This window comes from Dipodomys merriami, unplaced genomic scaffold (genome assembly GCF_024711535.1).
Source record: "Dipodomys merriami isolate MVZ:Mamm:240054 unplaced genomic scaffold, mDipMer1.0.p SCAF_6, whole genome shotgun sequence".
NCBI classification, from domain to species: domain Eukaryota; kingdom Metazoa; phylum Chordata; class Mammalia; order Rodentia; family Heteromyidae; genus Dipodomys; species Dipodomys merriami.
Window position 1 is genome coordinate 4,862,712 of NW_027206179.1, and position 72,089 is coordinate 4,934,800.

General features: G+C 37.2%; 1 protein-coding gene and 1 pseudogene across 1 annotated transcript; both read left to right on the top strand.

Moving 5' to 3' along the window:
- The first annotated feature begins 13,275 nt into the window (after positions 1 to 13,275).
- LOC138813690 (EEF1A lysine methyltransferase 2-like) lies at positions 13,276 to 14,965 on the top strand (annotated as a pseudogene).
- Positions 14,966 to 27,210: 12,245 nt separating this feature from the next.
- On the top strand, positions 27,211 to 52,676 carry LOC138813691 (vomeronasal type-2 receptor 116-like). Its single transcript, XM_070002077.1, is given in 8 exon segments — positions 27,211 to 27,326; positions 38,457 to 38,745; positions 46,261 to 46,336; positions 48,005 to 48,282; positions 48,357 to 48,386; positions 49,500 to 49,721; positions 50,672 to 50,795; positions 51,754 to 52,676. Coding segments are annotated over 8 exon segments (2,058 nt in total).
- Positions 52,677 to 72,089: the final 19,413 nt, after the last annotated feature.

Genomic DNA, 72,089 nt, shown 5'->3' on the forward strand with positions numbered 1-72,089 from the left:
TATAAATGAGAAGAGTTGATGGAAATAATAACAAATATTAAAAGACAATTTGCAAGTCTATTGATATGTTGTACAACTATACAAAAGCAATTAAAATAACTTTTTTCAAAAACTCAAAACCTACCTTCCACCTACTTCAACTGGTTCTTAACAGACATCAAGACTGAGATTGTGATGGATGGCATCTTCTCATTCATGGAGTGTCCAATTTTGCTTGCCTTTACCTTTGTGCCTTTTGATCATGCTTTGAGTGACCATAACATGTTTCCTCCTCTCTATCAGATGGCACCAAAGGACACATCAATAATCACTGCCATGGTTTTCTTACCGCTTCACTTCAGCTGGAGCTGGGTGGGACTGTTGTCTACACAAGATGGGAATGGTGCATGGGCTCTTGCTGAATTGAAAGAAGTGATGGCCAAGAACAGAGTTTGTGTAGATGAGATAAACCTAGCTTCAGCAAGTGTCCTCATCATAATAATTCACTGCTAGGTTTAATGATATTGATGGAGCAAATTGTTATACATAGGAAAGTTTGAATCATGAACTCACAATGGGATTTCACCCTGAAAATGGGATATTTCATGTTAGGATCATTGCATGTACGTCTCTTTTTTACACATCATCATGTAGATCTTTCTGGATTCACAGATTTTGTCAAGACAGGTAAGCCTTCTACATATCCAGAAGACATTTTACTTGGGAGGCTGTGGTTTCTCTCTTTTAATTGCTCTGATTCTGAGTTTAACTGTGTAACATGGGACAATTGTCCTCTTGATTCCTCTTTGGATTGGCTACCTGGACACATATTTGAAATGACTATGTCTGTAGACAGTTACAATATATACAACACTATCTATGCTATGGCCCAGGCTCTCCATGAGATGCTTCTTCATCAAACAGAAGTTCAAACAATGAGAAATAGAAAAGGAGTACTACATTTCTCTGCTTAGGTAAGTTTTCTGTGTTGGAGGACACACACCATGAGATGAGCCCTTGCTATAGTAGTTCCTTACTGTATATAATTAAATGTTTCTCTATGTATTCATGTATTTCTGTATATATACACATATATATATATTATGTGTTTACATAGACACATCTATATATATGTTTGTATACCTATGTCATAAATATTATAGTTGCTGATATTAATATTCAGTATGTGAAGTAATTGTCTCAAATGTTAACCTTTTTCTTTTCTAATATCAGAAACTACTGGAAGTACAAAATTAAATGTAAATTTACATTTAAAACATTAAATATTTCATGTGCTTTTCAAAACCCTATGCAATTCTTTATGTCTCAATGTTTTTAATGTATTGTAGACATGTGTGGATATGCTCTTAAGAAAAAAAACAGGCCAGTAACAAGGATACTATAAGTTGATTTTGGCTGGTGCAGGGACTTAAACACACTGCCTGAGCTTATGTTCCTATGTCTGTTTCTTTTTATTTTCTTCAAATTTTTTTTGTGATTAAGTGGTTACATAATTTCCCAAATTTCACATTATTGTGTGATAGTGAAGCTTAGTTAATGTCACAAACACATTCTAATTTTCATGGAGCAAATTGTCAATCATGGTCTATAAAATGTATGAAGTCTATGAGCTGTGTGATACAGATATTTCTTCCACATTGGGTGATATGTACATTTCTCTTGTTTTGCATAGTATCAGCTCTTCCCGCTTTCCCACTTGTTCCCTCCCTCCCATCGCTGCCATTGAGTTGCTTAGTTCATTTTGGTCAATATCCAGTGCAGCTAATGGTTCCATCTGTTTATGTTTTTCCCTGATTCCCTCTAGTTCCGTGTCATCCTCCTCCTAGTTTCACTCTGGTGTGCACATACATACCATGCATGTGATGAGCAGCATGGGGTTATTTAGAAGTGATTCAACCAAATGTGTGGAAGTCCTTTGTTTCTTAATTCCTGTTAATTTTGTCATATCACCTAACATTTTGGATTTAACACCCACTTATCAGGGATACCACGAGCTGCTTGTCTCTTTGCACTTGGCTTACCTTGCTCAACATGTGTTTTTCTAGCTCCATCCATTTCCCTGCAAATGCCATTATTTTGTCCTTTCTAAGGGCTGCATAATATTCCATTGTTTAGGGCTGGGAAGGTGGCTCAGTGGTAGAGCGTTTGCCTTTCATGCATGAGGCCCTGGGCTCGATTCCTCAGCACCACATGAGCAAAAAAGAAAAAAAGCCAGAAGTGGCGCTGTGGTGCGCTAGCCTTGAGCTGAAGAGTTGAGGGACAGCACCCAGGCCCAGATTTCAGCCCCCCCCCAAAAAAAACATATTCCATTGTACATAGATACCACACTTTTTGTATCCATTCGTCTGTGGTGGAACATCTGGTTGTTTCCATATCCTGGCTATTGTGTAAAGTGCTGCAATAAACATGGAGGTGCATGTGTCCTTGTATACTGGTTCCTTATGTTCAGGATAGACGCCTAGAAGTGGTATGACAGGGTCATAAGGGAGGTGAATATTTCGCTTTCTGAGCACCCTTCAGACTGCTTTGCTATGTGGTTGTATAAGATTCAGGTTTAATGTTAAAGTCTTTAATTCATTTAGAGTTGATGTTGCCTCATGGTGATAGGCTGGGGTCCACTTTAATTTTCTGCATGTGGAAGCCCAGTATTCCCAGCACCAGTGGTTGAAGAGGCTGTGTTTCTTCCACTGTATGTCTTTGGCACCTTTGTCAAATATCAGCTGACTGTAGGTATGTGGTTTTATTTCTGGATCTTCTATTCTATTCCATTAGTCTTCGGGCCTGTTTTTGTGCCAGGGCCATGCTGTCTTTGTTATAATGGCTCTTAGTAGTGATTGAAGTTAGGCATTGAGATCCCTCCCATGTTGTCTTTTTTTCCCTAGAATTATTTTGCCTATTCTAGGTCTTTTGTTGTTCCATATGAATTTTTGGACTGTTTTCTGTATTTCAGAAATGTGCGTCATTGGGATTTTGATAGGAATTGCATTGAATTTGTATATTAATTTTGGCATTATACCATTTTCACTATATTGTCTGCCTATCCAAGAGCATGGAAGGTCTTTCCATTTCCAAGTGTCTTCTGCAATTTCTTTCTTTAACTTTTATAATTTTCCTTAAATCGTTCTTTTACATCTTTGTTAATGTTAATTCCTATATATTTTATACTTTGGGAGGTTATTGTGAATGAGGTTGCTTCTTTATTTACGTCTCTGCTTGTAGATTGTCAGTGTACAGAAAGGCGACTGATTTTTTCTGGGTTGATTTTGTATCCTGCTACTTTGCCGAAGTGATTTATGATTTCTAAGAGTTTGGGGATGGAGATTTTGGGATAGTGAAGGTATAGTATCATGTCATCTGCAAAAAGGGATAGTTTAACTTCTTCTTTTTCTGTGCAGATCCCTTTATGTATTTTTCTTGCCTTATTGCCCTGGCTAAGGGTTCCAGTACTATATTGAAGAGGAGTGGAGACAGTAGGCATCCTTGCCTTGTTCCTGATTTTAGGAGAATTGATTGTAGCTTTTCCCCATTAAGTATAATATTGGCTATTGGTCTGTGGATTGGACTTTTATTGTTCTAAGGAATGTTCTTTCTATTCCTATTTTCTCCAGAGCTTTTAACAAGATTGAATGTTGTGTTTAATCAAAAGCCTTTTCTTCATCTGTGGACATAATCATGTGATTCTTGACCTTGGTTCTGTTGATGTGTTGGATTACATTTATTGACTTACGTATGTTAAACCATCCCTGCATCTCTTGGATGAAGCCTATCTGGTCATAGTGTATGATTTTTTAAAACGTGTTTCTGGATTCTATTAGCTAGAATTTTGTTAAGGATCTTTGCATCGTGTTCATCAAGGAAATTGGTCTGCAATACTCTATTGGTTGGGTCTTTGCCTGGTTTTGGGATGAGTGTGATATTGGAATAGTAGAATGAATTTGGGATAGTACCTTATTTCTCTTTCTCTAAAGAACTTGAGGAGTATGGATATTAATTCTTCTTTAAAGGTCTTATAGAATTCTGTTGTGAATCCACCTGATCCTGGGTTTTTCCTTCTGGGAAGATTTCTGATTGCTTCCTGTATCTCCTTGTAAGATATTGGCTTATTTAATTGATTTACTTCTTTGCTCAGTTTAGACAACTTGTATTTCTCTAAAAATGCATCAAGTTCTGCCAGGTTTTCTTTCTTTTTGGGGGGGGGTCATGGGGCCTGAACTCTGGGCCTGGGTGCTGTCCCTCAGCTCTTCAGCTCAAGGCTAGCACTCTACCTCTTGAGCCATAGCGCCACTTCTGGCTTTTTTCTTTTTGCTTATGTGGGGCTGAGGAATCAAACCCAGGGCCTGGAGCATGCAAGGCAAGCGCTCTACCACTGAGCCACCTTCCCAGTCACCAGGTTTTCTTTCTTTAGAGAGTATAACTTTTGAAAATAGTATTTTAAAATTGTTTGGATATACTGGATATTTTTGATTTTTCCAGTGGCACCCCTGTTCTTGTTAATGTGGGTTTCCTCTCTTCTTTTCTTAATCTTGCCAATGATCTATCAATTTTATTGATTCTTTCAAAGAACCAACTTTTTGTTTTATTAATTTTGTCTATGATTTTGCTATTCTCTATTTCACTAATTTCCTCTGTTAGTTTGATTGTGTGCCTCCATCTAGTTACTTTAGGTTGCATTGTTTCATGTTTTTCTAGGCATTTTAATTGCAACATGAGATTATTTACTTGGTCTGTCTCTATTTTCTTGATGTGGGAACTGAGGGCTATAAATTTGCCCCTCAAGACTGCTTTTGCTGTGTCCCACAAGTTTCTTTGTGATGTGTCTTCATTTTCACTGAAAATAAAGTTTTAGGAAGTTTCTAATTTCTTCTGTTACCCAGGTATTCCTTAGAACTGTGTTGTTCAAATTCCATGTATTTGAGTAATTTCTGCAGTATGCTTTGTTATTGAGAACTAGCTTGATTCCACTACGGTCAGATAGGATACAGGGGATTATGTCAATCCCCTTGTATTTGTTTAAGTTCCTTGCATGAACTACGATATGGTCTATTTTGGAGAAAGTTCCATGAGGTGCTGAGAAGAATGTGCACTGTGTTGTTTTAGGGTGAAATACTCGGTAGATGTCAGTTAGTTCCACTTGAAGTATGGCCTCATTAGTTCAGTAGCTTCTTTGCCAAACTTCTGGTTGGTAGATCTGTCTTTGGGGAGAGTGGGGTGCTAAAGTCTCCTAATATTATCGTATTGGGACTTATTTTATTCTGTAAGTTTGAGAGTATTTGCTTAACATATTTTCATGCTACAATGTTTGGGGAATATCAGTTGATGATGGTAATATTCTCTTCTTGGATTGTTCCCTATATTAATATGTAGTGTCCTTCCTTGTCTTTTTGTATTGATTTTAATGAAAAGTTTAGTTTGGCAGATATCAGGATTGCTACACTTGCTTTCTTCCTGGGGGCATTTGATTGGTAGATCCTTTTCCAACCCTTCACTCTGAGTTTGTTTGTATGTTTGGCTGGGAGGTGGGTCTCCTGAAGGCAACAGATGGATGGTCATGTTTTCTGATCCAATCTGCAGTTCTTTTTCTTTTGATTGGTGAATTAAGACCGTTAATATTAAGAGATACTATAGGGAGATGCCTTGTAGTCCCTGTCATTCCCTATTTTCCTAAATTTTTCTTCTTTCCTTTCCTCTTGTGCTTGCTCAGTTAGACTTCTATTAATGGCTGTCTGGTGCGGGTCCCCGTTCCTGGTTGTTTTCTTCAGATTGTGTTCCTCCTCTTAGTATTCTTTATAATACTGGCTTACTGTTTATGCATTCATTTAGTTTTTCTTTACTATTAATTTTTTTTCTTTTATGCATTTGTTTCTAACGCATTTATAAGATTATTTCTTTGTTGCTTTTTATGTCCCTCCCCCACAGTATAACCCCTGTTTTCACTATATTTGATGTCGGTATAATTGTGGAGGGGAAGAGGAAAAACAAGTCGTTTAAATAAGGATACAGGTGGACCCGTTGCAACAATGAGAAGTACAAGTTGTCATGTCGAAAACAAACTTTACAACTTTGGTGGGGGGGGAGGATTGGGTATGGGGGCGGGAGGAGGCAGGGAAGGGATGTGACAAAGGAGGAGGCTGCAATGCTTGATAAGAAATGTTCTCATTATCCTGCCCTTGTAATTGTAACCCCTCTGTACAGTATGTTCATAATAAAAAATAAAATAAAAATTTTCAATTATCCATCAAATGTGAATTCTAGGTTTGCAGATATATCAGTCTGGGTTGGCAGTTATTGGCTCTCAGGGCTCATATGGAACTTTCCCAGGCCTTTCTTGCACTCAGTGTCTGTGTGGAGAGATCTGCAGTGATTCTTTTTTTCCCCATTGTTAATATAGCTCCTCCTTCATTTTTGCTGCAGGAGGATTGTTTCCTTATTATTCAGATCTATCATTTTTACTATAATGTGTCTAGAAGTGTTTCTCCTGGGATCTTGCTTGTTAGGTGTTCTATACGCTTCTATTATGAAGGTAAGATATTCTTTTTTGAGATGGAGGAAATTTTCACAGAGTATCTTGTTGAGTAGGTGTTGCATTCTCTTTCTTTGATATTCCTCATCTTCATCCACTCCAATTATATGAAGGTTAAATTTCTTGGCATTATCTGCTTGTTCTTGGATTTCCTTTTGACAAAATTTCAGTGATTTTTTCATATGTGTGATTTTTTGGTACAGTTGATATATTCTGTCTTCTGTATCTGACACTCTACATTCCGTTCACTCTGTTAACTATGGCTTCCATTATGGTTTGCATGGAAAAAATGGACTCATTTATGGATTCAATATTGGTTCTCAAAGTAGTAATCTTAGCTCTTAATGAGGTGTGTACTGTGTCTATTTTTGTACTAATCTCACCTCTTAGTGAGGTCTGTACTGCCTCTATTTTTGCATGCACCTCCTGTTTGATACCCTGTGTTCTTTAAATTTCTGGTCTATTCCTCACTTTGATTCTTGAGTCATTGCCTCCAGCATCTCCTGGATGTAGCTTTTGTCTTCCATTCCTGCTTTGCTCCCACTGGGGCTCTCTCCTGGATGGCTGCTGGTTTTTGTGGGTAGCTTGCTATCCTGGGTATTGATAAACCTTGTAATTTTTCTCTGTGATTTTCACAAGGGGATTCAGGGATTATTGGAGACAAATCTGATATTTTGTTTTGGTCAATAGGTGTCTGTCTTTTCTTGATTGCTGTTTCTGTGCTGGTAGAGAGAGTCTGTATCTGGTCTCAGTTCTGTTGGGGCCTGACCCCTAGCTGCTGGTCTGACCCACATAGTGTTCTCAGCTCTCTGCTGTAGATCGCTGGCAGTTCCCACCTTTAGAATAGTTGAGCAGCTTAGAGTGCTCCTGTTTACTCCTCCAGGTGCTCTTGGCAAGATAGGATGTGCTGCATGTACTTTCCAAGTTGCTAGAGTTTCTCTGAACTCCTGATGATTTTGGGGGGGGGGGGTTGGCCAGTTTTGGGCTTCAATTCTGGGCCTGGGCACTGTCCCTCAGCTCTTCAGGTCAAGGCTGGCACCTTACCATTTAAGCCACAGCACCACTTCTGGCCCTTTCTGCTTATGTGGTGCTGAGGAAATAGATCCAGGGCCTCATGCACACAAGACAACCACTCTTTTGATGAAGCTGATCTCCAGACTATTATCAGGTGCTGGCAACCTATTCCTATTCCCAGCCTAGGATATATGGATCAGTTCTGGTGGGGTTTGGGCTTCTGGTTCTCTTGTCCTGGACCCCCAAGTGTTTGGCTGTCACAGGCATGAATCCCAGCAGTTGCAGTTCCCTGTTTTCCCCTTCTGCTTAGGCATATGTTCAGCTTCTGACTCCAGTTGGAAGGAGTTGGTTGTGTTGCTCAGGCACCAGAACCCTAGGCCTGTTCCTGGCCCCCTGCCTGGGCTCACCAGTTGGAACAATGCTGCTGTGTATCCCACCTAGGTTATGCAGCCTGGAGTACAGAGTTCAAGTTTCTTCCACGGTTGGCTGTTTTGACCCATGAGTATTGTTCCTGGCTTGGCCATTTAAACTCCCTTCCAGGGGTGCTCTTGCTCTATCCTGGCCAGCTGGGTGTGCTCCATGGGCTGGTGGAGCTCTTGAATAGTTCCCAGTTTTAGTGGGTCCTGTGGTCCAGGTGTTGTAGTAGGGGTCTGGGGGTTCTGGCCAGCTCTGGTCTCCTTTGAGGGATACACTGTCCCCTGCAGGGTACTCACCCTGGAGCTAGTTGATGTTTCTGTTTGATGTAGGTTGTTGGTTGCCATTGCAATCAAAGTTCAGTTGAGATGATTTGGGGCTGGGCAGGGCAGTGGTGGCTTGGTATGTTTCTCCTCTGTCTCCGCCTCAGTTGATGCTGTTCTGTGCACCTCAGGATGAGCCTCCAGCCTCTGGCTGAGGGGTGGGGGAGAGGACTCCGTGCAGGTTCTGAGCACTTGTGTTTCTCTTCTGTCTCTGCTTCCATTGATGCTGTTTGAGACCTTGCCGTGAGATGGGCCTCCAGCCTCTGGCCTAGAGGTGGGGGAGGTGTCTCCATGACGGTTCCATGTGTTGGAGTTTGTCTGTTTGCGCTCTCCAAATCAGCACCAATAGCTTGCAGGTCTTCTGCTCTGGTATTCTGTGGGTGTTCCATTCAGTTCTGGGGTTCCTGCCATGGGGTCGAGTGGCTTTGGTGGGATTGAGCCTTTCTGCTAGGAGAGTGAGGGGTTGGAAGTGGGATCTTTGTGCAGGCTCCCAGCTTTGAGGTTTCTCTGTTCATCGCTATCAGATCAGAGGGTCTTAAACTGGTACCTCAGGCGTCTTATGTGTGGGTGATCTGCAGACGACCCCCTGTGTCTCTGGGACTCTGTTAGTCCCCACTGAGACAGTCTAACAGGGCTTGGGACACTGCTGTGCAGCCAGTAAAAGTTGGGGAAGGGGTCTTCTTGCTACCCTGTTCTGACATACTTTCACTTCTTTCTTTCTTTATTGTTTTTCTCCCACCTCCTTTTCTTCTCTGGGTGTTTGTTTTTTGCTCTTGTGGGTCTCTTGGGGAGATGAAGCATTGAAACTCAAACTCTCTTTTTGGTTGAAGAGAGCTGTGGCATTTCCCTACTGCTCCATCACCATCTTGGTGCCCCAACAGCATTGGAATTTTAAAGGGAAATGAGTCTAGGTGTTTCCTTTTAGATTGGGTGTTTCAAAAATATTCCTTCACATGAATCGAAATTGGAGAAGCTTCCTGTTCCATCCCTTCTCTGATTATATCTACATCTATCTATCTATCTATCTATCTATCTATCTATCTATCTATCTATCTATCTATCTATCTATTTATCTATCTAGTAAAGATACTGTACAGATGATTACATTTAGATAAGCAAAGTAATGAGTCCATTTCTTATAGAGCATTGTTATCCCTTCCTTTGTTTTTCTCCTATCATCCCTTTCCTCCCCACCTCCAGACTCCTCTTTCTCCTCTTACCCCCAATGTTGTAAAGTGTCTTTCTTCTACATGCTCTGGTTTTCAAGATTGATAGTGGACTTTGATACCTTAGGTAGAATTTCCTTTAGACACAATTTGAGGCTGTGGCCTAAATTTTGTTGAGAAATTTTGCATCGATTTCCGTCAAAGAAATAGGTCTATAGTTCTCTTTCTTTGACGAGTTCCTGCCTGGTTTGGGCATGAGGATTATGATGGCTTCATAGAAAGAGTCCGATAATAAACGTTCACTTTCAATTTTATTGAAGATTTGGAGGAGTATTGGTGTGAGTTCTGGTTTGTGGGCCTTGTAGAATTCAGCTGTAAATCCACAGGTTCATGGGTATTTCTTGGGTGGTAGGTCTCCTATTGCTGATTCTTTTTTGATGCTTGATATGGGTCTGTTGAGTTGATTTAAATCATCTTTGTTTAGTTTTGCTATGATGATATTTGTTACAAAATAGTCCATTTCTTGCAAATTATCAAATTTATTAGCATAAATATATGAGGAGTATTACCTTATAATGTTCTAAATCTTGTTTTTTTTTCCTGTGGTAATTTTTCCATTCTCATCTCTGAGTTTGCTTATATGAGTGTGTTCTCTTTTTTCATGGTAAGATTTGCTAAGGGTCTGTCAATCTGGTTAATAGTTTTTTTTAAAAAAACAACTTCTTCTTTTGTTGATACTTTCTATGTTTTTCTGGATTTTAATTAATTTAATTCTGATTTAATTTTAATTATTTGTTTCCATCTACTGGATAGGGATTTAGCTTGTTGCTCTTTTGCAAGGAGCTTCAGGTGAGTCATTAAATTATTTGTTTCAAATGTCTCCAATTTGTTGATATAGGAACTCAGAGCTATAAACTTGCCTGTGAGTATTACCTTTGGTGTGTCTCAGAGGAGCTAGGTAATTTTTATTGAATATCATGAACATTTGAATTTCTTTCCTAATCTCTTCCATTACCCACTGGTGGTTCAAGGGTGTGTTGTTCAGCCTCCATATTTTACAGGAATTTCTTTGGTGGTTTTTTGGTTTTGAGTTTTAATTTAATTACCTGTGGTCGGAGAGAATGCAAGGCATAATTTCATTGTTTCTGAATTTGGACAAATTTGGCTTGTGACTTAGAATGTGGTCTATGCTGGAGAATATTTCATGTGCTGCTGAGAAATATTCTCTGATAATGCTGTGTGAAATATTTTGTATATGTTGGATAAGTCTGGTTGATTTTTGCAATTGTTTAGATCTCAGGTTTCTCTATTGAGTTGTTGCCTGGTTGAACTATCCAGGGAAGTGAGGGGTGTGTTAAAAATCTCCAACAATGAATGTCTTTTGATCTATGTGAGATTTGAAGGAAAGCAGTGTTTCTTGGATAAATTTGAGTACTCCATTTTGGTAACTAGATATTTAGAATTGTAATATCCTACTAAAAAAGAGATCCCTTAATTACTCTGTAATGACTATTTCTCTCTTCTCATTAATTTTAATTTGAAGTCCATTTTATCAGATATTAGGATTTCAACTCCACTCTGTTTATGGGTGCTGTTTGCTTTGTAGATTTTATTCCAGATTTTCAGTTTCAGAATATTTTTGTTTTTTTTTTTGTGGGCTAGGTGTGTCTTGAAGGCAGCAGATACAAGGATCTTGCTTTTTGATCCAACTAGATAGTCCATAACATTTAATTGGGGAGTTAAGTCCATTAATATTTAGAGCTAGGACTGAGAGGTGTTTGATAGTTACTGCCATGTTGTCCACTTTCTTGTGGCTGTGCCAATTGGGTTCTTTCTACGATTCTTGGATTCTCTGTTTGGGGGATAGTTCTTGGCCTTTATTGTGCTTTTGTTGGTTTTCTTTGTGTAGGACATTTTTAAGTATCTTTGGTAGGGCTGGTTTGGTGGATATACATTGTTTTAGATTTTCTTTCCTATGGAAAGTTTTTATTTGACCTTCCATTATGAAGGAGAGTTGAGGTGCATAGAGGAATCTTGGTTGAGAGTTATTTGTCTTTAGGGTATGGCATATATCATTCCAAGCTCTTGCTTTAATTGTCTATGCTGAGAAATCTGAAGTTATTCTGATTGGTTTCTCTTCATAGGTAATTGATCTTTTCTCCTTGATAGCTTTAAGTATCCTTTCCTTGGTCTGAATTGATCCTATGCAAATTATAATGTGACAGTGGGATGTCCTGTTCTGTTCTGGTCTATTTGGGGTTCTAAAGGCTTCTTGTATCTGAATAGGCCTACCTTTTTACATGTTTGGTAAGTTCTCTGCTAGGATCCTGTTAAGTTAATTTCCTAGACCATTAACTTCTGTCTCTAGGAGCTCCTCTACACCTATTATCCTCAGATTAGGCCTTCTGATGTTGTCTTCTAAATGTTGAATTGATCTATTATATTTTTTGGATTTGTCTTGAATAGTTGTCTGTTCTTTCTCTACAAGATATAGGCGATTTTCAATCCCTGAGATTCGATCTTCTGCATGGTCTCTCCTACTGTCAATACTTTCTACTTTCTTTTTTAATCTCTTTTCCTTCTAATTGGTCGGCTTTTATAGCTTCAAATTCTTCATTTGACCCTTCTTTTAGAACTTGTATGGACTTTTTACTTCCTTAATTTATTTTCAGTGTTCGTTCTCAAATCCCTTAGTTGATTGTTTATGTTTTCATTGGAATCCCTTTCCTTCTTTTGTGCTCCATTCAGCATTTCCTTTGCTGCCTCCCTGGGTTCTTTTGTTGTCTGTTTGTGGATTCCATGAATGCTTCCAATAAACTTTGTCTATTCTCATCTGGTCATGCAATTCCTGTATTAATCTTTGATTAGCTTCCTCTTGCTCAAAATATTCCTGTATTAATCTTTGGTTAAACTCATTATGCCCATGGGATTCCTATATTATTCTTTAGCCTCATCACATTCACACAATGTCTGTATTAATCTTTGTTTAGCTTCATCATGCACATGCTTTTCCTTATCCCCCTCACTCATTTCCCTATCATACTCAGAGTCTGTTACAGGCTTTCCAAATTTTCGTTCAGCATGTTTACAAATAGTGTTTATAGAGCATTGTGCAAAATCTTCTCTGGATTATTCACTAACTGACCTTTCACCTGATTATCATGAGCAGGAGTTGAGATACTTGGCATTGCCATTTTTCTTTTGTTTCTCCATATTGTGTTGCCCATTTAGTATGAAAGCAAAACCAATTTTGTGTTAGAACACTATTTTTAAGCAAGCATCAACCAGAACCATGTAGTTGCACAGATTGTTTGACACACTGAAAATGAGTACATATACAATCTATTTTAACAGATACAATCTAGTTCAACATCAAACAACTATGGATCAATGGACTACAAATGTCAAAGAAGGAGTCAGCAGAACAGAAACTAATATGTTTAGGGAGCATTGTGGAGAGAAAATAAGATAAGAGGAATGTGAGGAGGGAAAAATGGAGAAGGAATTTAACCAAGATGTAAATTCAGAGACAAGAAGCAGGTAGAAGGAAAGGAGGAGAGAAATAAAGAAGCAAGAAAAATGGGGAAAAAATTAAAAAATTAAAAATTATATAAGTACAAAGAAGTATTATGGAGAGAGGAAAAGGATGGAACGAAAGGATGAGAGAAAGTAAAAAGGACAAATGAAAAAATTAAAACATAAAACATTTAAAAATTATATAAGTAAAAAGAAAAAATCCTACTATTAAAGGAGTTTAGGCTGAGTGTGAATTGAGTAATCAATTTCTAATTTATGGATACACATGCACATAATGAATGATAAAGTCTAATATTCGAAGATGGGTATATTCATGGGGATGAGCAGCACAGCAATTAAGTCATACAAAACTACCCAAAAAAATAAAAAAGAAAAAGAGTAAAAAGATTATAAAAACACACACAGCTAAAACAAAAACGATGAAAAAATAACTTTTTTAAAATTTTGAAAAATTAGGAAGTAAAAAGAATACTTTGATTTTTTTCTTGTGTCTCCTATGTCCACATCCAGTCTCTTGGTGGAGTTTCTCATTTGCTTCTGGTTTTGTTTTTCCTGTGGCTTGACTGGGTTTTTTGTTTTGGACTTTTTTATTATAATAATACTGTACAGAAAGGTTTAATTACATGAGCAAGGTAATGAGTACAATTACTATGCGGCATTGTTGACTCCTCCTTTATTTTTCCCCTTCCAACAACCCTTCTGTCTCACCTTCACAATTTTTCCCACCCCTCCCTGCCAAAGTTGTAAAGTTCATTTTCAACATTGTGTCTTGTATATCTCCTTGTTACAAAGGGTCAGGCTGTATACTTGTTTAAGCATTTTGTTTTTTCCCTTCCCCTCTCTGAATGAGAGAATTGTATGTACAAGATGCAGTGAAGATCAGAGCACCACGCAAGATGAGTACCGTGGGGACAGTAACAGCATTTTGGCTGCCGTGTGGTCCTGACGAGGCAGTCCCATCGCGGGTGGCTTTGTCTCATTGGCGCTGATGACCCAGGAGCATTGGGACGCTGTCCATGAGAAAGAACTTCAAATGTTCCAAGAATATGGAGATACAGGAGAAATCTGGTTTGGGAAAGAGAGTGTAATCGACTAATAAGGTGGATACGCAAGCACAAGATCCTATCGGATGCTTCAGTACTTGATGTCGGAAATGGAAATGGTGTTTTCCTAGTTAAAATGAATCCTTAGATATGTATTTTAATGGTTTTTTTTCCTTTCATGGATTTGTTTCTTAAGCATTTATAAGATTATCTCTTTGTAGCTTTGTATGTCCCTCCCCCACAGTATAACCCCTGCTTTCACTATATTTGATGTCAGTATAACTTGTAGTGGAGATACAGGTGGACCTGTTGCAACAATGAGAAGTACAAGTAGTCATGTCAAAAACGAGCTTTACAATGTTGGTGTGGGGGGTGGAGAAGCGGGGAGGATTGGGTGGGGGGGTGAGGGGGAGGCTGGGAAGGTATGTGAAGGGTAAACAAAGGAGGAGGCTGCAATGCTTGATAAGAAATGTACGCATTAACCTGCCCATGTAATTGTAACCCTTCTGTACAGTGTGTTCACAAAAAATAAATTAAAAAAAAGAAAAAAAATTGCAAAACTCGGTTTGTGCATATTCCTGGAATTGATTACTCACCTTCAATTCAACTTTCTAGCAGTAAAGAGAAAGAAGGGCTATCTAAAATAAAGTTGAAGGTAGAATAATTTTTGAATCTTTCCACAAGCTTTCTGGATTTCATATTTGTGTTGACAAAGGGACTTTTGATGCCATAAGCGTTAATCCTGACAATGCAGCTGAGAAGAGGAAGCAGTATGTGAAATCTATCTCTGGGGTGTTTAAAGTAAACGGCTTTTTACTGATAACTTCTTGTAATTGGATCAAGAAAGAATTGCTGGATGAATTCTGCAAAGGATTTGAAATTTTTGAAGAGCTGCCAACACCCACTTTCAGCTTTGGAGGTAGACATGGAAACAGTGTACATCATTAGTTTTACAAAAAACTTGAGACTTCCTTGGACAAATTCAGATATCTTTTTAAACAAAGTGACACAGCAAAACATCCTGTCACAGAAATTATAAGTTGAAATAAATGCTTAGTAAGTATGGAGGATACACATGTTGGAATACCTTTAATAGAAAAAGAAATGACCTAAAAAAAATCATGAGCATATGCATGACTGGCATTTACAGATTGACCAAGTTTAATTATGAATATTCTTTTGGATTTGAGATGTTATTTTTTTTTATTTTTAGCTCAGTATAATGTCCTGTAATTTCTGACCAGTTAAAAGCATGAAAGTAGTAAACAAATATTCAAAAAAAAAAAAAGATGCAGTGAAAACCGGAGTTACACCATGGGGGAGAAACACAAAGAAACAAAAAAATCACATGGTAAAACATAAATATGTTAGAAACAATAGCAAGAAAAAAAAATTGTGTTCTTAATTTGGTGTTCATTTACCACAGGTAAGATATGGAACCGTCCCAGATGCCCCTCAGTAGATGAATGGATCTAGAAAATATGCTATACATACACAATGGAATTCTATGCCTCCATCAGAAAGAATGGCATTGCCCCCTTTTGTCAGGAAATGGAAAGACCTGGAAAAAATTATGTTAAGTGAAGTAAGCCAAGCCCAAAGAAACATAAGTCCCATGGTTTCTCTTATTTGCAATAACTAGTATATGTCTGAGAAAAGCAGAAAAGGTCAGATAAGTTTATATTAGGCAAAATGAATCCCAAGATAAGGATTTAAATGTTTTTTTTCCTTGTGATTATTTCTAACATATTTATAAGATGACTTCTTTATTGCTTTGTATGTCCCTCCTCCACGGTGTAACTTCTGCTTTCAATGTATTTCATGTTTTTATAATTTGTGGAGGGGAAGGGAAAGAACAAATTGTTTAAATAGGGATAAAGGTGGACACATGGCAACAATGAGATATACAGGACACTATGTCAAAAAATGAACTTTAAACTTTGGCCAGGAGAGGGGATAGTGTGGAAGGCATGGGGAGGATGGGAATAGATGGGAAGGGGAAACAAAGGAGGAGGCAACAATGCTTGATATGAAATGTACTCATTACCTTGCCCATTTAATTGTAATCCCTCTGTACAATATTTTCACAATAAAAAAACAAAAAAATCATCTTATATGGTCATATGTACATAGCGCTTTAACTTTTGTGCTTTTCCTAGATATATGCTAATTATTGCAAATAAGGGAAAACATGAGACTTATGTCTCTTTGGACCTGGCTTACTTCACAATATAATTTTTTCAAGTCTTTCCACTTCCTAACAAATGGGGTGATGCCATTGTTTCTGATAGAGGCATAGAAATCCATTTCATATCTATATATACATATATAGATAAATACATATATCTATATATCTCTATATATGTATCTATACATATAGATACATAGATATATACATATATATAGATACATATATGTACCTTTATATATAATATATATGTATCTACATCTATATTTATATTGTTTTTGTTTTGGGGGGTCCGGTCATGGGCCTGAACTCTGGACTTGGGCACTGTCCCTCAGCTCTTCAACTCAAGGCTAGTGCTCTACCACTTGAGCCACGGCATCACTTCAGGCTTTTTCTCCTTATGTGGTGCTGTGAAATCGAACCCAGGGCCTCATGCATGAAAGGCAAACGCTCTACCACTGAGCCACCTTCCCAACCCCATGTACATATACATGTATATATATATATATATATATATATATATGTATATACATACATATATATATATGTATATATATATCACATTTCCTTGATCCATTAATCTACTGAGGGGCATTTGCATTGGTTTCATATCTTAGTAAATAATGCTGTGATAAACATAGTTGTGCTGGGAGCCTTGGTATGGCCTTGTTTGTGATCATTTGGGTAAATGCCCAAATGTGGGATTGCAGCATCATAGGGGAGCTTTATGGGAGTCATTTGAGGAACCTCCATATTGCTTTCCAAAGTGTTCGAAAAAGTTTACACTACAACCAACAACTACCACCCAAAGCAGGTTTCCCTTTTGGCCACATCCTATCCAGCATCTGTTTTTATTAGATTGCTTGATTATAGCCATTCTAACTGGGGTGAGGTGGAATCTCAATATTGTTTTGATTAGTATTTCTTTTATGGCTAGAGAAGTTGAACATTTCTTCGTGAATCTATTGGCCATTTTTATTTCCTCTTCAGAGAAGTTTCTCTTTAAGCCTTTATCCCACTTATTTATCGGGCAGTTGTTCCTTTGAGTATTTGTTATTTGGGATTTAATTACTTTAGTTCTAAGTATATTTAATTTTTAATTTTTTATTTATTAAAGAAGTTTTTATTGTGAAAATACTGGATAGAAGGGTTAAGATCACATGAGCAAGGTAATGAGTACATTTCTTATCAAGCATTTTGCCTCTTCGTTAGTTTTCCCCCTACTCTTCCTTTACTCCCATCTCTATGACTACATTCCTTCCCCTCCCCCAGCCTAAACTATAAAGTTTACTTTTCGACACAGCATCTTCTACATCGCATTGGTACAATGGGCCATATTTTAGATATGGGATCCTTGTCCCTTGTTTAGCTAATGAAGATATCCCAATCTGTGGGCTTTCTACTCATCTTTCTAGCTATGTCCTTTGCCCTGCAGATGCTCTGTAGCTTCATTCAATCTCATTTGTCCAAAATTTCTTTGATTTGTTGTGTTTCTGTGCTTCTATTAAGAAAATTTCGGCCTGTGCCAAGGTTTCTCTTATTCCTTCCTGTAATGTTTTCAGTGTCTGATCCATTTGGAGTTGACTCTGGTGTAGGGTGATATTTAAGGATCTAGATTTAGTTTTCTACCCAACTTTGTTAGCACCATTTACTGAAGTGGCTGTCTTCCTTCTATTCTAATTTTTATGGCTACTTTGTTGAATATTAGTTGACTATAGGTCTGTGGGTTCATTTCTGGGTCTTCAGTTCTATTCTATTGGTCCCAAGTTCTGATCTTGTGCCAGTACGAAGAAGTTTTCATTATTATAACTTTGTGGTAGAGTGTCAAATTTGGTATAGATCTTATTCCAGCATTATTCTTTCTGTTAAGGATTGTTTTTGCTATCCGAGGTCTTTTATTTTTTTTTAATTGTATTTTATTTTATTTGAGAACATACTGTACAGAGGGGCTACAATTACATGGGCAGGATAATGCATACATTTCTTACCAAGCATTGCAGCCTCCTCCTTGGTTTACGCTTCACTTCCCTTCCCCCCCTCCCCCCTCCCCCCACCCAATTTTACCCCCCTCCCCCACCCAATTACACCCCCCTTCCCCCCACCACCGACATTGTAAAGCTGGTTTTGACATGACATTTTGTACTTCTCATTGTTGCAACAGGTCCACCTGAATCCGTAAACGACTTGTTTATCCCCATCTCCTCCACATGTTATACTGACATCAAATATAGTGAAAGCGGGGGTTACACTGTGGGGGAGGGACATACAAAGCAACAAAGAAATAATCTTATAAATGCGTTAGAAACACATGCATGAAAGAAACGAAAACATTAAAATACATATTTAAGGGTTCATTTTCCTAACATCACATTATCTGACCTTTTCCGCTTGACTCATACCTATACTAGATATTGCAAATAAGGGAAACCATGGGACCTATGCTTCTTTGGGCCTCGCTTACTTCACTTAATATAATTTTTTCCAAACCTTTCCATTTCCTAACAAATGGGGAAATGTCATTCTTTCTGATGGAGGCATAGAATTCCATTGTGTATATATACCACATTTTCTTGATCCATTCATCTACTGAGGGGCATCTGGGTTGGTTCCATATCTTAGCTATGGTAAATAATGCTGCAATAAACATAGTTGTGCTGGTAGCTTTAGTGTGGTCTTGTTTGTAAACATTTGGGTGAATGTCCAAAAGTGGGATTGCTGGATCATAGGGGAGATCTATGTGAAGTCTTTTGAGGAACCTCCATACTGCTTTCCAAAGTGGTTGAACAAGTTTACATTCCCACCAACAATGAAGTAAGGTTCCTTTCTGTCCACATCCCCTCCAGCATCTGTTGTTGTTAGAGTTCTTGATTTTTGCTGTTCTAACTGGAGTGAGGTGATATCTCAGTGTTGTTTTGATTTGCATTTCTTTTATGGCTAGGGATGTTGAACATTTCTTCATGTGTCTATTGGCAATCCTTCTTTCTTCTTCAGAGAAGCTTCTCTTTAAGTCTTTCGCCCATTTATTTACTGTGCAGTGGTTTCTTTGAGGATTTGTTGTTGGGTGGTTTAATTTTTTGAGTTCCAAGTATATTTTAGATATGAGACCCTTGTCCGTTGTATGGCTAGTAAAGATCTTCTCCCAATCGGTGGGCTTTCTATTGATCTTGCCAGCTATGTCATTTGCCCTGCAGAAGCTCTGCAATCTTATGCAATCCCATTTGTCCAACCTTTCTTTGATTTGTTGTGCTTCCGGGTCTCTATTCAGAAAATTTCGACCTGAGCCAAGGAGACCTAGGGTTTCTCCTATTCCATCCTGTAATGTTTTCAGAGTGTCTGCTTTGAGTTCAAGGTCTTTGATCCATTTGGAGTTGATTCTGGTGCAGGGTGATATATAAGGATCTAGCTTTAGTTTTCTACATGTAGTTAACCAATTTTGCCAGCACCATTTACTGAAGAGGCTGTCTTTCTTCCATTCTATTGTTTTAGCTTCCTTATCGAATATTAGATGGCTATAGGTCTGTAGGTTCATTTCTGGGTTTTCAATTCTATTCCATTGGTCCTGAGGTCTGTTCTTATGCCAATACCAAGCTGTTTTGCTTAGTATGGCTTTATAGTAGAGTTTGAAATTTGGTATTGATATTCCTCCAGCAGTGTTCTTTTCGTTGAGGAGCGTTTTTGCTATTCGGGGTCTTTTATTGTTCCATATGAATTTTTGGATTGCCTCCTCTATTTCCTTGAAGAATGAGGGTGGAATTTTGATAGGTATCGCGTTGAATTTGTAGATAGCCTTGGGAAGTATTGCCATTTTCACGATGTTAATCTTGCCAATCCAGGAGCATGGGAGGTTTTGCCATTTTTTAAGTTCTGTGTTGATTTCCTTTTTCAAGATTTTAAAGTTTTCATCATAGAGGTCCTTCACTTCTTTGGTTAAGTTAATTCCTAGGGATTTTATTTTTTGTGGGGCTATTACAAATGGAGTTGCTTTCCTAATTTCAGCCACACTTTTCTCATTGTTGGCATATAGAAACGCCATTGATTTTGGGGGGTTAATTTTATAACCTGCTACTTTGCCAAAGTTTTGAATCAGCTTGAGTAATTTGGGAGTGGAGTCCATGGGATTCTTTAAATACAAGATCATGTCATCTGCAAAGAGGGAGAGTTTTATTTCTTCTTTCCCTATTTGGATCCCCTTTATGTCTGCATCTTGTCTTATTGCTGTCGCTAGGCATTCTAATACTAGATTGAAGAGAAGTGGAGAGAGTGGGCATCCTTGTCTTGTTCCTGAGTTAAGAGGAAATGGCTTTAGTTTTTCACCATTGAGTATAATGCTGGCTGTAGGTTTGTCATATACAGCCTTTATTGTATTGAGGAATGTTCCATAGATTCCTAATTTTTCCAGAACTTTCATCATAAAGGGGTGTTAGATCTTGTCAAATGCTTTTTCTGCATCTATTGAGATAACCATGTGGTTCTTATTCTTGCTCCTGTTGATGTGATGAATAATATTAATTGATTTGCGTATATTGAACCAGCTTTGCATCCCTGAAATGAATCCTGTTTGATCGTGGTGTATGATTTTTTGGATGAATTGTTGAAGTCGATTGGCCAAAATTTTGTTGAGAAGTTTTGCATCGATGTTCATCAAAGAAATGGGTCTATAGTACTCTTTCTTTGATGAGTCCCTGCCTGGTTTTGGGATGAGGGTTATGATGGCTTCATAGAATGTGTTCGGTAGTGAGCTTTCTCTTTCAATTTCATTGAAGAGTTGGAGGAGTATTGGTGTGAGCTCTGCTTTGAAGGCCTTGTAAAATTCCGCTGTAAAACCATCTGGTCCTGGACTTTTCTTAGCTGGGAGGTCTCTTATTGCTGTTTCTATTTCAATGCTTGATATGGGCCTGTTTAGCTGGTTTAACTCATCTTGGTTTAGTTTTGGCATGTCAATATTTGCTAGGAAAAGGTCCATTTCTGTCAAGTTCTCAAACTTATTAGCATAAAGTTTTGAGAAGTATCCCCTTATAATGTTCTGAATCTTGGTTGTTTCCGTGGTGATGTTTCCATTCTCATCTCTGAGTTTATTAATTTGGGTGTGTTCTCTCCTTTTTCTGATAAGGTTTGCTAAGGGTCTGTCAATTTTGTTAAGTTTTTCGAAGAACCAACTTTTGTTTTGTTGATTCTTTCTATAGTTTTTTTGGATTCTAATTCATTTAATTCTGATTTAATTTTGATTATTTCTTTCCCTCTACTGGATTGGGGTTTATCTTGCTGCTCTTTTTCAAGGAAGTTTAGATGTGTCATTAAATTGTTAGTTTCTGATCTCTCCAATTTGTTGATGTAGGAGCTCAGAGCTATAAACTTGCCTCTGAGTACTGCCTTTGCTGTGTCCCAGAGGAGCTGGTAATTTGTGTGTTCATTTTTGTTGAATAGCATGAACATTTGAATTTCCTTTCTAATCTCTTCTATGACCCACTCATGATTCAGCAGTGTGATGTTCAGCCTCCATGTGATACCGGACTTTCTTTGGTGGCTTTTGGTGTTGAGATCTAATTTTATTCCCTTGTGGTCAGAGAGAATGCAAGGTATAACTTCAATGTTTCTGAATTTAGACAAGTTTGCTTTGTGGCCTAAAATGTGGTCTATTTTAGAAAACGTTCCATGTGCTGCTGAGAAGAACGTGTATTCTGTTGCTGCTGGGTGAAATGTTCGGTAAATGTCTGTTAAGTCTAGTTGATCTATGCAGCTGTTTAGATCTGCGGTTTCTCTGTTGAGTTTTTGCCGAGTTGATCTATCTAGTGGGGAGAGTGGTGTGTTAAAATCCCCAACAATTAATGTCTTTGGATCTATATGGGATTTGAGGGAAAGTAGTGTTTCTTTGATAAATTTGGGTGCTCCATTGTTTGGAGAATAGATATTTAGAATTGTAATATCCTCCTGAAGGAGAGATCCTTTAATTAGTATGTAGCGACCTTCTTTATCTCTTCTCACGAATTTTAGTTTGAAGTCTATTTTATCTGATATTAGGATTGCAACTCCCGCCTGTTTATGAGGGCCGGTTGCTTGGTAGATTTTGTTCCAACCTTTAACCTTGAAAATATGTTTGTTTTTACGGGCAAGATGTGACTCCTGCAGGCAGCAGATAGAAGGGTCTTGTTTTTTAATCCAACTAGACAGTCTATGTCGCTTAATTGGAGAGTTCAGTCCGTTAACGTTAAGAGATAGGACTGAGAGGTATTTGGGAGTTCCTGCCATGTTATCCACCTTCTTGGGGGCTGTGAAATCTGGGTTCTTCCTAAGGTTCTTGGATTCTCAGTTTGGGTGCAGTTTCTTGGCCTTTGTTGCGTTCTTGTTGGTTTTCTATGTGTAGGACATCTTTAAGAATCTTTTGCAGGGCTGGTTTGGTGGAGATGTATTGCTTCAATTTTTCTTTGCTATGGAAGGTTTTTATTTGGCCTTCAGTTATGAAGGAGAATTTAGCTGGGTACAGTATTCTTGGTTGATAGTTGTTTGTTTTTAGGGCATGGCATACATCATTCCAGGCTCTTCTTGCTTTCATTGTCTCTGCTGAGAAATCTGAGGTGATTCTAATTGGTTTCCCTTTATAGGTGATTAACCTTTTCTCCTTGACAGCTTTAAGGATCTTTTCCTTGGTCTGGGTTGTTCCTGTGTGGATTATAATGTGACGGTGGGATGTCCTATTCTGGTCTGGTCTATTTGGGGTTCTAAAAGCTTCTTTTATCTGAATAGGCCTATCTTTTTGTATGTTTGGGAAGTTCTCTGCTAGGATCCTGTTAAACAAATTTCCTAGACCATTAACTTCTGTTTCTAGGTGCTCCTCTACACCCATTATCCTTAGATTGGGCCTTCTGATGGTGTCTTCCAGGTGTTGGATAGACCTATCATATTTCTTGGACTTGTCTTGGATGGTTGTATGTTCTTTCTCTATAATATCTAGGCTGTCTTCAATCCCTGAGATTCGATCTTCTGCATGGTCTAACCTGCTGTCAAGACTCTCTACTTTGTTTTTTATCTCTTTTCCTTCTAATTGGTCAGCTTTGATGGCTTCAAGTTCTTTGTTGAAGCTCTGTTTTAGGTCTTGTATGAATTTCTTTACTTCCTTAGTTTGGTGTTCAGTGTTTGTTCTCAAATCACTTAGTTGATTGGTTATGGTTTCTTTGGACTCCCATTCCTTCTGTTGAGTTCCATTCAACATTCCCTTTGTGGTCTCCCTGACTTCCTTCAGCTCTTTGTTAATGGATTCCATGAATGCCTTTAGTGATCTTTGTGTATTCTCTACCTGGTCTCTTAATTCGTGAATTACTCTTTGATTAGTTTCCTCCCTTCTGTGGGATTCCTGCAGTTCTCTTTGAATATTCTCTGCCTGCTCATGCCATTCCTCCCTTTCTCTTTGAGTATTCTCAAGTTGTTCACGCAAATCCTGTATCAGTTTTTGAGAAGCTTCCTCACGCTTATGATATTCCTGTATAAACTTCTGGGATGCCTCCACTCTCTCCCTATCATGCTCATATAGAGTCCTTTGTACATTGTCAAACTTCTCATTTATCATGTTTGCTATTAGTGTTTGTAGAGCTATTTGGGAACTCTCCTCTGGATTATTCTTTATCTGTTCTAATCCCTGATTATCAAGGTTGGGAATTGAGATACCCGAATTTGCCATTTTTCTTGTGTTTTTCCGGCTTACTCGGCCCATTTGAGATAAAGATTGCACCAGTTTTGTGCTAGAACACTATCTTAAGGCAACCATCAACCAAAGTTTGCATTTGTACAGTCAATAGTCTACAGATACAATCTAGTTCAACAGATACATCTATTCAACATCAAATGACTATATGTTAAAGGACTTAGAACCACAGAAAAGAATTTGGAAAACCAGAAATTATTAGGATTAGGGAGAGATGTGGGTAAAAAATAGGAATAGATTGGTGTGGGGAGGCACAGGGAGAGTTAACTATGTCCTAATCACAATGCAGGAAATGGGTTGGGTAGGATGCAAGTAGAGAGAGAGAGAATAAGAAGAGACGGAAAGGGGAATGAAGAGAGACCAGAAAAAAATGGAAACATAAAAATTAATGTTATTATAGAGGTTAAAAGACCGTCTATTTAGAGAGGAATGTGAATATGTTCAGAGAAGGGGAGGGACATAGAGGAGATGTGAAAAGCTTTAAGGATGGGAACGGGAGAAGAAAAGATCAGAAGTTCAGTAGAGCTAGATAAAAAACAAAAAGATAATTAAGAAAGAAAGAAAAAGAGAAAGAAGACTAGAAAAGAAAGGAAAACTCTCATTCACGTATTCCTAAAATAAAAATTATAAGATGAGAAAAAAAAAAAGTTACTGGAAAACAATTATTTTTTCAGAAGAGGCAAAAATTAAAGATTAATAAAAGTTTTAGAAGGGAAAAAAATATATATATATAAGGTAACAAAAAACAAAAAACAAGCAAAAAAAAAAGAAAAGAAGAAGAAGAAAAAAAGAAAAAAAAAAGAAAAAAGAAAAAAAAGTCTTTTGATTTTTTTTGGGGGGGGGAGGAGTGGGAAGAATCCTGTATCTCCCTTTTGTCTGCAACCAGTCTCTTGTTGGAGTCTCTGGTCAGCTTGAGGTCCTGTGGGTTGATTGGTTTCTTAAGTCGGTTGGTTGGAAGAGGCAGAAAAATTCTCTGCTTTACCCAAGATTTTGAGATCCCCCTCCCAGGTTAGTTTTCTGGGAGGGTGGTCTGCTTTGAGAGTCACAAAAGAGGGAGATGTGGTGATGAGGCTAGGTTCTGGGTAGAGTTGAGGCCTTTCAACAAACAGTAGCTTTTCCCTGGGGCTATTTTGTGATAAAGCTCACAGCGTCCAGCCTGGAGCCATTCTCCGGGTTTCTGTTTTTCAATTGATTGTGGTGGCTGCTAGAGGGAGGGGCAGCCTCTGGCTCTGGTTACTCAGTGAGGCAAGCTGGCGCCTGAGCTGGGTGACTTTTCCCTGGATGGAGCTGAGTCTGGCAGGTCACTTCGCCGTTAAGTTCTTGTGACCTGCTAAATGACTCATTTTATTCCAAGGCCTGAGCTGGAGCTAGCAGCTCCTCCGAGCTTTGTTGGTATCCAAGATGGAGATCACCGGTGCTGGGGGGGGAGGGGTGGCCTTCCCTCCTCTGCTCCCTGAGGAGTGAGGATGTCGGTCTTGTACTCACGCCGAGTCTTGGATCCTGGGTCGTCTCTGGTCTGCAAACAGCAGGATGAAGATGTTCGCTCCTTGTTGGTTCTTGTTGGTGTTGAGTAGAATCCGCTCGTCCGCTGCGTCTGGCTCCTTCCTCCCCGACTCTCTGTGTCTCAGGTATGACTCCGCAGCGGCGCCGCCGCGGCCCCGCCGCCAGAGCGGCAGCTGATGCGTTTCCTTGGCTTCCCCTCTCTTGTCTAACTCTCTGTCCTGTGATGACACACTTGGTGTGATTCTCTGGCTTAGGACTGTTCACTGGAACTCTAAAACTCCTTTCTATGCGAGAGCTTGTTCAGATTCCAGCTTCTCCTCCGCCATCTTCCCGGAACCCCTCCGAGGTCTTTTATTGTTCCATATGAATTTTTGGATTGCTTCTTGCTAGGCCCTTAAAGAATGAGGCTGGGATATTGATAAGTGTCACATGAAGTATTGCCATTTTCATGATATTGGTCTTTCCAATCTAAGAGCATGAGAGGATTTTCCACTTCCTAAGTTCTGCTTTGATTTCTTTTTTCAGGTTTTTAAAGTTATCATCGTAGATGATAATTTCTTTAGTTACAAAAGAAGAATTTCTTTCCTGATTTCAGCTGAGATCTTCTAATTGTTGTCATACAAAAAAGCCATTGATTTTTGAGGGTTAATTTTATACCCTGCTTCTTTGCCAAAGTTTCAAATCAGCTCAAATAATTTGGGACTGCAGTCTGTGGGATTCTTTAAATACAAGATCATGTTGTCTGTGAGGAGGGAGAGTTTTACTTCATCTTTCCCTATTTCAATCATCTTTATTTTTACATCTTGTCTTATTGCTGTAGCTGGGCATTCTAGTACTAAATTGAAGAGAAGTAGAGAGTGTGGACATCATTATCTTGTTCCTGAGTTTAGAGGAAATGACTTATTTTTTCACCATAAAGTATAATGTTGGCTATAGATTTGTAATATACAGCAATTTTATATGGAGGAATGTTCCATGGATTCCTAGTTTTCCCAGAACGTTCATCATAAAAGGGTGTTGGATTTTGTCAGATGCTTTTTCTGCATCTACTGAGATAATCATGTGGTCTAATCCTTGCTCGTGTTGATGTGATGAATTATATTAATTAAAACTGCTTTCTATGCGAGATCTTGATTAGCCCCCAGCTTCTCCTCTGTCATCTTCCTCTGGATACTGCTGGCATCTTTATGGTGTAGAAACTGTGAGATATCAAAAGAGAGGATATTTGCCTGGATATGGTACATGTAAATTGACACTCTAAACTATAATACCCTCACTATTCAGTTGACAACTCAGAGACATACACTTTTCTGGCCATTTCACCATTCACATGATATGGCATCATCTCATACAATCCAGTTGCATCATCCTAAATGACTTTCATGCAAATACTTTCTTGACACAGACTTTAGAGAAATTACAACTAAGATAACTCCATCTCTGGGGTCTCACTATCTGTCTTTGGGTGAATCACAGCACCTGCATGAAAACATGTTTCTAACTTGTGTTTTTCTCCTTGATGCAGGGCTACTAATGCATAGCCCCTGGGAATAGTCTTACACATTACTTCTGAAGACTCAGAGAGACTTTAATTAGAGGTAAGCTATAATGTAGATCTCTGTCAATAAAGACAAATATTCACATATACAAAGATATAAGAATATCTGTGAAATTGTGATCATCACTTCCAGCTAGAATTTCTGCTTGGCAGATGCTTCAGGGATGTATATTTTCACTTTAATAATTCTCTTTCTCCATCTTCCCCTCCCTGTCAGGTCCTTGGCTGACACTACCTGCTTTTCTACAATGAAGCAGCGAGCACACATGGATGGAGATGTGATGATAACTGGGATTTTCCCCATGTACACTTTGGGAATAGATCACAGTAACAGCCATGCTGTCAGGCAAGAAGACAACAAGTTGTAAGTAATTTCAGATTTTATCTCTATTACTATTTTATTCTGAGCACATTCCATGGATGAGCGAACTCCGGGTGTGCACATCAATCATCTCTGCCTCCCCTATACTGCCCTCCATCCTTATTGCTCCAGGTTAGTTTCATTATTTTGCCTTGCATCTCTTATTGACTGATTTTCTGCCTGCTGGCAGGAGAGGGCTCCATTTCCTTCCAAGTAGTTTCTCATTTTCATATCTGTAAGCTCTTTACTTTTCTCCAGCATACCTGTATCTCCTCCATTTCAGCTGTCACTGTGGAAAATGAAGTAATGTTATTATTATCAACCTGAGTCACTGGCATTGTTCTGTATTCAAAGGCTGCCACTCCATTTGCTTACTGCTAGGCCAGTAATACATACATATTTTGAGAATGTTGATAAAATTTCTTATGGCAGTTCATTCCTATAATTCCAAACACTCATAGGGCAGATATCTGAGGATGGAGGTTTGAAGCCAGCTACGCAAGAAAATCTTATGATCTTTATCTCCAATTAACTAGCCAGAAGCTGGAAATTAAGTTGTGGCTCATGTAACAGTGTTCTAGCTGTGCCAAAAGCACAACAGTGGCCAGGCACTGATTTCATGCCCTAGTACAAGCACAAACACACATACTTCTGTACACACACACTTATACAGTCACACATTCTTAATCTATACAAGCAGTTATTGTTCCAAACTATGTTTTTTGGTATTGTTTCATGTCAGTTATGCTCCAAAACCCAGGGTTACCAGACATCTCAGCGTTATGAAAGTTTCTTTGTGGGAGAATTTTATGTTCCCAAGATTGGTTCTTTCCACTTGTGCACATGCATATTCTTAAAGTTTTTGATCTGTAACTCAGAATCTCACTAATAAATGGTATACTAAAAGAAACAGAAAAGAAAAGAAAAATGATTGCACAGAACTTCAAGGAATTCTCTCAAACTATCTGATTTTTATTGCAAAATATATATTATTGTCTTTATCATTGGCATTGGTTTCTAAGTGCTGGTATGAAAACTATATCCAGAGGCAGCTGTCCAAAATTGAGAGCACAGATCTCAGGATAGGAATTACTCTCTTCTGTGCTATAGAAGATACATGGATTCATTTTATATGTCACTGATATGTTTATCTTTCTTACTTTCATGCTGGTACTGGGAACTCAGGGCCTGTGGGCTGTTCCTGAACAATTTTGTTGAAGGCTAGTCCTCTAACGTTTGAGGCACAGCTCCACTTCTGGCATCTTTTCGTAGTTAAATGGAGATAAGAGACTCACAGATATCCATGCCCAGGCTGCCTTGAAAACATGATCCTCAGCCTTATTAGTAGTTGAGAATAAAGGTGTGAAGCACTAGTGTCTGGCTTCCCTTATTCTTTATATTCCACACTATTTAACCATGTTTTGCTGAGTTACATTTTTTTAATTTTCCACAATATATTTAAGCACTTCTGTTAAGGTGCTAATATAGAGAAGTAGAGAAATATGGTTTTAGCCCATGGATGTTTCTCTGCTAAGCCTAGATACAAGGAAAGTCTGGTCTAGCTTAGTAGCATTTTTTGTATGCTATTGACTCCACATAGAATTTATTGACTAAGGTTTTCTTGTAGACAAATAGTGCACTGCAGTTAGACATCAGTAGGTGAGAGATTTGACTCATGTCTATGCCCATTGAGGTTAGCTGATGCTTGCCAATTTTGATAAAAATAGGGTGCTTGTGCCAAGTATTTGGTCCATGTTGTAGTTCCACACTTCATATCACATATTTTGATAATATTCAGTCTCATGTTTATGAACATTTCCGTATATGTCACACATCATTTTTCCTTCCCATATACCTAATTTCTTCTACTCAGTTTCACTTTTCTGAGGTAGCTAGGAATAAGCCACTAGTGATTGACTTATTTTGACTCTTGCATGAATTTTTATCTCAAAACTGACAGTATACCACTTGAGCTACACCTCCACTTGCAGCTTTTTGTTGCTTGACTGGAGCTAAAATATGGCATGGACTTTTCTCTGACAGTTTGCTTTTACTCAGGATCTTTAGCTGTCATCTTCTTCTTCAGTTAAGATTTCAGGTATAAGCCACCAGTAGAAATAGTTTTAATTTCTTAAAGATCTGCAAACTGTAATTTTTATATGCCATTACCAAAAGTGCAAGTTTTCTGTGGTTTAATGAATATTTAATGGGTGTCCTGATTGCCCAATTAATTGAATATGCTATTTCTGTCGTGATTTCTATTTCTAATTTCTTTAGATTTTTAATAGATTTTTTTAAAGATATTGTACAGAGGGGTTACAGTTATTTTAGAAAGGTAATGAGTACATTTCATCACAAGTTTCTGTTCCTTGGTTGGATTTTTTCAGGTTTTTTTTGTATTAAGATAGCACCGGCTAATTGCAGGTTCCTTTTCATAATAGTTTGTTTTGCCCTTTTTATTTCTGTGAAGGAAATAAAGAAATTCTCATTTAATATGACTAGTCTCAGAATATTTTTATTTTTTCATTTATATATTATTCTCAAGGTGATGTACATGGAGGTTTTACTTACATCAGTAATGCAATGAGTACATTTATTGCCATCTTTGTTACCCCTTTCGTCAAATTTTTCCCATTTTCACCTTTCCCGAAACCCCCCACCAAGCTATATAGATCAGTTCCAATATTATCTTGTGTACATCACTATTGCATTTGTTCTTCCTCAGCAATTTTGAATTGAATCTTCCTCAGCAATTTTGAATTGAATCAATTGTATTGAATCTTCTGTACATGGTTTTGCACTAGTATAGGTACTTTCACTATAGTGATTCTGGCATCCAGAACAATTGGAAGTGTATTTCAATATGTGGAATTTTTTGTTGCTTTACTTCAATTTTATCACCCTGTTGTTTTTGTAGTACCTCTTTTTGGCTATATTGATTGTTTCTAGTCTCCTGTATATGGCTTTTAGTCTCTAGTTCTTTTTCATTTTCATTATTTCATTCCTTCTACTAATTTTGGTTTTATTTTTCTAGCTCCTTGAGATGTCACATATGTTCTCTAGGGTAGCATCTCTATTCCTGATTTCAATGAAGGTTTTTACAATTTCATTTCATTGCTCTTTTTATATGTATAGATTCTGATATTCTTTCAAGTTCAGTAAACTTCTTGACAGATGCTTTGAAAAACTCATCATTTAATATGTATTAATCATTTAATTATATTGAATGCTTTTTATTAAATTAAATGCGAGAAACAAGTCATTTCATTTCTATGTTATGGGCATATTTTCTTACTGTGTTTTCCTTGTTAATTTCTAGCCTTACCACAGTGTGGTTTGTAGGTGTGTTCAATTTGCTTTTCATACTTTTAAAATCTGGCTGTTTTGTATTGTATCCCATCTCTCCTGGAGAATGGTCAATATGTTGATGAGAGATGGATTATTCAGACATTGGGTGAAACATTTTGTAGGTGGATATATGGCTCATCTAACCAAGGTTGAAATTTAATTTTGATACCTACCTGTTTACTTGGTCTAAATGTCTCTCTAGGAAATCTTCAGCTATTATTGTATGGAGGATTAGCTCAAAGTCTGCTTATATAGAATTAACTGCTTTGATCATGAGTTAGTATAATTTTACAATTGTTCTGTTATCTGGTAGATCTGATTGTTTCATCATTGCATTACAAACTTTGTACATTTGGTTGTTTTGATTAAAATCTGTTTGATGTGATATGATAAGGATACTTCTGCATTCTTTTCCTTTTCATTTGCATGGACTACCTTCTTCCACTCCTTTTTCTGTTTGATGTATTGTTTATTGTTATTATAAAGATGATGTACAGAGAGGTTACAGTTACATAAGTAAGATGAAGAGAACATTTCTTTTCAAACAGTATCAGCCTCTCTGTCCCTATTTTTCTCTCCCCTCCTCACACTCCAGCTCTATGGCTTATTTTCAACATAGTGTCTAATGAGTACCACTGCTGTATTTGTTCACCATTTGTTCTACCATTTCTGTGACTCCATGCCCACAAAAACCATAATAAAGATCTCTCTTGTTCCCATTTCCTGGAGTTCTTTTTTTGACAAACATTATTTTTTATGATCAGATGCACATAGGTATTACATCTGTGTGTTTCTCTCCAGAGTACATTCCCCTTGTTCTCACTGTGAGGAATGCCAAGCGACCTGTATAATTTATGACGTGAAAGGTTTTTGTTGTTGTTTTCTTTTTCTTTTTTACCCTTTTTCATTTACCTGTAGATTTATAGGACATTCTAGCTATTCGCTCAGAGAAACCATGAAACTTCTGTTTTTCTGGGTCTGGCTTACATTATTTACTTACTCTTACTGAAGGCCATTCATTGAAAGGGAATTGAATTTCTTGGAATCCACATTTCCTTTGGACTGGAGGTTTTATTCATTCAGCCATTCTAACTCTTACTGGTAGAATGTACTGCATTTCCATTCCCAGTCATTGACAGATCATGTCCCACTGTTTCCATTATGTAACTTCTACTCCAGGTTTACTGAATCTTCTTCTATGCTTCCTCGTTTTTAGAGACTTCATTGTTTCTTGAGTTCAATAGCAGTAACTTTTGGACTTTTGGATTATTTGATTTATTTGTCTGCTACAGATTTTGTGGTACTTGTGGAACTTAAAATAGATGAAAACAATCTGTTTTGGAATGATAACTACCTGTAATGATAAGGAGAAAAAAAGAAAACACACACACAAGTAGTAGAGGGCTATGATCAAATTCATAAGTGAATGTAGAGACATGTTGAAATGAAACCTTTTCATTTAAATTTAATGAAACTTTTTCATTTAATATTTTAACATGAGAAGGGGTAACAAATTAGACAACAAATATACTCACTACCTTACTTATGAAACTGTACCTCCTCTGTACATTACCTTGCAATAAAATTAAAATAAAAATTATTTTAATGCTCAGTAGAAAATGTAATCTTTACCTTACTCATGTAACTTTAACACCTCTATCAGTATCTTAACAATAAAAATATAAAACATATTTTAAGATAATATATTAAAGTCAAAGAAATGAAATGGCAACTATATTGAATTCCTCTCATAATTTGTATCTTGAATATTTAAATTTACATTGTTCTATGGAAATTATTGGATATGTTATTAATTTTTTCACTTCCTAAAAATTATGTGTAATATTTGTTTACCACATTTACCTTGTTAGAACCTTCTCCACTCACTTGTATAATCACTCTCAGCAGTAAGTTTTACATATTTCTAAAATTTTATTTTCTTTTGGTAGTAGTACAAAGTGTTGCCATTCAACAAATCAGTTTATGAGTATAGTGTTCCTTGAACCATGTAACCCTCTTTAAAATTTGCACCTTTACCTCCAATCCCACTCCCTCCTTTCCCTTTATTTTTTATTGGTCATGGTGCTTGAATAATTTTGGATTATATATTAACTTTTTGACATTAATAATGAATGTACACTTTATATATACATATACCTTGAACAGTTATTCCAAGTATTCATGTCTTGGACTGTCTCTATCTTTCTAAAAATTTTACTATTTGTGTTTTCTATAGATTCAATTATAGCTCAGTTAATTCAATTATAAATGGTTGGGTGCCACCCAGACATGTTCCAGTTCCTACTAATATATGACATCATACAATTTATGGTTCTCTGTGTCTGCTTTACTTGACTTATTGTAGTCCTCTCTAAGTCTTTCCATTTCTTTCTGAATGCTTTAATGCCATTCGTTATATTGGTTGAGAAGAATTACATTTTATATATAGACTACATTTTCCTGTTCCACTTGTGCATTGAGGGAACATCTGGGCTGCTTCCATATCTTGGCTATAGTAAATAAGGCTGCAATACACGTAATTGTGGTGGTAATATTAGTGTATCTTCATTGTATAATCCCAATGTTAGGACATACTTATCTCACGGGTATAGTCACACTTACCAGAAAACTTAATGCATTTTTAACTATGATTTTCTTCATGTAGTTGTACAACGTTGTTGCAATTCTACAAAACCATTGACCTATATAGTGCTTCTTGATCAATATCCCTCCTTTTAATATTATCACCCAGCACTTCCAACTTAACCTCATCCCACACTTTTAATTGCTTGTGAAGGGCCTGTTTATTTTATTTATTGGTTTCATAATGTATTTGTCATATATTATTTTTATTGTAGAGTTGATATGCAGAGGGGCTACAGGTACATGAGTAATGAGTACAATTCCTTTTGAATCATATCTGTTCTTTCATCAGTTTCTCCCTGTCTTTCCCTACCATTCCCATCCATCACATATCCAGTTCATTTTCTACAGTGTCTAGTGAAAATTACTGTTGTTTTAGTTCATATTTGTGCAATATTTTATGTATTCTCCCTTATTCTCTAAAATACAAACTATCAAACAAAAGGTAAAGAGAACGAAACAGCAACAATTGAAAATAAAAAATAGCTTCTGTTTCCTTTGTTTGGAGTTCATTTCATAGAATATTATTTTATATAGTCATGTTTAAATACCCATTTAGCCTTTTTCCACCACTCTTATGCATAGTCTCCCTTGCCTCCATATATTAATGTCTTGGGCCCTATATAAATTATCATGTCCTGGCATAAATATGTATAATAATGTTTATTGATTTTAGTTTGTTTACTTATAGATTTATAGGGACATTCTAGTTACCATGAATTAGGGAAACAATGCAAGCTATATTTTTTACTTTGCTTAATATAATTTTTCCAATGTTTTCATTTACTTAAGCAAGTTAAGGTATCGTTCTGACAGATAAGCATATTACCATTGTGTATGTGTGTGTGTGTGTACACAAAAATACCATGTTTTCTTGTTTATTCATCCACTGAGAGATATCAGGGATGATTCCATATCATGGCTTTGGTAAACAATGTTGCCTTAACATGTTTCTTTAGGGGAGGGGGCTTTAGAGTGGCCTGGTTTGTGATCCATCAGATAAATGCCAACAAGTGGAAATGGTGGGTAATAGGGAAGTTCTATAGTTAGTCTTTTAAGGAATGTCCATTTTGCTTTCCAGAGTGGTTGAACAAATAACATTCCCACAAAAATTGTAATTGGGTTCCCTTTGGTCCACATCTCAGCCAACTTTTGTTATTGTGTGTTTTCCTGATAATGGCTATTGTAACTAGACTAGGTAGAATCCTAATGTTATTGTGAATTTCATTTCTTCGTTTTAAATTTTATTTTATTGGAAAGATGATGCAAAGATGGGTTATAGGTACATATGTAAAGTAAAGAGTACATTTCTTTTTAAACAGTGATACCCTCTCCCTGGTTTCCACACTTTCCCTCCGTCAACTTCCCTCCTCCCCAAGTTGAAAGTTCTAATTCCAACATAATGTCTAGTGAGTATCACTGTTGCAATGATTCACTCTGTTTCTCTAATTCCCCTTCCCTTCACAAATCAGATAAGCTTATATAGAAGAAAAAGGATATAGAAATAAAAAACTGTGACCATTGGGAATAAACAACAGCAGAAACAAATGAAAGACAAATGTAATGTTTCCTGAGGTGTTGAACACACTGCTTCATGTATCTATTGACCATTATTTTCTTCCTGAAAAGTATTTCTAAGTCCTTTGGTCCTTTTACTGATTGGGTTGTTGAGTTTGGGAGTTTCCTTCTGTCTTGCTAAATTTTACCTCTAGGTATATGCTAGATATGACCTCTTTATCTGTTGCATAGCAGTGGCGCTGAAGCTCAAGTGGTAGAGTGCTCGCCTTGAGCTGAAGAGCGCAGGAACAGCGCCCAAGCCCAGAGTTCAAGCCCCACGACCGACCAAAAAAAAATTTCTGTATATCTGATGTATAGCTAGTCAAGATTTTCTACCATTCTGTGGTCTGTTCATATAACTTCCTAGCGATGTCCCTTGCTACTCAGAATCTATTCAGTTCAATACAGTCCTATTTATCCAGTTTTTCTTTGATTTTTTTTTGTGATTATATATCTTTGTTTAGAATGTTTTACTCTGTAGCTAGAAGGCTTAGGTGTTTCCCTAGCACTTCCAGTAATATTTTCACAGTGTCTGGCCTTACATTAAGCTATGTGATCCATTTAGAGTTGATTCTGGTACAATGTGATATATGTGTATAAAGCCTCTGTTTTCTGCATGTAGATAGCCAATTTTGCCAGCACTGTGTGTGTGTAAAAGGCTATCTTTCTTGAAAGCTGTCTTTTTGGGTCTCTTATCAAATATTAAGTGGCTATATGCTTGTGAGATTGTTTCTGTGTCTTCTGTTGTGTTTGATTGGGTTTCAGGCCTATTGTTTGCCAGTACCAAGATGTTTTTATTACTATGGCTTTGTAATAATGCTTCAACTTTGGTATTGATATTCCTCCAGCTCTGTTCCTCCTGCTAAGGATTTTTTTTTGCTCTTCATGATCTTTATTACTCCATATGAATATATTGATTGATTTCTCTATTTCTTAGAAGAAAGTTACAGATATTTTTATTGGTATTGCAATGAATTTGTATATTGCTCTGGGCAGAATTGCCATTTTTATGATGTTAATTTTTCCAAACCAGGAGCATGGAGTGTTTTTCCATTTCCTTAAGTCAGCATCAATGTCTTTATAAGAATTTAATTTTTTTCACAATATAGATCCTTCCTATCTTTGGTTAATTCCTAAGTATTTTATGAGGCTATTACAAATTGTGTTTCTTTCTTGATTTCAGTATTATTCTTTTCATTTTTGGAACAGATGAATGCTATGGAATTTTGTTGTTATATTTTATAACTTGTTCCTTTGCCACAGTTTGAATCAACTCAAGTAGCTTGGGGTGAGGAATTCTATATCATTCTTTAAGTACAGGATCCTATTGCTCATTAAGAGGGATTCCTTTACTTCGTCTTCCTTATTTGGACCCCATTTATGTGTTTCTTTTGCCTTATTTCTCTTCCCAGATATCTCAGCATTATGTTCAATAGGAATGGAGAGAGAAGGCATCCTTGTGTTCTGAATTTAGAGGGATGGCTTTAAATTTTCCTTTGAAGTATAATGCTGGCTAGTGGTTTGTCCAAGATAGCCTTTATTATGTTGAGGAAATTTCCATGGATTCTTAGCTTCTCTAGACATTTTTTGATGAAGTGGTGTTGAATCTTCTCAAATCATTTTTCTGAATATATTGAAAATATCATGTGCTTCTCATCTTTACTTCTGTTGCTGTGTTGAATTACATTAATTGACTTGTGTATATGAAACCAGGTTAGCAATCCTGGAATGAATCAGTTTGAACATAAGATATGAGATTTTTTTTATTACTTATTGAAATTGGTTGGCCCGAATTTTGTTGAGATGTTTTACATGAACGTCTATCGGAGAAATGGGTCTATAGTTCACTTTTATTGATGGGTTCCTATCTGGTTTGGGAATGAGTGTTATGTTGGTTTCATAGAAAAAAATTGGTAGTGAACTTTCCCTTTCTGTTTCATTGAAGAGTTTGAGAAACAAGGGATTGAGTTCCTATTTGAAAACTTAAAGACTCCTTCTATGAATCCATCTGGTCCTGGGCTTTTCCTGAATTGGAGGCTTTGTTGCCATTTCAATTGCATTCATTTTTATGATTAATTTAGGTGACCACTTAGAACACTTCCTCCAAGGAAGCAGTCCCTGGGGAGACACAAACAGATTCTGGAGCCAGTTTTGAGCTGGGCAGCATGAGTCTTATTGAGGGGCCTCTGTGTCTGGATGTGGCATTATCAGTCTACTCTTTCTGTTTTCCCCTACCCTTGTTCTGTGCTGTCTCTCTCTTCCTTTATGTTGTGTCTCAGTAGCAGCAGCAACTCCATGAGAGTCTGCAAGCTGATTTGTAAGTCTGACCTTCTTTCTATCCTGGTGTTTCTAGGGTTACTGTTTTGCTGTGTGATTTTGTCAGTATTACATGGTTCTCTGTTTAAGTTTGATGGGTGGCACTTCATGTCCTTCTGGGTCTCCCTGGGCTGCCTGAGCAGGCTAGGAGCAATGTTTGCAGCCACTCAGCAGTGGTCTGCATGCTGTCTTTTTGTATTCTGCTCTTGTGTTTCTGTTGTGAGATTTCTTATGTACTTGAATGAGTGCCTACCTCTTTAATGTTTGATCATTTGGGCTCTCATGAGGTAAAGTGGATGAAGGGAATCTAAATAGCTGTTTTGTTAGATACATATAAGGAGTTTACATGTGATTATGCTACCATCTACTTGGAAGTGTCATGTCTGCTTTGAGGTGCATAATTGAGGTATTGCTTTGAGATTTTTCTAATTTGTTGATGAATGTGTTTACAGACATGAACTGTCTTCTGAGATCTTCTTTGGTTGTGTGCCAAAGAAGTTGATATTTTAGGTATTCTTTCACAATGTATCCCAGAAAATATCAAATTTCTTTTCTTATCTCTCTCTTCAAATAACTGCTGAAGTCTCATCAATGAATTGCTTAGCTTCTATAAGTTTATTTTCTGTGACTCATTTTGCTCTACTCAACTTTGTGTTGACAGGAAGGAGTTTATACATTCACGTATATTATTCCTGTTTTTTAATGTTTCTCTTTTGTTGCCCGAAAAACTTACTCTAGTACTTCTTTCCTTTTTTCTTAATTGTGAAAATACCATATAGAGGACTTACAATTACACGGGCAAAATAATGAGTACATTTCTTATCAAGCATTGTTGCCTCCTCTTTGTTTTCCCCTTCACATCCCTTCCCATCTCCACCCCCCCAACTACCAATAACCTCCCCCCCCCCGCCTAAGTTGTAAAGTTCGTTTTTTGACATAACGGCTTGTACATCTCATTGTTGCATTGAGTCCACCTTTATCCCTATTTAAACAATTTGTTTTTTCCTTCCCCTCCACAAATTATGCCAACATCAAATACAGTGAAAGGAGGGCTTATGCCGTGGGGGAGGGACATACAAAGCAACAAAGGACTCATCTTATAAATACATTAGATATAAATTCTATATGTAAGCATAAGAGACTACATTTATGTTTCATTCTATTTTGGGTAATATTTTAACTTATTCCTAGATAAAGAAGCAAGAATTTAATATATTGAAGTGTTAAGAAATGAAATACTGCTTCAAAATTTCTTTGATCACTGTGCAGGTTTATCTTCAAGAACTATCAGTATGTTTTGGCCTTGGCTTTTGCTGTTGAGGAGATCAACAAAAACCCTGATCTTTTACATAACCTGACTCTGGGATTTGATGTCTATGATGTTCACTTCAATGCTTGGACAATGTTTAAGAATCCCTTCATTTGTCTTTTTGGGAAATATAAGATTCCAAACTATTCCTGCATGAGAGGAAGCAGTTCTATAGCAGTACTTACAGGACCCTCAGGAATAACATCTGACCAGATTGGCGCATTGCTGGGACTCTACAGATTTCCACAGGTGAGGGTAGAAGGTGTGCAAGGATATAAAAATGTCTGAATTCATGTCATTTCAGGTGTTAGAAGAGAATGAGAGAAAGAGACTGAATTCACAAATAAATAAAATTTTGTGATATCAAATTGTAATTAATGGTAATTAGAAATATAATTTTTATTGTGAAAATACTGTACAGAAGAGTTACAATTACATGGGCAAGATAACGAGTACATTTCTTATCAAGCATTGTTGCCTCCTCCTTTGTTTCTCCTTTCTATCCATTCTCATACACCCCGTGCCTCCCCTTACCCGTTCCCCCCACCACCAAATTTGTAAAGTTCGTTTTTTGACATAACGACTTGAATATCTCATTGTTGTAATGGGTCCACCTATATCCCTATTTAAACAATTTGTTTTTTCCCTTCCTCTCCACACATTATACCAACATCAAATACAATGAAAGCAGGGGTTATACCGTGGGGGAGGGACATACAAAGCAACAAAGAAATCATGTTATAAATATGTTAGAAACAATATATGAAAGAAAAAAATTTGAATACTTATCTTGGGGTTCATTTCTCTAACATCAACTTATCTGACATTTTCTGCTTGCCTGAGACATACACTGGTTATGGCAAATAAGGCAAACTATTGGACCTATGTTTCTTGGGTCCTGGTTTACTTCACTTAATAAAATTTTTTCCAAGTCTTTCCATTTCCTAACAAATGGGGCAATGTCATTCTTTCTGATGGAGGCAAAGAATTCCATTGTGTATATAAACACATTTTCTTGATCCATTCACCTACTGAGGAGGATCTGGATTGGTTCAATCTTAGCTGTGATAAATAATGCTGCCATAAATATAGTTGTGCTGGTAGTTTTAGTGTGGTCTTGCTTGTGATCATTTGGGTAAATGCCCAAAAGTGGGATTGTTGGATCATAGGGGAGCTCTATGTGGGGTCTTTTGAAGAACCTCCAGATTGCTTTCCAAAGTGGTTGAACAAGTTTATACTCCCACCAACAATGCAGTAAGGTTCCCTTCTGTCCACATCCCCTCCAGCATTTGTTGTTATTAGAGTTCTTTGTTATGGCCATTCTAAATGGGGTGAGGTAGTATCTCAATGTTGTTTTGAATTGCATTTATTTTATGGCTAGAGCGGTTGAGCATTTCTTCATGTGTCTATTGGCCATCCTTCTTTCTTCTTCAGAGCAGCTTCTCTTTAAGTCTTTAGATCACTTATTTATTGGTCAGTTGTTTCTTTGAAGATATGAGTCCCTTGTCCATTGTATGGCTAGTGAAGATCTTCTCCCAATCTGTTTGCTTTCTATTGATCTTGCTAGCTATGTCCTTTGTCATGCAGAAGCTCTGCAATTTCTTGCAATTCAATTTGTCCAACGTTTCGTTGATTTGTTGTGTTTCTGGGTCTCTATTAAGAAAATTCCATATGAATTTTTGGATTGCCTCTTCTATTCCTTGAAGAATGAGGTTGAAATTTTGATAGGTATCGCATTGAATTTGTAGATAGCGTTGGGAAGTATTGCCATTTTCCCGATGTTGATCTTTTCAATCCAATAGTATGGGAGTTTTTGCCACTTTCTAAGTTCTCTTTTTCAAGTTTTTAAAGTTTTTGTCATAGAGGTCCTTCACTTCTTTGGTTAAGTTAATTCCTAGGTATTTTATTTTTTGTGGGGCTATTACTAATGGAGTTGCTTTCCTAATCTCAGCCGCATTTTCTCATTGTTGGCATACAGAAAATCTATTGATTTTTGAGGTTTAATTTTGTACCCTGTACTTTGCCAAAGTTTTGAATCAGCTTGAGTAATTTGGGAGTGGAGTTCATGGGATTCTTTAAATACAAGATCATGTCATCTGCAAAGAGTGAGAGTTTATGTCTTCTTTCCTTATTTGGATCCTCATTATGTTTGCATCTTGTCTTATTGCTGTAGTTAGACATTCTAATACTAGATCAAAAAGCAGTTGAGAGAGTGCACATCCTTGTCTCATTCCTGAGTTTAGTGGAAATGACTTTAGTTTTTCACCACTGAGTATAATGCTGGCTATAGGTTTGTCATATACAGCCTTTATTTTATTTGGGATTGTTCCATGGATTCCTAATTTTTCCAAAGCCTTCATCATAAAGGGGTGTTTGATCTTGTCAAATACTTTTTCTGAATCTATTGAGATAACCATGTTGTTCTTATCTTTGCTCTTCTTGATTGATGAATTATTTTAATTGATTTGCGAATATTGAACCAACTTTACATCCCTGAAATGAATCCTGTTTGATCATGCTGTATGATTTTTTGGATGAATTTTTAAGTCGATTGGCCAAAGTTTTGTTGAGAAATTTTGAATCAGTGTTCATCAAAGAAATGAGTCTATAGTTCTCTTTCTTTAATAAGCCCTGCCTTGTTTTTTGATAAGTGTTATTATGCCTTCATCGAATGAGTTCGGTAGTGAACATTCTTTTTCAACTTCATTGAAGAGTTGAAGTATTGGTCTGAGCTCTGCTTTGAAGCCCTTGTAGAATTCTGCTATAAAACTAGCTGGTCCTGGGTTTTTCTTAGATGGGAGGTCTCTTATTGCTGTTTCTCTTTCAATGCTTGATATGAGCCTGTTAAGATAGTTTAACTCATCTTGGTTTAGTTTCGGCATGTCAATATTTGCTTGGAAAAGGTTCATTCTGCCAAGTTCTCAAACTTATTAGCATAAAGTCCCTTATAATGTTCTGAATCTTCGTTGTTTCTGTGTTGATGTTTCCATTCTCATCTCTGAGTTTATTTATTTGGGTGTGTTCTCTTCATTTTCTGATAAGATTTGTAAGGGTCTGTCAATTTTTTTTAATTGTTTCAATAAATCAACTCTTTGTTTTGTTGATACTTTCTATGTTTTTTTTGATTCTAATTCATTAAATTCTGATTTAATTCTAATTATTTCTTTCCGTCTACTAGATTGGGGTTTATCTTGCTGCTCTTTTATAAGGAGGCTGAGATATCTCATTAAATTGTTGGTTTCAGATCTCTCCAATTTGTTTATGTAGGAACACAGAGGTATAAACTTGCCTCTGAGTACTGCCTTTGCTGTGTCCCAGAAGAGTTGATAATTTGTGTGTTCATTTTTGTTTAATATCATGAACATTTGAATTTCCTTTCTAATCTCTTCCATGACCCACTGGTGGTTCAACAGTGTGTTGTGCAGCCTCCATATGTTACAGGAATTTTTGGTAACTTTTGGTGTTGAGTTCTAATTTTATTCTCTTGTGGTCTGAGAGAATGCAAGGTATAACTTCAGTGTTTCTTAATTTGGACAGGTTTGTTGTGTTACCTAAAATGTGGTCTATTTTGGAAAATGTTCCATGTGCTGCTGAGAAAATCGTGTATTCTGATGCTTCTGGGTGAAATAATCAGTAGATGTCTGTTAAATCTAGTTAATCCATACAGTTGTTTAGATCTGAGTTTTCTCTGTTGAGTTTTTGCCGACTTGATCTATTTAGTGGGAAAAGTGGTGTGTTAACATCCCCAACAATTAATGTCTTTGTATCTACGTGAGATTTAAGAGAAAGTAGTGTTGCTTGGATAAATTTGGATGCTCCTTTGTTTGGCAAATAGAGATTTAGAATTGTCATATCCTCCTGAAGGATAGATCACTTAATTAGTATGTAGTGACCTTATTTATCTCTTCTCAATAATTTTAATTTGAATTCTATTTTTATCTGATATTAGGATTGCAACTCCTGTCTGTTTATGGGTGCCATTTTTGTGGTAAATTTTGCTCCAGCCTTTCACATTGAAAATGTGTTTGTTTTTTTGGGGCAGGATGTGTCTCTGGAAGGCAGCAGATAGAAGGATCTTGCTTTTTAATCCAACTAGACAGTCAATGTCACTTAATTGGAGAGTTAAGTCTGTTAATGTAGAGAGATAGGACTGAAAGGTATTTGGGAGTTCCTGCCATGTTATCCACCTTCGTGGGGGCTGCAAAAACGGGGTTCTTCCTATGGTTCTTGGATTCTCAGTTTGGGTGTGGTTTCCTGGCCTTCATTGTGGTCTTATTGCTTTTCTATGTGTAGGACATCTTTAAGAAACTTTTGTAGTGCTGGATTGGTGGAGATATATTATTTCCGTTTTTCTTTTCTTTTTTTTTTCCTTTTTCTTTTTCTTTTTTTTTTTTTTTTTTTTTTTTTTTTGGTCATGGGGCTTGAACTCTGGGCCTGGGCACTGTCCCTCAGCTCTTCAGCTCAAGGCGAGCACTCTACCACTTGAGCTACAGAGCCACTTCTGGTTTTCTGGTGGTTTATTGGAGATACGAGTCTCACGGTCTCTCCTTCCCGGGCTGGCTTTGAACTGTGATCCTCAGATCTCAGCCTCCTGAGTAGCTAGGATTACAAGCGTGAGCCACCAGCACCTGGCCTGTTTTTCTTTTCTATGGAAGGCTTTTATTTGACTGTCAGTTATGAAGGAGAGTTTAGCTGGGTACAGTATTCTTGGTTGATAGTTGTTTGTCTTTAGGGCACGGCATACATCATTCCAGGCTCTTCTTGCTTTAATTGTCTCTGTTGAGAAATCTGAGGTGATTCTAATTGGTTTCCCTTTATAGGTGATTGATCTTTTCTCCTTGACAGCTTTAAGGATCTTTTCCTTGGTCTGAATTGATCCTGTGTGGATTATAATGTGATGGTGGGATGTCCTGTTCTGGATTTGTCTATCTGGGGTTTTGAAAGCTTCTTGTATCTGAATAGGACTATCTTTTTGCATGTTTGGGAAGTTTTCCATTAGCACTCTGCTAAACAAATTTCCTAGACCATTCACTTGTGTCTCTAAGCGCTCCTCTACATCCAGTATCCTCAGATTAGGCCTTCTGATGGTGTCTTCCAAATGATGAAGAGATCTATAATATTTCTTGGATTCGTCTTGGATGGTTGTATGTTCTTTCTCTATAATATCTAGGCTGACTTCAATCCCCGAGACTCAATCTTCTGCATGGTCTAACCTACTGTCAAGACTTTCTACTTTATTTTTTCCTTCTAATTAGTCAGCTTTGATGGCTTCAAATTCTTTGTTGGAGATTTGATTTAGATCTTGATGAACTTCTTTACTTCCTTAATTGGTGTTCAGTGTTTATTCTCAAATCACTTAGTTGATTGGTCATGGTTTCCTTGGATTCCCAGTCCTTCTGTCAGGCACCATTCAGCATTCCCTTTGTGGTATTCCTGACTTCTTTCATCTCTCTGTTTATGGATTCCATGAATGCTTCTATTGATCTTTGTGTATTATCATCCTACTCTCTCAATTCCTGTCTTACTCTTTGATTAGCTTCCTCATGTTTACACAATTCCAGTAGATCTCAATGAGTGTTCTCAGCCTGCTCAAGCTATTCCTGACTTTGTCTTTGTTCTCAACCTGCTCAAGCAATTCCTGTCTATCCCTTTGACTGATCTCAGCCTGCTTTAGAAATGCCTTTATATCTCTTTGAGGGTTCTTAATCTGCTCATGCAATTCCTGTATCAGTCTTTGAGTAGCTTCCTCAAGCTCATGAGATTCCTGCATTCATCTTTGGTTTGCTTCCTCTCTCTCCCTATCATGCTCACACTGAGTCCTTTGCAGGTTTTGACTCCTTTCATTTACCATTTTTATCTGTAGTGTTTGTAGAGCTTTTGGTGCACTCTCCTCTAGATTATTCATGATCTGTTCTGTCCCCTGATTATCATGAGTGATAGTTGAAATACCCGAACTTGACATTTTTCTTGTGTTTTTCTGGCTTGTTCTACCCATTTGGGATGAAAGTAATATCAGTTTTGTGCTAGAACACTATTTTAAGGCAAGCATCAACCACAGTCCTGTAGTTGCACAGTCAAAAGTCTGAAGATACAGTCTAGATCAATAGATACTATCTATTCAAGAATAACTTCTATGTCTTAATGGCTTAAGAACAGCAAAGAAGAATTTGGTAAACCGGAAATAATTAGGTTTAGGGAGAAGTGTGGGGGGAAATAGGATTAGAAGGATGTGGAAATGTAAAGGGAAAGTAAAATTAACCAAGTCCTAATCTCAAAGAGGTAAATGGATTGGGAGAATGATAACAGAGAGAGAAAAAAATAAGAAAAAGAAAAAAAGAGACAAGAAAAAAAGGAAAAACAAAAATTTTAAATTAAAAAGTGAAACACTTAAAAATTTAAAGAAATAATATTGAGGGAAGAACAGCCATGGAGAGGTGGGGAGGGATAGGAAGGAGACATGAAAAACTAAAAAATAAAAATATTTAAAATATTATATGGGTATAAAGATTTAATACTTATATTAAGGAATTTAAGTCTAAGAGGTTTTGAATTGAGTATTAATTTCTGGATTAAGTATGTACACAATGGGTGATAAGGTCTAATTATCGACTATGGGTATATATCTGAGAATGAACGGAACAGGAATTAAGTCTCCCAAAATGATGGGTATATATCTGAGGATGAATGGAACAGGAATTAAGTCTCCGACAAAAGAAAAAAAGAAGAAAAAGTGAAGAGAACGAGAAAGAAAGAAAGAAAAAAGCATCAAAATATCAGTTGAGGTAAAAGAAAAGCACACACACATATACACCTAAAAGAAAATTATATGAAGAAAAATAATAATAGAAAATAATGTTTTTCAAATTAAAAATTTAAAAAATTAAAAAAAATAAAAAGGTACAAAAAAGGAGTTCTTTGATATTTGGGTGGGGGGGCCGGGATAGATCCTGTATCTCCCTTGTGTCTGTAACCAGTCTCTTGGTGGAGTCTCTGGTCTGCTTGTGGTGTTTGGTTTTCCTGTGGCTTGATTGGTTTTTAAGTCAGTTTGTTTGGGCAGGAAGGAAAATGCTCTGCTTTACCCAGAATTTTGTGATCCTCCTCCCTGGCTAGTTCAGTGGGAGGGAGATCTGCTTTGAGTATCACAAAAGAGGGAGATGGCTGTTTCCTCTAGTTTGGAGATGCTGTGATGAGGCTAGGTTCTGGGTAGAGTTGAGGCCATTCTGCAAACTGTAGCTTTTCCCTGAGGGGCTAGCTCCAGAGACACTCACAGAGCTCAGATTGGATCCAGTCTCAGCATTTATGTTTACTGAATGTTAATTGATTGTCTAGGCTGCTGTAGGGAGGGGCAGCCTCTGGCTCTGTTTACCCAGTGAAGAAAGCCACTTCTCCCGCGCAGAGCTTTCTCTGCCTGGGCTGGGTAACTTTTCCCTGGATTGAGCTGAGCCTGGCAGTTCAGGTTAGTTTCCTGTGACCTGCTAAATGACTCTTCTTTTCTTCCAAGGCCTGAGTTGGAGCTAGCTGCTCAGCCAGACCTTTGTCAGTATCAAAGAAGGAAACCCTCGGTAGTGGGGGAAGGAGTGGTGGCTTCCATCCTCTGCTCTATGAGAAGGTGTGATGATGTCAGGGTTCTACTCATGCCGGAGTCTTGGTTCCAGGGTCATTTCTGGTCTGTTATCTGCAGGATGAAGACATCTGCTCTTTGTCAGTTCCTGCTGGTGTTGAGTAGAATCTGCTTGCTTGCTGTATCTGGCACCTTTGTTCCAGACTCTCTGTGTTGTAGGTATGGCATCTATGGTCACTGCCACTGCCACCACCACCACAGCTGCAGCCACGGCTGCTGGTAAATGTTCAGATCTCTCTTCTTGCCTGGATTTTCCTTCTCTGGCCAAACTCTCTGTACTGTGATGGCACACTTGGTGAAATTTTCTGGCCTAGGATTGTTCACTGGAACACTAAACCTGATTTCTATGTGAGAGCTTGTTTAGCCTCCAGCTTCTCCGCCATCTTCACTGGGCAATACAGAAATATAATTTTAAATATTTTTAAAAAGAGGTGAAAGATTTGAGCAAATAATTGTATAATTTATTGTTTCAATCTTTATAAATAATTTTCTTTAATAAATCAGGAAATGGAAGAGGACTTTGCTGTGTGAAGTTATGTTGAACAGGTTACTGATGGCACAAAAAAGTAATCCTAGCTAATCAGATAACTTGTGTCTCCAATTAACCTTTAAGGAGCACAAGGTGAATGTGTGACTACATTGGTATAGAACCAGTCTTGAAAATGGCCAAGGAAGTGCAAGAGTGTATGTGTGTGTGCCCCTGTTCTGGCATTCATATGTAAACACACATTCACATATAACCACACACACACATACACACAGAGAGAAAATAATATTTAGAATGAAATAAATCAGTCTCAGAATGAGAAAGTATAGACATATCCTCACAAATGTGAGAGTTACATCAAAATATGTATATGTTATATGAAATAAATGTGGAATAGTCACATAGCAACTGCACACAAACATATTATATATATATATATATATATATATGTAAATATTTAATCAATCAGACTAATGTAGGATATATGTAGAGGTGGAACTCCATGGTGTAAATTTTCTGATGTACTGACAGTGTAAAAAATGAACACCAGAAAAGGTGAAGCATATCTTATCTGAGTGGGGTATGTTTTAAGGGAAAAATACAGAAGAATAGGAAGAGGATTGGTGGAGGAATACAACATAATATTCAATGGGCATGTATCAAAATGGAATTAAGAAAGTTGGGGAGTATGCGGGGTTACAAATGGGAATTGTTGATAGGAAATAGTGACAAAAACAAAAAAACATTTTACAAATATACAATTATTCAAAAAATTATTTTTTCAAAAACTAAACAAAACCTACCTTCCATCTACTTCAATTAGTTCTTAACAGACTTCAAGACTGAGATTGTGATGCATGGCAATCTTCTCATTCATAGAACATCCAATTTTCGTTCCCTTTAGTTTACCTTTGGGCCTTTTGATCATGCCCTGAGTGACCATAATAAGTTTCCTGCTCTCTATCAGATGGCCCCAAAAGACTCATCAATAGCCACTGCTATGGTCTCCTTACTGCTTCACTTCAGCTGGAGCTGGGTGGGACTACTGACTACACAAGATGATAATGGGGCAAGGATTCTTGCTGAATTGAAAGTAGAGATGGCCAAGAACAGAGTTTGTGTAGCCTATGAGCTAGTGATCTCCACCCAAGATATATATAACCACATAGAAGTTAATCATTATATTAATCTATCTTCAGCAAGTGTCTTCATTATATATGGTGATAATAATTCACTGATGATTTTTATGGTATTTATTGAACAAATTATTATACATGGGAAAGTTTGTATCATGAACTCTCAATGGGATTTCACCCTGAAAAGGAGATATTTCATGTTAGGATCATTGCATGTACCTCTTATTTTTACACACCATCATGTAGATGTTTCTGGATTCAAAGATTTTGTCAAGACAGCTAAGCCTTCTAAATACCCAGAAGACATTTTTCTTGCGAGGCTGTGGTTTCTCTCTTTTAATTGCTCTGATTCTGTGTCTGACTGTGTAACATGGGACAAGTGTGCTCATGATGCCTCTTTGGATTGGTTACCTGGGCATATTTTTGACATGACTATGTCTGTAGACAGTTACAATATATACAATGCTGTGTATGCTGTGGCCCAGGCTCTCCATGAGATACTTCTTCAACAAACACAAGTTCAAACAATGGGAAATAGAAAAGAAGAACTGCCTTCCTCTACTCAGGTAAGTTCTTCTATGTTGCAGTACACAAAACATTAGCAAAGTCACTTGCTAGAGGTATTTCTTACTGTATGAAATTAAATATTTCTGTATGTGTACATGTGGGTTTTTGTTTATATATATGGTGTGTGTATATATACACACAGATATATATACACACACCATATATATATATACACACACATACACACACCATCTATATTTATATCTCTATGTCATATATCACTTGCTTGCTAATATAAATGGTTATATATTTCAGTATTTGAAGTAATTGTTTCAACTCTTAAGCTTTTTCCTTTTTCCTTTCTATTATGAAAATCTATTGGAAGTGCAAATTTGAACAACTGTATAATGACATTTACAACATTAAATATTTCAGTTGTTTTTCCAAACCCCATGAATTCTTTATGTTTCAATATCTTTGATGTATTCTAGACATGTGGGGATATGGGGGATATGCTCTGAAGAAAACAACAGGGCAGTAACAAGGATAAAATATATTCCATCCTTCTAAAATTAATTTTGGCCAGTGCAGGGGATTGAACATATTTCCTAGGTATATCCCTGAGTCTGTCTTCAAGGCTAGCACACAAACACTTCAGGACAGCAAACTTCCGACTTTTTCTGAGAAGTTTATTGGATACAACTGTTTCACTGAACTTTCTGCCCCAGCCTGCTTCAAAGCATGATCCTCTGATCTGAGCCTCCTGATCATCTGGTATTACATTCTTGAGCCACTAGCACCCTGTTTATGAACTCAGTAGTTACGAATAATATCAACATGTTCATAGCTCGTGTTTTAAAATCTGTGAATTCAGCTATTCCCTATGAGTTTCTTCAGTCATAGCAGAGGATAACTTGCTGAAAACAATTATCCATGTTTTTCATGAGTGATCGGGTTTCATTCAACTTTGGGTATTAAATATTTAGCAAGCACAAACTATAGAAATACACAAAGGAGTGGTTGTGGATTTTTCTGAAAATCCTCCTCTTTTCCTGCGTGATCAGGAAAGATTACTTTTTCACAGACGATTTTGATTCCTCCATAGATTTTCTTCTGTGATTTTTCCCTAGTTGCCTCTATTATTCTTGAATTCAGAATCAAAGATTAAAGGCAATCAGGAGCTTTTAATATTTTGCTTTCTTCCTTAACTCTGGAACACATGACCATAAGATATGTCTCCTTTTAACTGCACACTTTTCTGAAGAACAACCAGTTTTACAATCCTATTGGAAATCAAGTAATTTGGGACAAGCAAAGGAAATTGGAGCCAGAGTATGACATTCTGAATATTTGGAATTTTCCAGAGGGTCTTGAACTTGAGGTGAAAGTAGGAAAGTTTTCTCCATATGCTCGACATGGCAATCAACTCTCTTTATCTGAAGATATGGTACAGTGGTCCATTGAAACTACAGAGGTGAGTTGGATCTGATCCTAATAATTTTGCAAGCAAAAATCAGCAAAAGTCACCCTTTTAGTTTGTACCTGGCTGAGTACCAGCTAGGGTCTCCTATAATCCTAGAGGCTAATACCTTGAGATTGGAAGATCATAGATTAAAGTCAGCTCACATAGGAAACTTTGTGATTCATAGTGCCAATGAACTTCCAAAAATTTGGAGGTACAGCTGGGATTATGGTAGTGGAGTGCTATCCTTGAGACAAAATAGCTGAAGTCCAGTGCTCAAGACTTGATTTCAAGCCCTAGGATCAGAACCAAAAGAGCTCAAAGGGTTTCTACATGTTAATTTGGAATATTTTCATAAGATGTAAAATATATTTTTCTCAGTTGGAATCTAAAACTGCAATGAAGTATCTCTGGAATTAATTTATGGGACTGAAAAGTTTCTTTTGCTCCCTTCTGTGGAGATTCGTCCATTGTTAGTTGGCCTGCTACTTAACCATCTTTGGTTAGAGGAATCATTAAAGGCAACTGTGAGAAGAGTTTTACCTAATGAACACTAGAAAACAAAGAAAAAACTATTATGACCTTAGAGCTCACATAATGCTATAAAGTGGAGGTCTTCTCCTTGCTCTTTCTTTCTAAGGTCACAGGTGAGTAGGAGAAAGCATATTGTGCCAGGAATTCAAGGAAATCCCATAGGGCTGTACACTACAAATTACTTTCTCACCACTACTTTCCACTTTTTAAAAATCTCATAACTTACAGTAATTCAACAGGCTAGAAATCTAGATTGAAACACATAGCCTTTGCGAATCATGGAGTATAACATCTATAACATAGTTCAATAAATCAACTGCACTTACCTGTTTAAACATTATACTTAGATATTCCATTATAAAATTATGGATTGTTGTAGAGTTTGGTATGTGTCTTAAGAGTTACTGACACACCTTGCCTTTCCTCAGACCCCTCACTCTGTCTGCAGTGAGAGTTGTGGTCCTGGATTCCGAAAATCTCTTCAGGAGGGAAAGGCTGCCTGCTGCTTTGATTGTATACCTTGTTCAGAAAATGAGATTGCTAATGGGACAGGTGAGTCATTCTTAAAAAGAAATCCTTTATCTCTCCCTAGTTATCTTCAATCAAAACAAGTCAATGAAAAAACTGTATATTAGGATCACATAACTCATTCTCCTTCTCTCTGTTAATAACTAAATTCTGAGAAGTGGTAGTATCGCTAATGGCAATGTGACAGAACATGGTTTTGCATTACGTATTTAGAAAGATATTCCAGTATATTGCAGGGAAAGTTACTCCAGGAATCCTTCATATCACTAATCATTAGGACAAGTCTAAACTCTACCATATAATTAAACATAAGTGGAATAAGGAGAGTATTAATCTTAAAACTTACATTTTACTCCCACAGAAAACTTGGATCTTGTTTATCTTTATTTGTCAGTGCTGAGAACTCTTCATGCCACAGGGCAAGGACTCAGTAAGCTAGAATCAGAAATAGGAATAACTATAGAGGGTCAAAGAGTGATGAGTTTGTTCCTACAACTAGAAACAGTTTATGAAATAGGAATGACCATAGAGGGTCAACGAGTGATGAATTGGTTCCTACAACTTCAAAAGTGAATATTCAAGACAAGAATAATGAGAGGAAATCAAGGATAATATACTAAAGGGTAAAAATTAATGTCTTACAGAAACATATAAGGCAATGTATATTTAAACTTTTAATATAATTGCACGACACAATTAGCATCACAGAAAGCATAAACAGTTTTTATAAGATATAACAATAACCCACCTATTACTTTATCAATATGTGTGATAGTCATAGATAAAAAACTATTGAATAAAAAAGCCTGAATAAAGAAGAAGGAAAAATGGGAAGTGGTTATAGCTTGCGAAAAAATATAAAAACATTTTTATGATAGTAAATGATGACATTTAAGAATTTCTCCTAAAAGAAAAATTTCCTAAATTCTTTGAAACAAACGGTTAATAAAAAAAACTAATGGTTGTGTACATTTCTCACCAGATATGGAGCAATGTGTGAAATGTCTAGATCATCAGTATGCCAACACACAGAGGACAGAGTGCTCCTTGAGAGTTGCAAGTTTCCTGGCTTTTGGAGATCCCTTGGGCATGGTTCTGGCCTGCATGTCTCTCTGCTTCTCTTTGCTAACTGCTGCTGTTCTTTGGATGTTTGTGTAACACCAAGACACTGCCATTGTCAAGGCAAATAACCGGGCTCTCAGTTACATCTTGCTCATCTCCCTCATCTTCTGTTTCCTCTGTTCTTTGCTCTTTCTTGGTCGACCCAAAACAGCCACCTGTATCCTGCAGCAGATCACATTTGGAGTTGTGTTCACTGTGGCTGTTTCCACAGTGTTGGCCAAAACAGTGACTGTGGTTCTGGCCTTCAAGGCCACTTCCCCAGGAAGAAGGATGAGGTGGCTGCTGGTATCAGGGGCTCCTAACTTCATCATCCTCATCTGCACACTCATCCAGGTGAACTTCTGTGGACTCTGGCTGGTAACCTCTCCTCCCTTTGTGGACACAGATGCACACTCTGAACATGGCCAAATCATCATCCTGTGCAACAAAGGCTCCCTCACTTCCTTCTACTGTGTCCTGGGATACCTGGGCTTTCTGGCCCTGGCCAGCTTCAGCGTGGCTTTTCTGGCCAGGAACCTGCCTGACACCTTCAATGAAGCCAAGTTCCTGACCTTCAGCATGCTGGTGTTCTGCAGTGTGTGGCTCACCTTTCTACCTGTCTACCACAGTACCAAGGGGAATGTCATGGTGGCTGTGGAGGTCTTCTCCATCTTGGCCTCTGGTGCAGGGCTCCTAGGTTGCATTTTTGCCCCAAAGTGTTATATCCTTTTATTAATGCCAAATAGATATTCTCTGCATGGCTTCAGGGATAAAAGACATAGTAGGAGAAATAAGCATACTTAAGATTAAGTACCTAGGTTTGATTAGTACAAAGAAGGTGTGATCTAAATCTCTAGTATGGTAATTATCTATTCTTGTCATAGTTTATATTATAGAATTTTTACTTCAAGAGTAAGACTTTACTGTATATTTCCTGTCACAAGTGATGGTTATCACAATTTATACTGGAGTTTTGCTTCTATATCTTGGTTCTATCAATTTAATCTGCACTTAATTATATTATCTCCTCTTCCTAAACTGTTTTCTCTATTGTATATTATATATGTATATTTTAATTGTAAAGGTTCTGTAGAGAGTGTTTATAATTTCATGAGTAATATAATGAGTACATTTCCTATTGAGCATCTTTAACACCTCCTTTGTTTTCCCCTACCATCCTTTCAGTCCCATGTCCCTACCTCTTTCTTTCCTGCCCTCCCATTCCATGTTGTAAATTTCATTTTCAACATAGTGTCTTGTACATCTCATTGGTACAATGGGTCAACTTATGTCCTTGTTTCAGCATTTTATTGTTTCCTTTCCCTTCCCCAAGTTAGAAAAATGTGTATGCAAGATGCAGTGAACTCCAATCAATTACACTGAAAACGGGTTATACCTTGGGGAAAGAACATACAAAAGAAACAAAAAAAAATCACGGAGAATTTTATAAATTCCAATGAAAAAGATTTTTTAAAAACCCTTTTGTCCTTATCTTGGGGATTATTTCACTTAGCATCTTCTTATATGATCACATGTAGATAGCTTTTCTGCTAATCTGGTAAGATTATCTTTGTCTTTCTCAATAAGTCCTCTACATCATTATGTTTATTAACTTCTTGTCTTCCCAACACCATGTTGCAGAGTCCTCAAATGCAGCTCATTACTATTTTCCTCTTCACAAATTTACATTTTTATATCTAGGTTTTTTTTGTTCAATATTTGTATATTTCTACTCACATGTTGACCTTTTGAAATTATCCTGAGTCTCTTTCGAGTCTCTTTCTCTCTGTCCTGATCTCTCTTTCTTTGTCTTTCTTTTCCCTCTCACACTGCTTCCCTCATATAACTTGGGAATGACTTGTATATGTTACAAAAATGCACTTTGATTTAAGTTTACAAAGAAAAAGATTTTTTTTCAATTTTCTCCTAAGTTTGAAGTCTTATGCACAATGGTAAGACCTTTCTTGCCTGGATATACTATTCATTTTATGGATGATAATATCTCTTCATTAATTTGACACAAAGAATTTTGAATATTATATATATAAGGTTATTTCTTGTAATATCATTACTTCTTACAATATGTTAAAACAAGAAATTTTTTCCCACTTTTCAAAATATTGATAAGGCAAGCTTTACTTATTTTTTTAAATAGGTTGATTTAGTGGGCCCTATACTATGTTTACATAATTACATTTTAAGAGATATAGACAGAGTTGCACTCATTTCTTGTCTGTTTAAGAGTTCTTTTCTTGTTTCTTCTGATAATAATTCATTTATGCACACTTGTAACAGGACCTATACTGTGCTTCACCTCTTCCCTCAATGCTTCTTTACCACTTGAACTGCAGTTGCATTCTAACTGTCCTCTTACTGGAAATAAGCTTCTCGTACACTTTGCTCCCTGGCTCACTTCAAATCTCTTCTCATATTTACATTAGTAATAAATACATGGTTATGTAACTTACAATATCTTTCTATAAATTAAATTTCTAATTGAAAACATAACAATATTTTGTCAAAAGTATATTGTGTGCTTGTTCTCTTTTTAAGAGCATGATGTTTCAAAAATGAAAATTTAATTGTCCTCAGTAGGGCAATCAAGATATAGTCAAAATACTCATCAGTTTCTACTGAGTTTTTGACTACCTTCTTTTGTTTTTTAGGAATTTCATTAATAGAGTTATTTTTATATTATTGAGTAAAATGCAGAATCTTCTTTGGGTCATGTGAAAATATTGGGAGAGTATGTGAGTTCAATGATTTTACATAGTATTTTTTAGTATTTGATATTTTTTCTGTTAGGATTTCAGTATTCTTACACAACACTTTTTCATTAAATGAAGAAATGAAAAGAATGTATACATAGGATGGATTGATTTGTTGAAGTAAGATTGGATGGATGGGAGCCAAGGAGAAAATAAATGGAATAGGGGAGTTCCAGGAAGATGGCGGAGAAGAAGCTGTAATCTGAACAAGCTCTCGCATAGAAAGCAGTTTTAGAGTTCCAGTGAACAGTCCTAAGCCAGAGAATCACACCAAGTGTGCCATCACAGGACAGAGAGTTATACAAGAGAGGGAAGCCAAGGCAAAAAGACACACCTGAGTGCTCGCCAGCAGCCTCGGCGGCAGCGGCAGAAGGGTTGCAAGCGGCGGAGACCGCAGCTGGGGGCCATACCTGAAGGAGCCAGACGCAGCTGGCAAGCGGATTCTACTCAACACCAGCAAGAATCAAAAAAGAGCGGACATCTTCATCCTGCAGCTTGCAGACCAGAGACGACCCAGGATCCAAGACTCGGCGTGAGTACAAGACCGACGTCCTCACTCCTTCTCAGGGAGCAGAGGAGGGAAGGCCACCCCTCCCCCCCCAGCACCGGTGATATCCATCTTGGATACTGACAAAGCTCGGAGGAGCTGCCAGCTCCAACCCAGGCCTTGGAATAAAACGAGTCATTTAGCAGGTCACAAGAACTTAACGGCGAAATGACCTGCCAGACTCAGCTCCATCCAGGGAAAAGTCACCCAGCTCAGGCGCCAGCCATTGGAGTGGCTTCCCTCACTGGGAAACCAGAGCCAGAGGCTGCCCCTCCCTCTAGCAGCCACAACAATCAACTGAAAAACAGAATCCCTGAGAACAGCTCCAGGCTGGGCTCTGGGAGATTTTTTTTTGCACAAAACAGCCCCAGGAAAAAGCTACTGATTGTTGAAAGGCCTCAACTCTACCCAGAACCTAGCCTCACCACTGCATCCCCCTCTTTTGTGATTCTCAAAGCAGATCACCCTCCTAGAAAACTAACCTGGGAGGGGGATCTCAAAATCTTGGGTAAAGCAGAGCATTTTTCTGCCTCTTCCAACAATCCGACTTAAGAAACCAATCAAGCCACAGGACCTCAAGCTGACCAGAGACTCCAACAAAAGGCTGGTTACAGACAAAAGGGAGATAAAGGATTCTTCCCACCCCTCCACCCCCCCCAAAAAAAAATCAAAGGACTTTTTTTTCTTTTTTTTCTTCTTCTTTTCTTTTTTTTGTTTGTTTTTTGTTTCTTGTTACCTTATATATATATAATATTTTTTTCTCTTTTAAAACTTTTATTAATCTTTAATTTTTGCCTCTTCTGAAAAAATAATTGATTTCGAGTAACTTTTTTTTCTCCTCTTATAATTTTTATTTTAGGAATATGTGAATGAGCGTTTTCTTATCTTCTTTCTCTTTTTCTTTCTTTCATAATTATCTTTTTGTTTTTTGTCTAGCTCTACTGAACTTCTGATCTTTTCTTATCCCTTTCCCATCCTTAAAGTTTTTCACATCTCCACTATGTCCCTCCCTTTCTCACAACATATTCACATTCCTCTCTAAATAGATGGTCTTTTAATCTCTACAATAACTTGTCTAAATTCAGAAACATTGAAGTTATACCCTGCATTCTCTCTGACCACAAAGGAATAAAATTAGAACTCAACACCAAAAGCCACCAAAGAAAGTCCGGTATCACATGGAGGCTAAACAACACACTGCTGAATCAAGAGTGGGTCATGGAAGAGATTAGAAAGGAAATTCAAATGTTCATGGTATTCAACAAAAATGAACACACAAATTACCAGCTACTCTGGGACACAGCAAAGGCAGTACTCAGAGGCAAGTTTATAGTTCTGAGCTCCTACATCAACAAATTGGAGAGATCGGAAACTAGCATTTTAATGACACATCTAAACCTCCTTGAAAAAGAGCAGCAAGATAAACCCCAATCCAGTAGATGGAAAGAAATAATCAAAATTAAATCAGAATTAAATGAATTAGAATCCAAAAAATCTATAGAAAGAATCAACAAAACAAAGAGTTGGTTCTTTGAAAAACTTAACGAAATTGACAGACCCTTAGCAAATCTTATCAGAAAAAGAAGAAAACACACCCAAATTAATAAACTCAGAGATGAGAATGGAAACATCACCACGGGAACAACCAAGATTCAGATCATTATAAGGGAATACTTCTCAAAAGTTTATGCTAATAAGTTTGAGAACTTGACAGAAATGGACCTTTTCCTAGCAAATATTGACATGCCAAAACTAAACCAAGATGAATTAAACTATCTTAACAGGCCCATATCAAGCATTGAAATAGAAACAGCAATAAGAGACCTCCCAGCTAAGATAAGTCCAGGACCAGATGGTTTTACAGCAGAATATTAAAAGGCCTTCAAAGCAGAGCGCACACCAATACTCCTCCAACTCTTCAATGAAATTGAAAGAGAAAGCTCACTACCGAACACATTCTACGAAGCCATCATAAGCCTCATCCCAAAACCAGGCTGGGACTCATCAAAGAAAGAGAACTATAGACCCATTGCTTTGATGAATATTGATGCAAAAATTCTCAACAAAATTTTGGCCAATTGACTACAATAATCCATCAAAAAATCATACACCATGATCAAACAGGATTGATTTCAAGGATGCAAAGCTGGCTCAATATAAGCAAATCAATTAATATTATTCATCACATCAACAGGAGCAAGAATAAGAACCACATGGTTATCTCAATAGATGCAGAAAAAGCATTCGACAAGATCCAACACCCCTTCATGATGAAGGTTTTGGAAAAATTAGGAATCCATGGAACATTCTTCTATACAATAAAGGCTGTATATGACAAACCTACAGCCAGCATTATACTCAATGGTGAAAAACTAAAGCCATTTCCTCTTAACTCAGCAACAAAACGAGGATGTCCACTCTCTCCACTCCTCTTTAATCTAGTATTAGAATGCCTTGCTAAAGCAATAAGACAAGATGCAGACATAAAGGGGATCCAAATAGGGAAAGAAGAAATAAAACTCTCCCTCTTTGCAGATGACATGATCTTGTATTTAAAGAATCCCATAGACCCCGCTCCCAAATTACTCAAGCTGATTCAAAACTTTGGCAAAGTAGCAGGTTATAAAATTAACCCCCAAAAATCAATGGCTTTTCTGTATGCCAACAATGACAATCATGTGGCTGAAGTTAGGAAAGCAACTCCATTTGTAATAGCCCCACAAAAAGAAAATACCTAGGAATTAACTTAACTAAAGAAGTGAAGGATCTCTATGATGAAAACTTTAAAATCTTGAAAAAGGAAATCAACACAGAACTTAAAAAATGGCAAAGCCTCCCATGCTCCTGGATTGGAAAGATTAACATCGTTAAAATGGCAATACTTCCCAAGGCTATCTACAAATTCAACGCAATACCTATCAAAATTCTAACCTTATTCTTCAAGGAAATAGAAGAGGCAATCCAAAAATTCCTATGGAACAATAAAACACCCCGAATAGCAAAAACGCTCCTCAACGGAAAGAACACTGCTGGAGGAATATCAATACCAAATTTCAAACTCTACTATAAAGCCATAGTAATCAAAACACCTTGGTATAGGCATAAGAACAGACCTCAGGACCAATGGAATAGAATTGAAAACTTAGAAATGAACCTACAGACCTATAGCCATCTAATCTTCGATGAGGATGCTAAAACAATAGAATGGAAGAAAAACAGCCTCTTCAGTAAATGGTGCTGGCAAAATTGGTTAACTACATGTAGAAAACTAAAGCTAGATCCTTATATATCACCCTGCACCAGAATCAACTCCAAATGGATCAAAGACCTTGAACTCAAAGCAGACACTCTGAAAACATTACAGGATGGAATAGGAGAAACCCTAGGTCTCCTTGGTTCAGGCCGTAATTTTTTGAAGAGAGACCCGGAAACACAAAAAAATCAAAGAAAGGTTGGACAAATGGGATTGCATAAAGTTGCAGAGCTTTTGCAGGGCAAATGACATAGCTAGCAAGATCAATAGAAAGCCCACGGATTGGGAGAAGATCTTTACTAGCCATACAACAGACAAGGGTCTCATATCTAAAATATACTTGGAACTCAAAAAATTAAACCCCCCAACAACAAATCCTCAAAGAAACCACTGCCCAATAAATAAGTGGGCGAAAGGCTTAAAGAGAAACTTCTCTGAAGAAAAAAGAAGGATGGATAATAGACACATGAAGAAATGTTCAACATCCCTAGCCATAAAAGAAATGCAAATCAAAACAACATTGAAATATCACCTCACCCCAGTTAGAACAGCAAAAATCAAGAACTCTAACAACAACAGATGCTGGAGGGGATGTGGACAGAAAGGAACCTTACTTCATTGTTGGTGGGAATGTAAACTTGTTCAACCACTTTGGAAAGCAGTATGGAGGTTCCTCAAAAGACTCCACATAGAACTCCCCTATGACCCAGCAATCCCCCTTTTGGGCATTTACCCAAATGTTCACAAACAAGACCACACTAAATCTACCAGCACAACAATGTTTATTGCAGCATTATTTCCCATAGCTAAGATATGGAACCAACCCAGATGTCCCTCAGCAGATGAATAGATCAAGAAAATGTGGTATATATACATAATGGAATTCTATGCCTCCATCAGAAAGAATGACATTTCCCTATTTGTTAGGAAATGGAAAAACTTGGAAAAAATTATATTAAATGAAGTAAGCCAGGCCCAAAGAAACATAGGTCCCATGGTTTCCCTTATTTGCAATATCTAGTATATGTATGAGTCAAGAGGAAAAGTTCAGATAATGTGATGTCAGGAAAATGAATCCTTAGATATGTATTTTAATGTTTTTTTTTCTTTCATGCATTTGTTTCTAATGCATTTATAAGATTATCTCTTTGTTGCTTTGTATATCCCTTGCCCACAGTATAACCCCTGCTTTTACTATATTTGATGTCATTATAACTTGTGTAGGAGATAGGGAAAAACCAGTTGTTTAAGGATACAAGTGGACCTGTTGCAACAATGAGAAGTACAAGTTGTCATGTCCAAAATGAGCTTTACAACTTCGGTGCTGGGGGCGGGGAGGGGAGAGAAGGAGAAGGTTTGGGATTGGGAGGTAGGGGGGAGCCTGGGAAGGGATGTGAAGGGTAAACCAAAGGAGGATGGTGCAATGCTTGTTAAGAAATGTACGCATTATCCTGCCCATGTAATTGTAACCCCTCTGTACAGTATGTTCACAATTAAAACAAAATAAAATTATAAAAAAGTTAAGTGTGTTTCTACATGTTGATTTGGAATATTTTCATAAGATGTAAATCATATTTTTCTCTGTGGAATTCTAACACTGTGAAAAAGTACCTGAAGAGTTAATTTGTGGGGTTGAAAGGTTGCTATTGTTCCTTTCTGTGGAGATTCATTCATTGGTTAATTGACCTCCTCCTTAACCATCTCAGGTTATAGGAATCATTGATGGCACCTGTGAGAAGATTTTCACCTCTGAACACTGGAAAACAAAGAGAAAATTAAGATGATCCTGGGGCTCATATAACCCTATAAAGTGGAGGGCTCCCGCTTGCACTTTCTAATGTCACAGATAAGTAGAAGAAGCATATAGTGCCAGGAATTCTAGGAAATACCACCGGGCTGTACACTACAAATTACTTTCTCACCATTGCTTGCAACATTCTAGAAATCAAGATTGAAGAACATAGCCTTGGGGAATCATGGAATATGTAATCCATAATAGAATTCAATAAATCATCTGCACTTACCTGCTTAAAACATTATGCTTCAACATCCCATTTGAAAGGCATGGATTGCTGTAATGTTTGGTACAAGTCTGAACAATTACAGACATATCCCTGACTTTCCTCAGACTCCTCACTCTGCCTGCAGTGAGAGTTATGATCCTGGATTCCGGAAATCTCCTCAGGAGGGAAAGGCTGCCTGTTGCTTTGATTGTATACCTTGTCCAGAAAATGAGATTGCTAATGAGACAGGTGAGCTGTGACTTATAAAGAAATCCTTTATCTCTCTCTAGTTATCCTCAATTAAAACAGGTCAATGAAAAACTTTGTATTAAGATTACAGAGGCCCTTCTCTTTCTCTCTGTTAAAAACTAAAGTCTGACAAGAGGTAGTATTACTAATGGAAATATGATAGAACATGGCTTTGAATTACATATTTAAAATGATTTTGCAGTCTATTGCAGGCAAATTGTCTTCAGGAATCCTTCATATCACTAATCCTTAGAACAAGTCTAAACTCTAGCATAAAATTAAACATAAGTTCAAACAAGGACAGTATTCATCTTAAAACTTACATTTTACTCACAAAGAAAACTTGACTCTTGTTTATCTTTATTTCTCAGTCCCAAAACATTTCTTGGCAAAGGACAAGGGCTCAGTAAGCTAGAATAAGTTTAAGAATTCAGCATGACTATAGAGAGTCCAAGAGTGAACCGTTTCTTCCTACAACTTCACAGGCGAGCAGGCGAGAAAAGCATAATGAGATGAAATCAAGGATAATATACCACAAGGTAATATTTATATCTTACAGAAATATATCAAGCAATGTAAGCTGTATAATTCTAATTATAATTCAATTGCAGTACTTTTAATTAGCATGACAAAAAGAAAAAATATTAATAAGATATTGCAGTAACCCAACATCATATCAATACATATGATCATCAATGAGCAACAACATATGTTGAATAACAATGCTGGATTAAAGAAGAATATAAAAATTGGAGACAGGTGCGGCGTGTGAAAAAATAAAAAAAACGCTTTTATGATATTAAATGCTGACATCTGAGGATTTCAACTAAATGAAAAATTTCCAAAATTCTTTGAAACAAATGAGGTTCATAAAAAAGTAATGGTTTTTATAACTGTCTCACCAGATATGGAGCAATGTGTGAAGTGTCCAGATCATCAGTATGCCAACCCACAGAAGGCTCAGTGCTTCTTGAGAGTTGCAAATTTCCTGGTCTTTGGAGATCCCTTGGGCATGGCTCTGGCCTGCATGGCTCTTTGCTTCTCCATCTTGATTACTGCTGTACTTGGGATGTTTGTGAAACACCAAGATACTGCCATTGTCAAGGCCAATAACCAGACTCTCAGCTACATCTTGCTCATTCCTCTCATCTTCTGTGTCCTCTGTTCTTTGCTCTTTCTTGGTAGACCACAAATACTCACCTGCATCCTACAGCAGATACATTTGGGGTTGTATGTACGGTGGCTGTTTCCACAGTGTTGGTCAAAAGAGGGATTTTGGTTCTGACCTTCAAGGCCACTTCCCCAGGAAGAAGGATGAGGTGGCTGTTGGTATCAGGGGCTCCTAAATTCACCATCCCCATCTGCACCCTCATCCAAGTGACTCCCTGTGGACTCTGGCTGACAACCTCTCCTCCCTTTGTGGAAACATATGCACACTCTGAACAAGGCTACATCATCATCCTGTGCAACAAGGGCTCCCTCACTGCCTTCTACTGTGTCCTGGGATACCTTGGCTTTCTGGCCCTGTCCAGCTTCACCATGGCTTCTCTGGCCAGGATCCTGCCTGACACCTTCAATGAAGCCAAGTTCCTGACCTTCAGCATGCTGGTGATCTGCAGTGTGTGGCTCACTTTCCTGCCTGTCTACCACAGTGACATGGGGAAGGTCATGGTGGCTGTGGAGGTCTTCTCCATCTTGGCCTCTGGTGCAGGGCTCCTAGGTTGCATTTTTGACCCAAAGTGTTATATCATCTAGTTAATGCCAAATAGAAATACTATGCATGGCTTCAGGGATAAAATACATAGTAGTAGAAATAAATATTCTTAATATTAAGTACCTAGTTTGATTAATACACAGAAGGTGTGATCCAATCCTATAGTTATAGTAATGGTCTCTTCTTGTCATAGTTTATATTACAGAATTTTTACTTCAAAGAGTAAGGCTGTACTGTATATTTCCTGTCAATGGTAGTCACAAGTGCTGGTAATCACAATTTATACTGGAGTTTTGCTTCTATATCTTTGTTCTTCCTATTTAATCTGCACTTAATTATATTATCCCCTCTTCCTAAAGTCTTTTCTCTATTGTCTTTTATATATGTATATTTTTATTGTAAAGACAGTTACATGAGTAAGGTAATGAGTACATTTCCTATGAGCATCTTTAACTGCTCCTTTGTTTTCCCCTACCATCCCTTCAGCCCCATGTCCCTACCCCTTGCCGACCCTCCCCCTCCAAGTTGTAAAGTTCGTTTTCAACATAGTGTCTTGTACATTTCATTGTTACAATGGGTCATCCTGTATCCTTGTTTCAGCATTTTGTCATTTACCTTCCCCTCCCCAAATTAGAAAAATATATGTACATGATCAGGGCACCCGAATCAATTACAGTAAAAACAGGGGTTATACCATGGGGAAAGAACATGCAAAAGAAACAAAAAATTACATAATACATTTAAAATGACAGTGAGAAAGATAAAAACTCTTGTTCCCTTTCCTGTGGATTATTTCACTTAGCATCATCCATCATTTTTTTTTTTTAACTCTGGGCCTGGGTGCTTCCCCTGCACTCTACAGTTCAAGGCAAGCGCTCTAGCAATTGAGCCACAGCAGCACTTCTGGATTTTCTATTGGTTTTCTAGTGGTTCTCTGGTTTTCTAGTGGAGATAAGGGTCTCATGAAGTTTACTGCTTGGGCTTGCTTTGAACCACGATCCTCAGATCTCAGCCTCCAGAATAGCTAGGATTACAGGCATGAGCCATTGGCATCTGGCTAGCATCATCTTATATGATGATATGTACATAGTTTTTCTGGTAGTCCGGTAAGATTATCTATTGTCTTTCTCAATAACTCCTCTACATCATTATGTTTATTAACTTCCTGCCTGCTCACCGCCATGTTGCAGAGTCCTCCAATACAGTTCATTAATATTTTTCTCTTCACAAATTTACATTTTTAATGTTGTCCTTAGATTTGGTTTTGTTCAATATTTGTATATTTCTACTCACATGTTGCCCTTTTGAAATTATCCTTAGTCTCTTTTGTGGGACCTTTCTCTCTGTCCTGATCTCTCTTTCTCTTTGTCTCTCTCTACCTCATTCTTTGTCTTTCTCTTCCCTCTCACACTGCTTCCCTCATATAACTTGGGAATGACTTGTATATGTTACAAAAATGAACTCTCTTTTAAATTTACAATGAAGAAAATTTTTTTTGAATTTTCTCCTAATATTTTTTAGGGGAATATATATATATATATTATTGTGAAAATACTGTACAGAGAGGTTACAATTGCATGGGCATGATAATGAGTACATTTCTTATCAAGCATTGTAGCTTCCTCCTTTGTTTCCCCTCCCATCCCTTCCCATTCTCCCCCCATCCCCCCCCCCCCCCCCCCCGCCTCCTCACCCAATCCTCCCCGCTCCCCTCCCCTCACCAAAGTTGTAAAGTTCGTTTTCGGCATAACGACTTGTACATCACATTGTTGCAATGGGTCCACCTGTTTTCCTATTTAAATGATTTGTTTCTCCTAATATTAAAGTCAATCATGCATACTGGTAAGCCCTTTCTTTCCTGGATATACTCTTCATTTTAAGGTTGATAATATCTCTTCATTAATTTGACACAAAGAATTTTTAATATTAAATATATAAGGTTATTTCTTGTAATAACATCACTTCCTACAATTTGTTAAAACAGGAAAGATGTTATTTGCCACATTTCAAAATCTTGATAAGGCAAAATTTACTTATTTTTTCAAATAGGTTGATTTAATGGGCCCTATACTATGATTACATAATTGCATTTTTAAGAGATACAGACACAATTGCACTCATTGCTTGTCTGTTCAAGAGTTTTTTTACTTGATTTTTTTGATTATAATTCAATTCATTTAAGCATATTTGTATCAGGACCTATACTTTTCTTCATCATTTTCACTCAAGGCTTCTTTACCACTCGATCCACAGTTCCATTTTTTTTGTCTTCTTACTGGAAATAAGACTCTCGTACACTTTGCTCCCTAGGCTGACTTCAAACCTCTTCTCACATTTACATTTGTAATAAATACATAGCTATGTAACTTACTATAGCTTTCTATACATTAAATTTCTAATTGAAAATATAACAATATTTTGGCAAAAATATTGTGTTGTTGAGGGCATGATTTTTAAAAAATGAACATGTAATTAATTTTCAAATTCTTCACTATGGTAATCAATATATAATCAAAATACTCATTAGTTTCTAATGAGTTTTTGACTATATTCTTTCTTTTTTTTAGGAATTTCATTAATAGTGTTGATTTTATGTTACTGAGTAAAATGCAGAATCCTTATTTTGTCATGTGAAATTATTGGAAAATATGTGATTTCAGTGATTTTGCATTGTATTTTGTTGTATTTGCTATTTAGGATCAGTGATCTTACACAACACTTTTTCCCTTAAATGAAGTAATGAAAAGAATAAGAATATACACATAGGATGGATTTATTTATTGAAGTAAAATTGGATGGATGGGAGCCAAGGAGAAATTAAATGGGATGTAAAGGAAAAGTTCATGGGTAAATAGGTAGAAGAACAGAGATAAGAAAAAAACAAGGAAAATGAAAGATTTTTTTGATTTTTTGTTTTACTTTAAGTCATGTTTTATTATCTTTTGTATGTGTGTGTGTGTCTGTGTGTGTGTGTGCACGCGTGTATGCGTGTGTGTGTGTGTGTGTGTGTGCATGTTATTGGGAATCAACTGCCATATGGTTTAAGCTGATTTAGTTTTGCTTTAAAATGGTTTACATCTATTCTATCAAACAATGGGGATTTAATATTCATGAACAAAGTAAAATAATGGATGCTATTAGAATCATTTAAATTTTCAGAGGAAATAAAGGGCATTTAGACAAAAGACTTTATGTACTCATATAAAATTACCATAATGAAACCCATTTTAAATATATACACTAGTAAAAATTTATAATAATACAAAAAATAAAATTTAAATACAATCTACTTAGAGTTGGAAAAAAAAATTTCTCTTTTGTGTATTTGTACCGAATTTCATTTTTTTTTTGGTCCAGTCGTGGGGCCTGAACTCTGGGCCTGGGTGCTGTCCCTCAGCTCTTCAGCTCAAGGCTACTGCTCTACCACTTGAGCCACAGCGCCACTTCCGGCTTTTTTCTTTTTGCTTATGTGGTGCTGAGGAATCGAACCCAGGGCCTCAGGCATGCAAGGCAAGCGCTCTACCACTGAACCACCTTCCCAGCCCCCCAAATTTCATTTTTTAATCACTTAAAATAAAATAAATTCGAGATGAGTCCAAAGTTGATTTCATATATCCCTTCAAATAGTGGCTTAAAAAAACTAATGTCAAGGACTCACAACCTAAGGAAAGATCTCTAAAGACCTCTAGAGTGAACAAGAAAGCTATCATATAAGACATGAGATAAGCAGGTGGAAAAACATCCTGCGTTCTATGTTTGGCAGAATTAAATTAGCAAAAGTGGCTATATTCCTGACAGCTACTATGCACTGAATACTATTCCACTGAAAAGTAGAGTGTATTTTTGTAGAAATATAAAAATTAATACTAAACTGTAGGAATCTCTGATAACCCTAGTTGATATTATGAAGATTCTTTTCTAAATCCAGGCAGGGAAAGAAAGGTTCTGGACTGTCTTGCCTGAGTGGGGTGGCAGATATCTGTGATGCCAGCTCTGTAAGTGGTGGAGATTGAGGAAATGAGAGTTCCAGGACAGTGCTAAGTGAGTGATAGTCACAATAGTGGTGCATGCCTATGACCATGGCTATGATGGAATTGTAAAAAAGCATTGAAATCCATTTATTTGCATTGTTATGTAGTAAAAGCTTATCTCAAAAATACACAGAGCAAGTTGGGTGTTGGTGACATGTCAGTAATACTTGGTATTCACCAAGCTGAGATATGAGCAAAGTCACAGAGTGGAAGAGACATAGTAGAAATGGATGGAGTAAAATTATCTTTTAGTTGTCATTGTGGGAATGCTCTACTAAAATAGCCTGTCTCACACATGACTTAAAGCAGAAGGGCTAAAAAAAGAGGGTAGGAAGCAAAGTAGCTTGGATTCAATCAATAACCCCAGAGTGGATTTCAGGTAAGGGAAATACAAGGATCATCACAGTTGTTGCATCCTCTAAAATCCCAGATATGAACAAGCTTCAGCAAAAACCCATGGAAAGACTTGAGCTTAGCAGAGAAACACTGAACACTCCTATATAAAATTTGTTAGAGAAACAAAGGTGAGAGGCCTCAGGTGAACAGGATAATGGGGCCAGCTACATCTCTAAGTTTTCCTTTGGCTTTGGGTAGAACCACAGCTCAGCAGCTTCCAAGGAGGGAAATAATGGACAAGAGAAGATTAAATTATGAATTGATGGTTGATTTGGGGGGAAGTCAAAATCACAATCTTGGTAAGAATTGTGTGAGGCTCCCAGACTAAGGGCTCAGACCCCTAATACTTTCATTGAAAATTGTATTGAGCTTCTATGCTGGAAAATGGGTGCTTAATAGATTCAATTATACAGTGACATCTCTCAAAAGCCAGCTATTAGTTTAAAATTGTCACTCACAAGAAATGAAATTAGAACCGTGACAAATAATCACAAATTTAAGTTAAACCCATTCAGAAAAGTAGTCAATAATCCAGCAATCACTAGACTGAGAAAGAAGTCAGAGAAACCATCAAATTCCAAATAGTACCTAAGAAATGTATCTTAAATACCTAGGAATAAATGCAACCAAGGAACTGAAAGAGATCTACAAAGAAAACCATAAATTTATGAAAAAAGCAGAAGACATAAAAAGAAAAAGTCTCCATTAGGGATAGTTTGGGAAAAAGATTATTGTGAAAATATCAACATCACTCAAAATTATATGTGTTTATATGTATTGATGTGAAATATAAATATATATTCAAAGAAATCCTTATAAACATTCCAAAATCTCTTATCATAGAAATAGAAAATTCAATCCTAATACTGATACACAAAAAAAGACTCTCTTAAGCCAAAGAAATCTGGAGCATAAAGAGTAATGCAGGATTTATTATGACACCAGACTTCAAATTATACTACTGAGCTTAAGTATCAAAGCCAGCATTGTACTTGCCCAAACAAAGAACAAGAAGAAGACCAACAGAACAGATCCGATTACCTCAAAATGAGTTTGACAAAGGAGCCTACTGTGCACTCGCGCGCGCGCGCGCGCGCGCACACACACACACACACACACACACAGACTCAAGTGTTGTATCATTGCAGAAAAATCCAAAAACTGGATCTGTACATGTAGAAGATGGAAAATAGGTCACTGTTTCTTTCAGCGTCAATTAATGTAACTTCAAAGTGGAGCAAAGAGTTTATTACACTTACTTGATTTTTGTTATATTAAATAACTTCAAGAGCCAGCAGAAAGTTTGTGGAGGTGTAGCTGGGACCTAATTAAGCTCTCTCCAAGAAACCAGTTTTCACACTTCAGGGAAAACTCAATTATTGGAAAATCAGACCAAGTGAGTCATCTTAGTACAGAGATTCTTCTCAGTGAGGAAAAATTCAGGCAGAGAGCAGCCCTGCTTCTCTGCAGGGAGCAACTAATCCTGCAACTTAGACAGATACAGGAATTACAAAGCCAAAAATTGGTAAAATTTCACTAAAAATCAGTTTTTAAATTATATTAAATGAAGTAAGCCAGGCCTAAAGAAACATAGGTCCCATGGTTTCTCTTAATTGCAATTACTAGTATATATGTATGAGAAGCAGAAACGGTCAGATAAGTTGATGTTAAGCGAAATGAACCTCAAGATAAGGATTCAAATTTCTTTTCTTTCTTGCTATTGTTTCTAACATATTTATAAGATGATTTCTTTGTTGCTTTGTATGTCCCTCCCCCACGGTATAACCCTTGTTGTAACTGTATTTGATATTGGTATAATTTGTGGAGGGGAAGGAAATAAGCAAAATTTTTAAATAGGGATACAGGTGGACCAATTGCAACAAAGAGGTGTACAAGACGTTATGTCGAAAAACGAACTTTACAACTTTGGCCGGGGGGTGGGGGGTTGGGGGGGTGGGAGATGGGAAGGGATTGGAAGGGCAAAGATAGGAGGAAGTAACAATGCTTGATAAGAAATGTCCTCATTACCTTGCCCATGTAATTGTCACCCCTCTGTATGGTATTTTCACAATAAAAAATGCAAATGAACATGGCATTAGTTACTGAGCTTCTAGAAAGAAAAGTTAGATACAGAGAAATACAGTTTGGGAATTTAAATAAAAAGGTGTATAGGCTATAAATGCCTAGCCAAACTAGGGGCTAGCCATAAAGGTGCTACCCCTTCCAGATAAAGCCACAGATTCTAACCAAGCCCAAAACCCCACCCACTTCAAGGTCACCATCAGCAACAAACCACAGAAGCTTGCCACCTCCTCTCTGCATTACATAAAAAGCAGATCTTGTGGCCACTAAAGTATTCTGGGAAGAAAGTCACAAAACCTAAGCCCGTAAATCTAACACTCTAACAGTCTGATTTGGGGAACCAACCAAGCTCCAAGATAAACCTACTAATGGAAGCAAACCAAAGACACCATCAAGAGACTGGAAAGAGGATCATAGGGGAGACACAAGATCTCCCAAATAAATAGGTTTCTTTTCTTCCTTATTATAACTTACACATATGTTTTTTCTCTCTTTTAAACTATTTTTACTTTCTGTTACTTTATTTTCCTTTTTATTTCTTGTGTTTTGTTTTTGATTTTGATTTTTTGTGTGTTTTTTTTTATACAACCCGATTTGTCTTTTTCTTCCTCATTACTGTTCTGTTCATTCCTGGATACACAGCCTATGGTAATTACTGCACTTTCTTCTTAATTGTGTCTGTACTTCATTCAGCATATAAGTTGATTACACAATTCTCTACTGTGCATATTTTTATTTTTGTACTATTACTTCATATAATATTTAAACTTTATCTCTTCTTTTTTTTGGTTGGTCATGGGGCCTGAGCTCTGTGTCTGGTCCCTGTCCCTCAGCTCTTCAGCTCAAGGCTATCACTCTACCACTTGAGCCACAGCACCAATTCTGGCTTTTTTCTGCTTAGGTGGTGCTGAGTAATCGATCCCAGGGCCTCATGGGTGGGAGGCAAGGCTAGCACTCTACCACTGAGCCACTTTCCCAGCCCCAAACTTTATCTCTTCACATTTTATTTTTTATATTTTTCTTTTTCCTTCTTTCTTTATCTTCTTCTTCTTTTTTACTCTAAATTTAAGTCTTAGTTTTCTTACCACTATTCCTTTCCTTCCCTTCATCCCTCTACTCTGATTTTTTTTCTATTCCCCTATACATCTCTTAATCTTTCCTCTAATTTTACATTATTGCTGGACCTTATTCCTTCTTTGTTTTTTTTACACAGTTGATCCCCAGTTGTTAGACAGTAAGCTAGACTATAATTATAGCCAGTGAGACTTTGCCAAAGTGGCTGATGGTACTATCGTTTTGGTCCAAATTCCTTTAAACCTTCTAACAGATATGCTCATTGATTACAACTATATAAAATACCCACTTCTGAAACACATTACACCTCCCCTGACAAAGAAAAGCAGAGATAAATAGGGGAATATCTATCTATGATGGTGAACATGCAAATCGGTGTACATACATAGCCCAGGGTTGGGTTTGTCTTAAAACTGTGCTCTATGTGTGTAACGGGCCTACTTTCATATCCAATAAAGGGAAGATAGAATAAAAACACCTATCCCTGACTGTGATCCTCCAAAGTCTGTGGAACCACAGGGTTCTGGGTGGGTGCTTGTCTTAAAATTGTGTTCTGGTATGGAATGAATGTACTTGAATTTCCAAAAAAGGGAGACCTATCTCTGATTGAGACCCTACACAGTCTGTGTAATTACAGGGCTGTGGGTTGGAGACTGTCTTAGAATTGTGTCGTGGTATGGAATTGGTTATACTGTCATTACCCAAAAAGGAGAGATAGAGTGCCAACACACATAGTCAGACTCCAAAGTCTATGGAACTACAGGACTATGGGTTGGGAGTTTGAGTGAGGACTTGAATTTTTCTCATTCCCAAATAGGCAGAACAAGCCATAGGAAAACAAGAAAAAAATGGCAAATCAAGGAACCTCAACCCCCATTCAAGACAAACAGGCAACAGGGCAGTTAATGAAAAACCATTAGATAAGTTCTCAAAATACTCTACAATACTACTTCTGAATGAAAACATGCTGAATAGAAAGATTAAAAGCCTGAATAGGGCTATCTATGAGCTTGATGAGGCTAGCTGTATTCTTGGAATACACAAAAAGAATGCTGGATGAATTCTAACAGAAGGAATGGGAGTCCAGTGAAACTGTAGCCACTCAACTAATGGATTTGAGTGTGAACACAGAAAACTAAATCAAAGAGGTAAAGAAATCCATACAAGATTTAAAACAAAGCTTCAACAAAGAAATTCAAGACATCCATACTGACTCATTAGAAAGAAGGTAAAGAAAAAACAAAGTAGAAAGATCGAAGCTCTGGGAGTGAAAATAGCATAGACATTACAGCTAAAGAAAAGTATTCAATGTCTTTGATTCTGGTACACTGTGTGTTATGTATACATTTATCTGCTTTGGGGAAGGGAAGGGGAATAACAAAATCCTGAAACAAGAACAAAGAGTGACCCAATGCAACAATGATACTTACAAGACACTAATTTAGAAATGAATTTACAATTTTGGGAGGGAGGAAAGGGTAATGGAAGGAAAATGAAGAAACAGGTAACAACATTCAACAAGAAATATACTCATTACCTTACTCATGTAACTGTAATGCATTTGTATAGCACCCTTAAAATAAAATAAACAAATCATTGTAGAAGTTAGTTTCAATTAAATACATCTATTTATGTATATCCTGATCTGATCACCCCTTACATTTAGACTCATTTTGTCATATGAAGGGAAATGAATGGATCTGCAAATCCTCATTTTTAGTGATGGACAAACTCAGAAGTACAAAGAACAGAGGTTTTTTTTTGTAATATTGGAAAGCTAGGCCTAAGCATACACATAAGTACATACTGTGCATGCACAGAACTTGCGTGTAATCATGGGGACCATTTGAAGAGGACATAGAGAAAAAAAATGTGTAATGGGTGAATAATATCAAACTACATCATATATATGCATGGATATGGGATAACTCAGTGAAAGTTGTAGGGTAGAAGAGATGAGGAAAGAGTCATGTGAGTCCAGTGGAAGTATAACATATCCATGAATGACATTGTCACAGTGAGAGCTCTTTTGAGAGTTATTTTATACTTCATATGAATAATATGAGTGTAACTGAGGGGCTGTCATTGGGAGGCACTAGA